At 35.5% G+C, this 72,089-nt stretch overlaps 5 protein-coding genes across 8 annotated transcripts in view; 3 read left to right on the forward strand and 2 right to left on the reverse strand.

Annotated features, from left to right (window-relative positions):
- Positions 1 to 18,133: 18,133 nt before the first annotated feature.
- Positions 18,134 to 18,997, reverse strand: LOC141703719 (uncharacterized). The gene has a single exon (XM_074507154.1). It carries the CDS (start codon positions 18,995 to 18,997, stop codon positions 18,134 to 18,136), a length of 864 nt encoding a protein of 287 aa, XP_074363255.1.
- A 7,616-nt stretch (positions 18,998 to 26,613) lies between these two features.
- Positions 26,614 to 27,093, forward strand: LOC141703734 (uncharacterized). Its single transcript, XM_074507164.1, has one exon. It carries the CDS (start codon positions 26,614 to 26,616, stop codon positions 27,091 to 27,093), a length of 480 nt encoding a protein of 159 aa, XP_074363265.1.
- A 9,463-nt stretch (positions 27,094 to 36,556) lies between these two features.
- Positions 36,557 to 39,824, reverse strand: LOC141706411 (uncharacterized). Of its 2 annotated transcripts, XM_074509177.1 has the most exons (7): positions 39,755 to 39,824; positions 39,590 to 39,650; positions 39,469 to 39,495; positions 39,302 to 39,364; positions 37,343 to 37,421; positions 36,933 to 36,978; positions 36,557 to 36,852 (listed from the first exon to the last, which is right to left on the reverse strand). In XM_074509177.1, the coding sequence occupies exons 2-7, from the start codon at positions 39,629 to 39,631 to the stop codon at positions 36,843 to 36,845; spliced, it is 267 nt and encodes an 88-aa protein (XP_074365278.1). In that variant the 5' UTR covers positions 39,632 to 39,650; positions 39,755 to 39,824; the 3' UTR covers positions 36,557 to 36,842. The 2 variants fall into 2 exon arrangements, with proteins under 2 accessions (XP_074365278.1, XP_074365277.1); XM_074509176.1 differs by lacking the exon at positions 39,755 to 39,824 and having other exon boundaries at positions 39,590 to 39,740.
- Positions 39,825 to 63,561: 23,737 nt separating this feature from the next.
- On the forward strand, positions 63,562 to 67,583 carry LOC141708782 (glutamate receptor 2.2-like). Of its 3 annotated transcripts, XM_074512560.1 has the most exons (6): positions 63,569 to 63,877; positions 64,260 to 64,346; positions 64,431 to 65,824; positions 65,955 to 66,255; positions 66,392 to 66,780; positions 67,080 to 67,583. In XM_074512560.1, exons 3-6 carry the CDS (start codon positions 65,624 to 65,626, stop codon positions 67,485 to 67,487), a joined length of 1,299 nt encoding a protein of 432 aa, XP_074368661.1. In that variant the 5' UTR covers positions 63,569 to 63,877; positions 64,260 to 64,346; positions 64,431 to 65,623; the 3' UTR covers positions 67,488 to 67,583. The 3 variants fall into 3 exon arrangements, with proteins under 3 accessions (XP_074368659.1, XP_074368661.1, XP_074368660.1); XM_074512559.1 differs by having other exon boundaries at positions 63,569 to 64,346; XM_074512558.1 differs by lacking the exons at positions 65,955 to 66,255; positions 66,392 to 66,780; positions 67,080 to 67,583 and having other exon boundaries at positions 63,562 to 64,346; positions 64,431 to 65,617.
- A 741-nt stretch (positions 67,584 to 68,324) lies between these two features.
- The window catches only part of LOC141708783 (glutamate receptor 2.3-like), a 3,808-nt gene continuing 43 nt past the window's right edge, over positions 68,325 to 72,089 (forward strand). Inside the window, exons 1-5 of the mRNA XM_074512561.1 lie at positions 68,325 to 68,705; positions 68,872 to 70,259; positions 70,391 to 70,688; positions 70,762 to 71,150; positions 71,582 to 72,089. The exon at positions 71,582 to 72,089 is cut by the window's right edge and continues 43 nt beyond it. Of these exons, the coding sequence (XP_074368662.1) occupies positions 68,363 to 68,705; positions 68,872 to 70,259; positions 70,391 to 70,688; positions 70,762 to 71,150; positions 71,582 to 72,034 (2,871 nt within the window). The 5' untranslated portion in view covers positions 68,325 to 68,362 and the 3' untranslated portion in view covers positions 72,035 to 72,089. The remainder of the gene's footprint in view (positions 68,706 to 68,871; positions 70,260 to 70,390; positions 70,689 to 70,761; positions 71,151 to 71,581) is intronic.

Genomic DNA, 72,089 nt, shown 5'->3' on the forward strand with positions numbered 1-72,089 from the left:
TAAATTGACTAGTAAAGTAATTACGAAGAACATTGAATACCATGGCATATATATATATATATATCGAGAGTAATTACGAAGAACAAGAATTATAGTGTCAAATTGGAAATAAATGAGAATACAGGGCTTCATATGCAAAATCAAGAAAAAAGGACAAGTGAAGGACTAAGATGCTATAAACTACAATTTAAAAACTGAAATGCAACAAATACAAGTAAATACCGCGGATGCATGGTATATCGACTCGATGAAGGAAACAATATGCCCCCAATGATGTATAAAAGATAAGCTCGTGTATAAACCACAAGATCCTATTCTAGCCCCCCCCCCCCTCTGGTAGCTCCGCATATCGTTCCCTTAATTTGTAAAGCTTGACCCCGTCCCTGTACATATCTTTACTCCCCACCTCATCCAATCTTGCATCCTACCATTCCCTCATCCAATACGCCTTCGGAGCGTCAAGCTCCCTATGAGTAACTGGATGACCCTTAACAGGGAGGCGCATAATCATGTATACATCCTCGAGGGTGATGGTCAACTCACCAAATGGAAAGTGAAAGGTGTTAGTCTCTGGCCTCCACCTACAATTGCATTCATACACAAACATCACAAACATTGCCAATGACGATTCAAATAAATGAGAAAACTGATTACAAATTAGTACCTTTCCACTAAGGCCGTTATCAAACGAATATCGTTCTGAGAAACTGAACGATTGTTCCTGAAAGCCGAGAAACCCCATAGCCTCAACAACTCAGGCTGGGGATCAGAAAGTATCCACTGCTGATGATTAGCTGTGTACTGCCGTACATCCAGCTTATCCCGCACATCTCCCGCCCATATGGCAGTACTAATATGATCATCCTGCATCGTCAGGAGTGATCTAACAATAGGCCCGCACTCATTATCCATGGTAGCTGCAAAGTACACAATAAAAAATACTATATAATCGGAAAGTTACTTATACCCAACTTAAACACGAAACATTTATAGAACCGTTATTTTCTATTTTTAAGTCCTACCGAAAATTCGGCATGACTCATTCATTTATAAGCTAGCCACAACCAATCAATCAATCAACAAGCATTCCATCTACTGTCTAATCACAACAACATATCTCAACTTACTATGCCAAACTATTACTAGTACATTTAAAACCATTAATTAGCACAAACGAGTCAAATTACTACTAACCATTAAAAATTTTAAAAACCAAAACAAAGAATACAATCCAAACTTTTAAAAGCAGTAGCGATATTCTTAAGACCCAAATTTTAAATCCAAAAATCTCTAAAACGAAAAGATCGCCAATTTGGAAATCCCAGAGTTTAGTGTGTTGAAGAAAGTACATAATCTGCAAATCGAGTCAATTTGAATTCTTCATTCCATTCTCTTTCTAAAATGATTGATTAACTTATTAACTTAACCTTCATTTTCTTAAAGTTATCTACCATAACAAAATCAAATTAAAATATGCAAAACTTATCAAAAATTAAATTATACAGGGGGGTGCATAACAAAGTTCTTGCATATGATTTTAACAAACAAATAGAGAGAGAGATAGACAAAGAATACAATCTTCGAGTAAGGCAACACCAAAACAGACATAATATTCGGGCTCATTGCGGAAGCAACAATGGGTCATTACGGTAGTAACTGTGTGTGTGTGTGTATACGTGTATGTATACGTGTATGTATACGTGTGTGTATACGTATGTATCATACCTGAGTAGCTGAATCGCCTGAGTAATCGCTTGAAATCGCCTGAATCGCCTAGAGTGAGAGAATTAGGTTTTTGTTATTATGAAATTAGGAATTTCAGGAAGAAACGAGTTAAACCCGGGTCTCGTCTGCCGCAATGGCTCATTGCGGAAGTTGCAATGGGTCATTGCGGCAGCAGGGGCTGTTCTGTAATTTCACGAGTTTTAAGTAATAGTTTGTTAAAATAAAGAATTTATTAATAAAAATATATAAATACAAAATAAAAATATAACAACCAAATAATAAATAAATTAGGAATTTAAACATCAATTAAAATTATTTATATATTTATTATCTACTATTTTATAATTATTTAAAAATAAAACTAAATTATTTGCAGCAATGAAGCATTGCGTAAGCAGCATTGAGTCAAAGCTGATGTACTCCCGCAATGTAACATTGCGTAGCCCGCATTGAAGCAAAACTGCTATACTTCTGCAATATAACAATGCGGCAGGTGGTTATTAGAACCACCTGTGGCTGTGGCAGGGCACCCTATAAAAATAATCTATATGTGTTCATCATTATTATATTATATGTATAGATGCACTATTTATATTTTTATTTAGAACATAATAAATATTATGTAATGTTAAGAATACAAATTTATTTTATTGCTAATTAAATTTATAAAAAATTCTAATATAAAACATATGTTTTAATCATCATATATTTTATTTATATGAAGTAATGTTTGTTAATCATTTTTTCCATTTATTTTTCAGTATGTTATTATATTTTCAATCAATCTTAATAATTATTTATTTTTATTTTATAAAGTTTAATTTAAAATATTAACATAAATATAAAAATTTCTAATATTAGCATTAAATATAATTTATTAAATATTATAATTTTATTTTCACTAATATATATTTGAATTTATTAAAAAAATTGAATATAGCTAATGATTATAGCTAATACCACTAAAGTAAAAGTGCTTACAAATTCAATAAAATTTTAGGGAGTTTGTATAATATGTCCCAAATTATTAGGTTACTTTAAAAATATATCCCATCTTTTTCAACAATTATAAAAATGTCTCAGTGTTAAGTTTTAACTCTTATATAACTTATATACATGTAACTAATTATATTTTTTATACTAGAATTGACTAAAAGGTCCCAAATAATATAATATACGCTCGTGAGAGTTTGAGTGTGATACTCGGTAACTTAAAATTCTTTATTTCAAACTTTTCTCTATCCTCTTCATCAAAAAATACAATCATATGTTAGGTTTTTATTAGGATTTAACAAGATCTGATCATAAAATATGCTTAGTTTTTGTTGATTTGAAAATAGGGATATAATGTTGTCACATGACCTTAGACATAACCGTATAATTAATCTAACTACTGCTTAACCAAAAAAAGTAATTGATATGGTCATGAAATTAGCCTAGAGACAGAATAAATATTGAATTGATTAGACCTAATATGGTCCAATGACTAAGCCCAATTAATGAGGCCCGAAACCCTAATTATTTATTAATTACGAAATTAATAAATAAGGTAAATTAACAGCTCATTAAATGTATCCAATAAAGGATATAATTCTGTGAAAAGTGGTCTCCAAGGCACCTAAACTAACAAGGAATCTGCTTCCTACATTTTAGGACTCCAATGTCCAATCAAAGACAGAGACTTGCTTACCAAGTCTCCTAACTTTAGTCCAATATATGGACATCCAACATCTATATAAAGGGTCTCACCCCTCCATTCAAGACTACGTTTTAAATTGATTCTCTAAATATACAGAGATACGTAAGCATCTTGTGATGTCAGTTTTTAGCCATGAAACACAAGCGCAGCCATTAAAGGCCTTGAGCTCACGAACCCTATAATTAAATACGCGTAATAAATATAACTTAGTTTTTTTATCCATAACATTTGGCGGCGCCTGTGGGAATAAGACAACAACCATGGAAAAGATACGGAACACTCAAGATCCACTGTATTCCACCGTCAACACTCAATGGGGCGAACTTTCAGGAACGGAGGTCCTTGCGGCCCAACCATCAACTCAAGGGATGAATCCCCCACTTAATGAAACTCAAGGAGCGAAATTTCAATTGCAGATAGTGCATGCTCTCATAAACACCCGCACACCTAGATCTCAGATGTTTACGACTGTGATTCCAGCCACCACTAACATGCTTTATGGGAGGCCTATATATCCATAATAGTGACCGTTCACTTGCTGAAGAGATTAACTCACGAAGGAGGCCATCAACAGAAGGAGATGGTCGATTAAAGAACCCCGTTATCAAAAGGCATTTTTAACTCCGAAGATGTGAAGGGATGCCCAAACCACAAAGGAGACGATATGTGCTCATGAAGCACACATCCAGAAACTCCAACAAGATTTGGGATACTGAAGCGATTAAAATCCACTAGACATGACTCAAGTTGTCACTTCTCCTAATAAAGAACTGAATCTCTCAATCACCATTGTTAGAAAGTAGCCCACGTATACCTCTGTTCAAGGGCCGAACTCTCTAAGAACAAGAATTTGAGGGACGAGATCCCATGAGTGGGACGTGAGTTCTCCACTATAAGGAGGTGAATATATCTATATTTGAGTTCTTAAACCTCCACATGTGGAAGGAGGGAAATCTATATTTTACAGAATGAACAACTGATAAGGATGAATCCCCCATTACTAGATCCCCTCGTAGGGACGAATCCTCAATTGCAACTGCTGCAAGCACCGCTAAATTCTCAACCCGCTGGGCATGAGTTTTCTACTATTATAATCTCGATAACCACCGATACTCCATATGAGATGCTAATGTACCCCGATGTTGGAGTAAGTGGGCTCTCACGCCAAGGAAAAAAGGACAAGGGTGGACGCCCCAATATATTCATGGCATGGCCCCTATCCCCGAATATCAAGACTTCTTTGCATCTTACTCTGATAGAGATTACTGTTCATCGGAGGAGGAGACTGCCCCAAGAAGGAGGCGTGCTATCAAGGAGGCTTAACCAAGGAGCTATCAATAGCCCTGTAGCAGCCAAGGGACGATTTCCCGAGATATACAATAGAGGATCAAGGCTCATGAAGCCGAGATACAAAGGTTAAAACATGACATGGAGATGCACCAGACGCCAAGACCCCAAAAGACAGAGAGACCAAGGGATTTTTCTCATGTCATAGACCTGGAAGGTCCAACACCAAGACAAAGGATCACAACCCCAAGGGCTGATCCAGTCGACTTGATATCCCTAGGAGATCCCGATGATCAAAACCCCCATTTATTGAGGATATCATGAATGCCCTCATCTCGTGGAAGTTCAAGATGTCAACCATCAAGGCATATGATGGTACAGGTGACCTCGCAAATTATGTCAGGATGTTCTCCAATCCCCGATTGATGCAGCCCGTGAACGACGCTATTAAGTGTCATGCCTTCCCCAAATTATATTTGGCATAGCCCCAAAGTAGTACAACCGTTTACCCCCAAGTCGATTGGATCCTTCAAAGGTCTCAATCAAGATTTTATAAATAAATTCATTAGTGGGAGAGTGCACGAGAGGAGTTCAGCTTCTCCTTTAAATCTTGAACAATGGACAAAGGAATCCTTGAGAGAATATCTGAAATGATTCAAGAAAAAGGCCATTAAGGTCTCGAATATAGGTGATGAAGTAGCTATGAAAGTCCTGCAACAAAGAACTAAGAATGAGCTCTTTAAGATGTTATTGGCCAAGTGTGCACCCGAAAATATGCTACAACTCCATGAGGGAGCTGGAAAGTATATCAAGGTGGAGGAAAGCATGAAGAAGACAGTTATAAGTAATAAGCCCAAGGGCAACAAGAAGTGAAAAACGGAACAAGAGTACGATGCCAAGGATAAATATCCTTGAACTGGAAATGACTTTGATTCCAAGAAGAATCAAGGGCCAAGATTCACTAAGTACGCAAGGTTAAACGCTCCAAGGAGCCAATCCTGTTAGAAATCAAGCAGGATAAAGAGTTTAGATGGATGAAGCCACTAAGGGGAGACCCCGAGAAAAGCGACAAAGGCCAATATTATAGTTTCCACAGAGATGTTGGTCATGATACCAACGATTGCAAACAACTCAAGGTCGAAATCGATTATCTAATCCAAAGAGGAAAGTTTGGATGATTCACCAAGGGTGAAGGTGAAAGAGACCAGAAAAGAGATTGTGATCGAAGAAACAATGATCGAAGATGTAATGATCGGGATCGTAACACATAGCCCCAAGGGCTAGTAATCAATATGATCTTAGAATGGCCAACGGGCGCTCGAACAACAAAGAACTCTCGAAAGGACTACGCTATAGAGGTGATGAGTATAATCGGAGATGCACCTAAGCGTGTTAAAACTGAGATGACACTTGGGTTCAGGGATCCCGACCTTGACAGTCTTAAGATAATGACTTCTAACTGATGCCTTTGGGCGCACCCATCTATGGGTTCAATGGAATGTAGTGCCAAGTAGAAGGAGCGATTCAACTTCCCGTGACTATTGAGAAAGAGCCAAAAGAGGCCATAGAGATGCTGAACTTTCAGGTTATCGAGGCAGCCTCTACCTACAACGCAATCATGGGAAGTACAAGAATTCATTCGTTTAAGGTCGTGCCCTCGACATACCACATGGTGCTCAAGTTCCCCACCAGAAAAGGTGTTGGAAAATAAAGAGAAGATCGGAAAATGGCCCAAAATTGCTCTATTACAGCACTTAGGCCTGATGGAACCGGGGGACAGGTCCTCCCCGTATAAGGCATGGAAGTCCGCAAGAATGAAGAGCGTCGAGGGAAGCCTGCTGAGTACTTGATCTCAATTACCCTAGACCAGTTAGACCCGGATAAGGTCATATATATTGTAGCATCTTTGGAAAATCCCCTAAATGGCCGACTGACCAAGTTCTTGCAAGAGAGCGGTGATGTGTTTGCTTTGACATTAGCTGACATGCTTGGAGGTTGAGAAGCATCTAGTAGATAAATTTATTGAGGAAGTACAATTACTCGAATGGTTGGAGAACCCTGTGATGGTCAAGAAAGCCAATGTGAAGTGGAGGATGTGCATTGACTTCATTGATCTGAATAATGCATGTCCGAAGAATTGCTACCCCTACCAAGGATTGATACTCTGATCGAAGCCACGAATGGATACGAGATGCTAATATTCATGGCTTCAGTGGCTATAAACCGTTTAAAATGCACAAAGACGACACCTGTAAGGTATCTTTCATAACTGACTTTAGTGTCTTTTATTATCTTGTTATGACTTTTGGACTAAAGAATACAGGAGCCACGTATCAAAGATTGGAGAATAAGATATTCGCCCATCTAATTGGGAAAACCATGGAGGTCTATGTCGATGACATGTTAGTCAAAAGCCTAGCTAAGGCCGACCATATTGATCATATTATAGAGGCATATGAAGTGCCGAGGCACCTCAAGATGATGTTAAACCCCGCCAAGTGCGCCTTTGGCATTGGGTCTGGAAACTTTTTAGGTTACATGGTCTCGAAGAGAGGAATCGAGGAAAACCCCAAAAAGATCAAGGTCATCCTCGACATGAATCCACCACACTCCGTAAGGGATGTTCAAAAAGTGACGTAGAGAACTACGGCTTTGGAAAGATTCATCTCCAAGTCAGGAGACAAATGCCTGCCCTTTTTCAAAACTCTAAAGAGGGTAAGAAATTTTGATTGGACCGCTGAATGCCAAGAGATTTTTGAATAGCTGAAGAAATGCATGACTGAAGCCTGTTGTTGGCCAAACAAGGTCTGGAGAATATTATGTACCTATACCTTACGGTTTCTGAACAAGCAGTGAGTGTCGTCTTAGGTCAAGAAGAATAAAAGGTTCAAAAACCTATTTAGTATATGAGCAAGACGCTCCGCGGAGTGAAGTTGAATACTTAACCTGATAACAGCCTAGAGGAAGTTGCGACCATACTTCCAGGCACACAAGATCGAAGTCCTGACGGGCCAACTTTTGTGGAACATCCTACACAGTCTGAAAGCCAGTTGAAGGCTCATCAAATGGGCAATTGAGTTGGGTGAATTTGACATCAAGTACAAGCCTCGAATAGCCATCAAGGCTCAGAAAATTAACAGAATTTATGGTCGAATGCTTCATTAATGACCAAGAAGTCGGGGGCAAGAGGTAGTAACCCCAGAAGAAAAGAAAGAGAAGGATAGAAAAGAATTGACAATGAAGGAGTACTGATTTCTCCTTTTTAACTGAGTATCCAAAACAAAGTCAAGTGGTGCAGGCTTTGTCTTGCAAAGCCCCAAAGGGTTCATCATCGAGTACGCTTTGAAGTTGGACTTCCAAACAACAAACAACGAAGCATAATATGAAGGTTTGATAGCCGACTTAGGCTTAGCTAAGGCCGTGAGGGGCAGTATTCTTAAAATCTGTGGAGACTCGAGACTTGTGATTGCTCAAATCAATGGAGAGTTTAAGGCCAAAGATGATACAATAGCGAAGTACCCGAGAATCGTGAAGGGAGTACCGAATCAATTTGATGACTGGTACGCAGAACATATTCCAAGAGAGGAGAACACTATGGCAGATGCCCTATTTAAGTTTTCCTCATCGGAGGTCGAGAACTATCTGAAAAGTATCTACCTCCCATTCCCGATAACCTATACCTTATACATCATAAACTTGATAGCACCATTTGGAATAGAAAGTTGTTGGATCAATCCTATCAAAGCTCACCTTGAGACCGAATGGCTTCTCGACAATGCCCAGGAGGCACGCAAGTTGTCGATGAGAGTGCTGAGATACTCTTTGATTGAAAGCCTTCTGTATAAAAGATCATTCATCATTCCCTACTTGAAGTGTTTGAAACCTTTTGAGGTAGAGAATGCATTTAACGAAGCCCGTAGAGAGATTTTCGGACAATCACTTGGGGGGCAGGGCCCTTGCTAACAAGATAATCCGATTAGGATTCTACTGGCCAACAATGATGGCCGATACAAAAGCCTATGTGAAGAATTGTAAGATGCCAAAGGAACGGTCCTATAGTTCTACAGCCATCAGAGAGGCTTACGTCTATCAAGCGTGAGATAACCACCAAGCAAATCTCCCAATTCTCCTGGGAAAACATGATATGTCGATTTAGAATCCCAAACATCTGTATCATGGATAAAGGGTGACAGTGTGATTATGAAGAGTTCAAGGTATATTATAATGATAATAACATAGAACTTCGCTTCAGCTCAATTGACCATGCACATGCAAATGAGCAAGCAAAAGTTGCTAATCAAATTATCCTTGACGAACTTAAGAAAAAGGTCGAACCCTCGAGGAACACGTTGGTGGACGAACTGCTGCCTATCTTATGGGCTTACTGAACTACTTTCTCTTGGATTTTAAACGCAGCGGGGCATGACAAAACACTTTTACACATACAAAATCCAAATAAAAGCATATAAATCATGAATAAAAATTCGAGGGATCGAATCTAACCTTTAAAATAATTCGGAGACAACGATCAGAGATCCTTAGCAGTTGCTCCTCAAGTGTGAAGCACTCCACCGGTATCCACCAAGAAAACGATGTTAAGGAGGAGGAAGGAGGTGGAGATAATTGGGTTTTTCCAAACTTTTTGGGTTTTTGGGGTTCTCAAGGTTAGAATAAAAATATGGTCTATAATAGTATATTTATAGGCAAAATTTTCAGCTGAAATTTTCCCATAAATAATATTATTATTATCCCATTTATTATTCTCATTAATAATTAAAACACCTTTTAATTATTAATCCTTTTTCTAAACACTTTAGAAATAATTCTCTCTCTTGATTTAATTTCCAAAAATTAAATCCTTTAATTAATAATATTAAGAACTTTTCTTAATTAATTTATAATCAATTAAATCTAATTTAATTAATTATTAAATTTGCCAATTAATTATTTATTTCATAAATAAATAATTATCAGCCATTATTAATTAATTCCTCCACCATTAAATCATTCTCTTTTTATGGTGTGACCCTGTAGGTTCAATATTAAGCCGGTAGTAGAAATAAATAATAATAAAACTATTTTATCATTATTTATATAAATTCTCTAATTTATTAAATATGATTAATTAATTAATCACATTTATTCTACATCGTGAGGGATACTTCTCAACATATCGCGACTATCCGGATAATATGAATTCACTGCTTAGAATACCAAGAACCTATTCAGTGAATAGTTATCGTACAATAAACTCCTTCTACCCTACAATGTCCCGATTAAATACAAGGCATGGATCTCGTGTCAAGCCTATCTAATTTAATCACTTGCTTACCATTTACTATGCTTAGTTCTATGCAAATTAGAAACTCCTTTCTAATTTCATTCACTCTGGCCAGAGATTCCTGAACTAGCATAAGTGGATCAGCCTTGAACATTCGCTTCCTTCACTGGAAGGGGTAGATCCTTTATTGATCATACACTATCTTCGTGTACAAATTCCTATACCCAGTAGAGCCCCAACAATTGTCCCTGGAGACTAAGAACTAAACCAAAGCATAGTTCAGTGTACACAAGATGACTATGATGACCTCAAGTCTAAGGATACTTGTACAACTATCACTATGTGAACAACTGCTGACACGTGAGTGAACTCCATCTGTTGTTCAGCTGTGCGAGTCATGTTCAGTGAACTTATTCCATAATAAGCACCTACATACTAGCTATAGTGTCACCACACAAATGTCTATGAGAACAGACATCCTTCATAATGAAGCAAGCATAGTATGTACCGATATTTGCGGATTATTAATTACCAGTTAGTAATCCTATGACCAGGAACTATTTAAGTTTAGAGTTATCATCTTTTTAGGTCTCACTATTATGATCTCTTCATAATCCATAAAAAGCTTTACTCTAAACTATGGTATATCTTATTTAAATACTTAAATAGATAGAGCCCGTAATTAAAACAAAACAAGTCTTTTATTAATATCAATGAAATCAAAACAGATTACATAAAAAGTTATTCCTAAATCCTAATACATGATTGGACTTAGGACATATTCCCTTCACTTTCAAGGTCACAACCGAAACAACCTCGTTCATGTTGGTTTATGGAGCTGAGGTAGTGGTGCTGCTGGAAATTACACATGCATAACCAAGAGTTGGAGCTTATGAGCCAGAGACTAACAAAGAAGGCATGAGGCTAGCCCTCGACCTAATTGATGAGGTCATAAATGAAGCTGAAGCCCGTAATGCAGAGTGTCAATGAAGAGCCTCCCTCTACTATAATAAAAGGATTAGAGAAAGTGTCTTTCAGGAAGGAGACTTCGTCTTGAGGAAGGTTGATGCGTCCGAAGTTGGACGTAAAGAAAAGTTAGCCCCTAATCGGAGCGGGATATTTTGAGTCAAGAGCGTTCTAGGATAAAAGTCCAATAAGTTGGAAACCATGAATGGTGAGTAAATGCCAAAGCCTTGCTATGTCATAAACTTGAAGGTTTATTGTGAATGATAAAAAAGTAAATGTGTGGCAAGCACGGAAATGTGCCAAGTACTGAAATAGTATGCAAGGAAATAAAAATAAAAGTTGTTGAAGGCCCGAAGAGCCCAAGTTTTGTCCAATTAGAGGCACATAGGTGTCGCAATCATTCAATTGCAGTTAATTAAACTCGAGTAATGATCATGTACCAGAATATCTTGTACCTGAATAGTTCAAGTGACTTAAGTAAATGCTTGATACGTGCAAATAAAAGGCTTGTAGCCCCAAAGATGCCTTGACTTTTTTGGGTTGGCAAAATACAAAGCCCCATAGCGTGAATGTATCTAGCAAGTAGAAATAAGGTCGATGAAACCAATTTCTATTCTATGTAAGGGTTGAACCCATTTTTCAGGATATTATTTACCTATGCAAGTTTATTTCTATCATCTTGTCTATCAATTTATTTATGAGCGAGCATCTAATGAATGCAAGTCCAGAAAGACCAACCGCCGAAAATAAAAGATAACTGCATAAATATAGAAGATCCCGAAGGATCACAAGTCAAGTCCCGAAGGACAATTAGGATGTACACTGAAAATGTTCAAAGTCCATAAAGTCCAAAAGCATATAAGAGTAAAATAAAGAGCCGCAACGGGAAGATGAAGCCATGCAAGACCACGATAATCACTCATCAGAAGACCTAATAACCTCCCTATGGCCTTGTGAAAAAAAGAAAAGGCACGTACAAACTCAAATTATGAGTTGATAACATGAATATGTATTTAAAGGTGAAATCATGAACTTCAAAATTGCCAAACAAAAGGCTTGGAACCCATTAAGCTAGAGAGAGCCTAAGAGGTTAAGTGGTAATCACCGAAAAACTAGATACTCGGAAGAATATCGACGAAAGACTTGCAAATAATTATTCCGGGTGAAGTAATCATAGAAGAGTTCGTATGAGCGAATGGCTGCAACCCTAGAAGTTGCAAGGCATGGAAAAGCCCAGAAATCTCAAAAGTTCGATGAGTAGAGTTTATCAAAGAAAAATAAAAAAATATTTTTGAGGCTCATGCTCAATCAACGCCCCAGAGGCAAAAAATTTAGGCGTTTTTGCCAACTTGCCTCCAAGGCAGGGGTAACTTACCCTCACATAGGAAAGCTTCAACCATGATTATCAACGCCCAGGAGACAAGATTCCTAGGAGTGGAAGGTAAATTGCTTCCTAGGCGGGGAAGTAAACAATCAAACCATTTTTTGAATATTTTATTCAGAAAATAGGCAAAAAAGTGGGATTAATTATTAAATTATTTCCAAAAAATCAAAAAAATAGAAGTCAAAATTTTCAAAATAGAAAATATTATTTAATGCACGATTGCACAAATTTATGTTAGATGGCAACAAAAATTACGAATAAAGTTGTAATTTGATATATAAATTCCTTAAAAATTAAGAAATTTAAAAATAGAATGAATTGAAAATAATAGAAAATAATTTTTAATATTATTTTCTATCCAATTAGTTAGATTATGCAATGCACAAAATTAAGCATGTCCATTAAAATTATGACAAGAGTTCATAATTAAAAAACAAACAAAAAAACAAACAAGAAAAATTGATGAAGGAAAAGACAAAAAGTTTGTTAAAAAAAAGACAAGATAATGAAAAAAAGGGAGGTTTGATGAAGAAAAGGACAAAAAGAGAAGATTAAAAAAAGGGAGGTGAAGTAAAACAGCCAAGGAGACCAGCTCCTGGCCGTGGGTAAGAAGGTCACCTTCTAGTGCAGGTGCACCAACACCTAGAATAAATAAGCATTTAAAGGATAGAAAAAGGTGGGGGCCGCATTAAATTTTATATGTATAATATAATTTCTAAAATGTTAGGAAAAATATCTGTGATACGAAAAAATTCCTAAAATATTAGGAAAAAATACTTGTTGGTATGAATTTTTTTTAAAATTATTAGAAAAAGTACTTGTTGGTACGGAAAAATTCCTAAAATATTAGGAAAAAAATATCAATCGGTACAGAATAATTCTTAAAATTTAGGAAAAAATACTTGTTGGTATGAAAAAATTCCAAAAATATTAGCAAAATATACTCGTTGGTATAAAATATTTTCTAAAATATTAGAAAAATACCCGGAGTAATCGAAAATTCCTAAAATGTTAGGAAAAATCAAGAGAAAAATCCGGAGGTTCGAGAAATTCCTAAAATATTAGGAAAAATCACGAAAAATACCTATGAGTACAGAAAAATTCCTAAAAAATTAGGAAGATATACCCGTTGGTATAATATTTTCTAACATATTAGGAAAAATACTTGTTGGTATGAAAAAATTCCTAAAATGTTAGGAAAAAAGACATATCGGTAAAAAAAGCCCGTTCATACAAAAAAATTCCTAACGTCTTAGGAAAAATTATGAAAAATACCTGTTGGCACAAAAAAATTTCTAAAGTATTAGGAAGACTTGCAAATAATATTTGGAGACGCGAAAAAGTCCTGGAAAAATAGATGAAAATACTAGAAAATTCCTAAAAATAGGAGTAGGTACGGAAACATATATGGAAAATTTTACAAAATTTCCTAGAAATATATGTTGAAGCCTCGAGTAAAGCAAATCCTTGTAACAGTGTAGGTCGCTCCACACTTTACGATAAAAATGATAACTAGAAAAGGTATAAACTTAACTTCTGCGAAATCTTTACCCGGTTTCGCAAAAGTTGGGAGGCAAATGATATGGGCCTGAAATTAGCCTAGAGACATAATAAATGTTGAATTTTTTTTTATCGTAGGGAAACCGCAACCGCTACCCTTCGGGTGCGCACTGGGTAAACATAATAAATGTTGAATTGATTAGACTTAATATGGTTCAATGACTAAACTCAATTAATGAGTCCCGAAACCCTAATTATTTATTTATTACGAAATTAATAAATAAGGTAAATTAATAGCTCATTAAATGTATCCAATGAAGGATTTAATTATGTGAAAAGTGGTCTCCAAGGCACCTAAACTAATAAGGAATATGTTTCCTATATTTTAGGACTCCGATGTCCAATCAAAGACAGAGACTTGCTTAACAAGTCTCCTAACACTAGTCCAATACATGGACATCCAACATCTATATAATGGGTCTCAACCCTCTATTCAGAACTACATTTTGGCTTAATTCTCTAAATATACAGAGATACGTAGGTATCTTGTGATGGTAGTTTTTAGCCACGAAATACAAACGCAGCCATTAAAGGTCTTGAGCTCACGAACCCTAGAATTAAATACGAGTAATAAATATAACTTAGTTTATTATCCATAACAGTTCTATAAAAATATTGATATATAAGTAGCTATCTATTTAAGATAATGAAATAGTAATATATTAAATATGATATTTAAGTAAATGTTAAACATGTCATTTAAATATGTAAAATAGTAAAATTAACTATGATTAACTTAAAATAGTCAAACAAATTGAAAATGGGACATCTTTACAAATAATATTATAAATGGGATATATTTATAAATAAATTTTTAAAATGGGACATATTCATAAAAAAAACCCAAAATTTTAACTAAACTTATTTTAGCTAACAATTTTAGATTTTACCGCTGAAAATGCTCTAATATGTAATTGTGTGTTGTACATTGATGAATATACTGTCATATGAGAAAATTTATGAACAAGATCAGAAAGCATGATGAAATAAATTAGGTGGATGTTTGGATTATTGAAAAAAAAATATGACAAGAAAAATTAATAAAAAATACTTCATCTTATTGAAGTACTATAGTTGAATAAATGAGTATTCAAATTTTTTAGTTTAGAAACGGGTGAAAAGGGATTTTGAAAAAGATACCAATTAATTCGGACTGTATAAATGTTGGCTCTTTTGCCCTCTTCCAAGTTATATTTAGGTTGTGTCCATTTCAAATATCACTGGTGATTGAGCAAATCCTTAATTTAATTCCCGCCTGTATTAATTGTGATCAAGAGAAAAGCTTATAATTAAATTTTGAATATGACAATAAGTATGAGTTTTTGGCCGGGACATCAAGAATTAAGGAGAAAAATGGTTCTCTGGTATAACTGAGTCCTATGTAAAGAAAATTAGGGGTCAAGTTATTATCCGCTTATTTTAATATATTTTTATAATATATATATATATATCATTATATATTAGGGTCTTTTAAAAAAACAAGCTCTTTATTTTTTGAAATGAGAGCAAGAGTGAGTACAATATACTCTACTCAGACACAACCATAGAAGGTATATATACGGGGTACTGTAATTAAATTTATTCACTTGAGAGTTAACAGCCCCCAATTATCTCCCAGCTGCAATTCTAGTAGTGATAGAAAGGACATGGTAACCCCTCCGCGGTGGCCATGATCATGAATAGATAATAATACACCAGGCTCCACTTTACAAAAGAAAAGAAACACACATTATTTGATTATTTGCTCCTCCTGGTGTTAACAGTTCATACCACTCCCAAAAGCATTATTATTCTTTCCCCTCAAGTCTCCTCGAATTCGTACCTCTTCTTTCATTGGCTTAACCCCATTCAAGCTTCATACCCAATCCTCCAACTCTAATCAATGTCATCTACAGGGCTAGCTAAAACACTTACAAGACTTATAAGAAGTATCTGCATATATATTATTATTTTCTTCTTAGTGATAATTTTTATTAACTAGACCTGTTAGTTTCCTACCTTCAAGTTCCCCGCAAGCACAAAAATGTTCACTTTGCTAACAAAAATTAAGATGAAAGGAAAACAATGATTAAGATGATTATTAACTCGAAATAAAAGAAGATGACTCTTTCATTTCATTCTCAAAAATTATATTTACATTCCCGATCAATGTGAAATTACATATACTGTAACTAGCCAGCTAGACCCTTGTGTTCCGTTGTTGATAAGCCAAGTATTGATCTGGATAAACGGTGAAAGTACATGAATTGGGATGATTATTGTCTGTTTCATCTGATTTTTCGGTTGAGGACGTCCCCTCACTGCTGCAACTACTATTGCTATCACTAGTAGTGCTTCCGAAAGATGAAGTTCTGCTGGTACTGGACTTGGGTGTGGCCAAGTATGTTGGCTTTTCTTGTCCAGCCATTATTACTAGAAACTTTTCTTCGAAAACAGGAGCTGGTTTAACGTCCCCTGCATCATCACAGCCAGCCTCTAGGTCTCTTTCGGCTGCGCCTTCTTCGTTCTCGAGAGATCCGGAGAGCTTCCAGTAAGAGCAAGCTAGTATGAGGAGAGCAAAAGCAATTAGGCCCAACATGGCTGCTAACCCTCCAAACAAGTATGGTACTGGCGAGTGCCATGGTGATTTTTGTACTGGCATCGTTAAGGGTGCATTTGCCACTGCTGTCATCTTTTGAGAGAGAGAGAGAGAGAGAGAGAGAGAGATTTAGCAGGTGAATAAGAAGATGGCTGGTTAAGGGAGAAAATGTGAGCTGTTATTTATAGAAAGAAAGAGATTACAGATAAATTAATACAACTGATGAGCATAATTAGGGTTTTCTGTTGGCATGTTAAAATATGTCGTCATATGCATGAGAAATGGGATCCACAACCACATAACATAGCACTAAATGTGTGAATATATATAATAATTAAAATGATGAAATCTAATCTTAGTGAACAGTTAAAAGGCACTTGAAAAAGTAGCAAAAAAAAAACTAGAAGCAGTTGATGAGTATTATTGATGTTAAGAGAGAAATGGAAGTACGGTGGGACGCTTTTGAAACGTCAGTGAGGATTAAGGGACAATGCGTACAGTTCATACTTCATTGTTTACATATGGACAAGTTGTGTGTAACATCATCCACATAACACGGCCTGGGTTAGAATTGGAACTCCAAAATATGTGTGCCCGACCTTTCTAAGAAAATTGTAGGAGCAGAGCAGCCTGTTTATTGGCAAGTTCTTGTAATTTACGGTGAAGGACTATTTAGAAAATTTAGCTATGTGTCCGAATCATGTCACGTGCACTTCAACTAATCTTGGAGAAAAGTAGCACAACCTGCTTGGAGAAAGCTAGTCCGGATTGTGCCCGACCTCCTCTACGTACAATTAATACCCCCTTATGCCTAAATCTGTGAACTCACCTAGAGTCGAAGCTAGGAACGTGAGGTAATAAAAATATTTAAAGTTTCGGTCTCAACCAGTTAAGTCACCATGGTGTTTTTTTTTTTTGTTAATCCAGTATTCAGGTCAGCTTTCACGCACCTCAACTAATTCGTAGGACTGTTAGCACACTCGTACCCACCGAATATGTTAATACACTTACTTCTGTATTTCCCGTGTCACACTCTAAACCAACTAGGATACCCGTGTTTGGTTTTATTTTGTATGTAGTGTTGTAGCGCACAGTACTTCAAGTCGGAAAGGAAGTCATTAACGAAAGTACTATACAAGAATAAAAGATTACTAATGCAATGTGACTGAATCCCACTAACTCTGATTAATTCTTGTTTTTGTGCATAAGGTAATGCTTATTTAACTTTTAATCTATTCGTGTACTGCATGTCCAATTATTTATGATCGTACTAGACAGTAGACATATAGTTGCCCAGATTGTGATAGTGACCGATAACGTATCTGCCCCGGAAAGGAGGAAAAAATTATGGCCAAAATAGGAAGTTAAGAATATATACAAATTGATTAACATTTTCAGAGATATTAAACTAAAATTGTTTAGGGTAGAGATTATATTAGACATGTTTACCTTCATTTAGGTTTCATGTATACTATTGTAGTATATAACTGTGAATGTTCACGTTTGTTTTTATAATTATATATTGTAAAATATAGTTCTCATATATTGTTATTCAAATTCGAACCTTATATCCCTAATATAATAATTTTACAATATACTATGGTTATTTTTATCATTATATATTAAAAAAAAAATTAAACCAAAGGAGTTACATTAATTCAAACGATCAAAAGTAAGGGCCTCCAACACGCAAGTAGGAGGAGACGTGAATACAATATGGTCATTAGCTAAACACGGGAATCTAACAATTTCATGTGCTACCCTGTTAGCATTTTTCCGAACAAAACGAACTGTTGTCAATGGCATCTCACTGAGCTTCTGTTTGCAGTCCTCTAAAGCTTCTTGCACTTCCAAATTATTTTCTCCTTCTCCTGTAATATCTGAGACGGTAAGCATGAAGTCAGTCTCAACAATAACTCTACCCAAGTGAAATTGCTGGTCCTTAAGCCACGTTAACGCTTCTCTTATCCCTATTGTTTCAGCCTCGAAGACTGACTCAACCTCAGGTAAGCACATGGTCTTCCCAGAGAAAAATTCTCCGTTATGATCTCTTACTACCATTCCAATAGTAAATGTTGGTGCACCAATGAACACAGACGCATCTACATTGATTTTGACAAAACCAAACTCAGGTTTCTTCCATTTAGTTTCGCTCTTAGCTCTTATAGTGCTTGCATGCTGAGTTCTATCAATACCTTTCCTTGCTTCGACCCACTCCAAATACACTTTCAAGCTGCTATCCATGGCAAATCCTGGGCTAACTACCTTCTCATTCCAGATTTTCTTGTTTCGCCAGTGCCAAATACCCCACAGCACCATACACACCTTACTTAGGTCCTTAGAATTCAAAGCGGTGATTTTCTCCAGTAGCCAGTCAGGGGCAAACTCAATCTCCTGCCAGTTGAAACTCATGTTTACATGCTCCCAACAAGCAGCAGCAAATGGACAATCAAAAAACAAATGAGCCAAATGCTCTATGTCGCAAAAACTCATGGGGCAGGTGATGGGAACACGCATTCCTTTAGAGCTTAAACGGTTCCTGACTGGAACAGCATTTTGACAAAAACGCCAGATGAAAACCTTCACTTTATTTGGAATATGTAAGTGTCAAATCTTCTTCCATCCTACACTATGCGGAGCACCAACAGTCCCAAACTTCATACTATACCAAAAATGATAACCTGTTTTAGCACTATAGATACCATTATTAGAACCCGTCCATGCTATCTGATCAACTGAATCCCTTTAAGGGATTGGAACTGCCAGGATTACATCAGCATCATGTTGCAGAAAATGCCTTCTCACCAGTGTTGTGTTCCATTTTTTCTGGTTGTAAAGAAATAGACTTGACACTTTCTCATTTCTTCCGTCATACATGGGATTTTTGTCAACACAGAAGCCTGCCTTTTTCCTTAACCAAGGATCTGTAGTTGCAACAATATCATTTCCATTGCCAAGGACCCATCTAAATTCTGACTTCAATTCCTCCTTCGCAGTCCAAATACTCGTCCAGATAAAGCTTGGGTAACGTCCTTTTGTTGCTTTTAGTGCATGAGTCGTAGGGAAGTATTTAGCTTTAAAGACACGTGAAACAAGAGAACTTGGATATGCCTGAAGTTCCATATGTGTTTACCCAAGAGTGCAATGTTGAAGCAAAATAGGTTCCGAAAAAACAACTCTCCTTTGCTTTTGGGCACACTCATATTGTTCCAAGACACCCCGTTTAGACCTTTCTGCGACTCCACCCTACCCGACCTCCACCAATAATTGTTAAACATCTGTTCCAGCTCTTGACATAGTGTTTTTGGTATTAGGAAGCATGACATGCTATACGAGGGTATTGATTGTGCTACGTTCCTAATTAGCACTGTCTTCCCAGCCTGAGAGATAGGCTTAGATTGCCACTTCTGTATGCGTTTAATAGCCTCCTCCTTTAAGTAACCAAAAACCTTACGTTTCGATTTGCCCACAAACGATGGCAGCCCCAGATATTTAGTTTCTGTAATTTCATTGTACACTCCCAAAATGCCACATATCTCAGCTTGTTTGTCGTATCTGATGTTTGCACTAAAATAAAATCCAGACTTCATAAGGTTTACAGCTTGTCCCGAATGCCTATCATAATCTTCTAACACCCTTTTAACATTTCCAGCCTCCTCTGCTGTTCCCTGGAAGAAAAGAAAACTGTCGTCTGCAAATAAGAGATGTGACATTGATGGTGTTGTTGGTGTTATTCTCCCAGATGCTGATGCTAAATCCAATGCATTTGAAAAACCCTCAACACACACCAGAAATAGGTAGGGTGAGAGGGGATCGCCCCGACGCAACCCCTTCCTTGGTATGATAGGCCCAATTAGAGCATCATTGAAGCAGAAATTATAGCTCACTATTTTAACACATAGCAACATCCAGTCTATCCAAGTATTACAGAAACCCATACATTGCATTCTTTGTTTCAGAAACGACCACCTCACTCTATCATATGCCTTACTAATATCCAGTTTTAGGGCTACTTCCCCCGTTCCCTGTTGATTTTTCCGCCCCATGTGATGGATTATTTCAAAAGCAACCAAGACGTTATCCGTTATGCTTCTATTCTTTACAAATGCCGACTGATTTTCAGAGATAACTGAAGGGAGAATAACACGGAGTCTGTTTGATAGGACTTTGGCCAGTATCTTGTACAGAACGTTGCATAATGTAATAGGTCTAAGATCCTTCATATTTGATGCATTTTCTTTTTTTGGGATAAGAACCACATTGGTGTTGTTAAGCTCTCCAGGAAAATTAGTATCTCGAAGCCATTTTGTGCAAAATCTAAAAACTTCATGGCCCATAATTGACCAAAAATGTTGAAAAAACCCCGGATTGAGTCCATCGGGCCCTGCGGCCTTATCCGGGTGCATCTGTTTGATGGCCAGGATAAACTCATCAAACGTGAACTCATCCGTTAGCATTTTGTTCTGTTCCGCAGTCACCAATCTATGTCCAGTCATCGTAATTTCCTCACTCTGATCCTCGACTGTGAACAATAAGAGAAAGTAATCTCGAACCACTCTGCACATTCCCTTCTGATCCTCTACTTTGGAACCATCATTGTTAATAAAAAATGAGACCTTATTAGCCTTCTTTCTTGCCGTAGCAGAAAAGTGGAAAAACTTTGCATTGTCATCGCCTTCCCTGAGCCAAAAAATCTTCGCTCTTTGTTTCCAGTAGGTCTCTTCCTGCATTAACAGTGAATTCAATTTATCTTTCTCATTGATGTATTCCTGAACACTCTCATGATCAGTGTAGTCAACCAGTTTGTCCAAATTCGCCTTGTGATGCTTTATTTTTTCTTTGAAATTATGAAAGAACGTCCTGCCCCAACGAGCCATAAAAGATGACACTTCCAGCAGTTTTGGTAGCAGATGAATAGGGGGAAGTATACTCCAGATATCAGACACCTCCTTGGTAAACTCGGGTTCTTTTAACCACATATTCTCGAAGCGAAATCTAAACGCTTTCTTTGACATGTTTACTTTGAATAAGTCCAACACCAAGGGTTCATGATCAGATACAGAAGTATGCACAATTTTTAAATCAAGCAAAGGAAATTTCTTCCACCAACTAGCAGAAGCAAAATCTATGTCCAACTTCTCTCTAACCCATGCTTCAGTACCACGGCTTCGCTCCCAGGTAAATTTACCTCCTCCTAGGGGTAACTCAAATAGATTACAGTCATGTATGGTCTTACTGAATCCATCAAAAAGATATTGAGGGTGTTGTGATCTACCTTTCTTATCCGCCACGTTCATGAGATCATTAAAATCTCCCCAGATACACCAGGGGAGCACGGAGATACTCGCCAACTTGCGAATTAATGCCCACGATTCTCTACGCCTTGTACGTTCAGGGTGTTCATAATAGCAGGAGAGACGCCAAGATTCAACATTATTCTCCAAGAACACACCATCGATATGGTGTTGTGAGTAACCTGGAATTTGGCACTATAAAGGTCCTTTCCAAAGTACTACAAGGCCACCACCTCTCCCAACTCTATCAATTGAGAAACAAAACTCAAAACCAAAACGGACCCTTAACTCTTCAATTTTGCTAGCAACATAAATTGTTTCAATTAAAAATACAAAACTGGGCTTATGCTCTTTGATTAGATCATAAAGAGCACGAACTGTCCGAGGGTTCCCAAGACCCCGGCAGTTCCAACTTAGGCAACTCATTGTTGCTGGCTAGCTTGCTGAGCAAGCTTAGCCAAATAAATCGAACTGGTCTCCACACAATCAGCTTTAGAAATAGTGGAGTCATTTGGTATTTTGACATCTGTACTAACTTGAACTGAACGCCCATGGGCCTCGCTACGTTGTCTTTTCCTTTCCTCCAGTCTAAGCCCATATAGTTCATCTGTATCCAGCCCATTAATTTCAAACTCATTTGAATTTAAAGTTCCCTCCTTTCCTCCCGAAATGTTAGCTCCATTTATAGACTTTCCTTCAATAACATAATAGTTTGTTTCTTATCTCTACAATCACGCTTATGCATCTCTATACGCATGGAATCAGGTGTTTGAAATCCCGAATTTTTCTCCTTATCCTTATCGCTTCCTTCATGTTTTCCCCAATCACCGTCGTCATCTCCCCTGAGCCACTTACTTCCGCCGCCGCCCACCACCCTTCGAGGCGGAGCTCTAAGCCACTGTCCCCATTCTTTACTCATAGGAACCTCATTTGCCTCTAGTTTTTTCTTGCAGAACCTCTCTGTATGAGACAGTAAACCACAAATAAAGCAAAAATCACCAAGCTTTTCATACTTGCAGTTAACCATCACTTCCGACTTATCTTTCTTAACAATATTTTTTCTCCTTTTTAGGGGTTTACGTACATCCAACCTGATTCGAAGCCTCGTGAATTCATGCCATATACTTGAATTATTCTTTGAATCATACTGCAAAAACGTACCCAAAAAAATACCAAGTTGTTTACCTACCACCTCGGTCATATATCCCACCGGCAGATCATAAATTTGTATCCAAAAGTCGACTTCAACGAGAGAAACCTTTGTAGGGTCCTCCCCTGTTTTGATAACGTTTAATACCAGAAGAACATTATCAAACGTCCATGGCCCATTATTCATCACCCAACTCATATCATTTTTATGGTAGAATTGGAACAGGAACAATCCTAGCCGTATATCCTTGATATTGATGCCCATGACAATCTTTTCCACAAGTCCGCTAGCTTCGTTCTCATAGCCCTGCCATTGATGTTTTTCTCCGTCAAGAACCGTCCTCCTAGGCATAACTCAAACCTATTTATCTCATCATCCACCCCATCATCAAAGATCAGCTCCTCATTTTCCTCATTAGCAATATCCAGATCAGCCATTGACATCTTAAAATCATCCATAATTGATATGGAGAAACAACCCTCTCACGATCTAGGAAAATAGAAGGGAGAGACAAATTACACAGCTCTCACATAAGGAGAGAAAAATAAGTTTTTAATTGACTTTTTTTCTTATCATTATATATTATAAATTTTAATTTTAATATATTATTGATATGATTCGAACCTCGTGTCCATTGTATAATAATTTTTCACATTATATATAACGGATCTCATCAGTTTGATCTGACGGCTCTAGATTGAGTAATTAAGTACCAACAATCAAAATTTTAATGTTTCTTATTTAATATAATAATATAAATAAGCTGTTCATCTCAATATAAAACTATCAAAATATTATTATTTATGCACCATATATGTAATTAACATGTTTTTAGTCTAATAACGAAGATTGAAGTCTACGAAGCAAGGACTGATAACTATCTTTCGACGAAATATATAATGGATTACAGATTCGATTTTCCCCTTTATAATATTTACTGTCCTTGTACTCATTTACATCAAAAAAATTATGCACAATAAACAAAAAGAGAAAAATACTATCATCAAATATGTATAATCGTTCAAAATTTAGATAGGCACGTTGAATACATATACGAGGGGTTTAATTAGCCATTTATCTTTAACTTTAAAAGTGAATTAGATTCTCCTTGCTACATATGTTTATAGTTATTTCCCTTCGTGATCAAATTAACTCAACTTAATTTTACTATAAATTAAATATCAATTTTTTATTATATTGAAAAATCGAAAAATACATGTTAAAGTAAATTATCAGTATTTTTTAATAGTATAATTTTTTTGAATATAAATTATATGAAATTTTCCGTTAAAATTGGGCTAATTTGATTAAAAAAAAAGTCAAACAGATATAAAATGGGACACCGGAAGCAGAAGACTTCATTAATCAATAGATAGAAAACTGATATGGCCGGGGAAAGTGGGTTAAGCTTTAAACTTGCTCGAGACATGTATCCCCGAACATAATTAATTTATGGAGTATCTAACATGTACACTAAACAAACGCTAAAACAAGTGAATTGATCTTGAAGCCACATATAAACCATCTTAGATACTAATTTAGTGTTAAACTAGAAATATTATTGTAATTGACAAACTAAACTTGTGGCGCCGCAGGTGTTCCAGTCATATCATACAAACTGCAAATTACGCTTGCTTGGCTTTATAAATATATTTCTGGCCTAGATAAGATTTGCTTTATAATTTGGAACATATGATTCCATTTTTGTACTAAGATTTAATATTAATTTTCTCTAAGTGGGATGTCCCCAACCCTGTTTTTAGCTTAACCAATTGATTAACGAGGGGGTCGCCCCCACTACTATATATTAACTGCTTTTGGGGCTGCTGTCACTTCTCATTCTGGTGTAGTAACGGGTCCCCGGAAATACGTGCTTTCATAAAATCAAATTTTACGTTTTTCTCATTATTAAATTTTTTTAAAATATATGAAAGTGTCCTCTCAAAATTCAAAAATATAAAGGCTTTTTCAAAATTTATCCGATATTCACCTAAAATAAAATTCCTGGATCCGGTCGGCTTCTCTATCATATATTTACTATGTGACGGTTGTGTTAGGATAAACGATTGGTAACAGCAGTTTATATAACCTGGCATTATACGTCAAAAGCTAGATGTTATACGTAAAAGGATAGATCCTTCGTGCATTCATATTCACATCAGAAATTTCATTGTACATTGATCATCACAGCAACATATATGTATTATGTATAGTTATAAAAACTAGGCATGTTATAGAAGAAAAGAACATAATTTGAGGTGGTAGGGACAAATTTTTCATGTCGTTTATATCAGCATGTATTTAACTTGTAAAGAAATGTTTTCTCTTTTGTAAAAGTATTTTTAAAATAAATAAAGAAAGCACCATTGTGATGTTGAAATCTAAAGGAACAACAGGAACTGTTGTGGAAAGCAAAGAATAAAAGGGAGAGAAAAAAGAGGTTAATTTGAGTTAAGGATATGTTCTATGCTTAAATGAAAAGATTACTTCTAGATAGCCTTAACCTTTATATAAGATCTGTTGATTGGAAAACCTGTACAATGCATATACTGTAGTTCGCCTTGTGTAAGTGCAAAGGAACCAAACAAATTCGATTCTTCTTTTTGATGTAAAAATCATATAATATGCAGGATATAGCTCGGAGAGGATGAACCGGTAACTGAACAAAAATCACAAAACAGTCGGGATTGAATTAAATTATAGTTAACTTTAAGAGGTTAGCGGGGAAGTAATACTAGGTACCTCAAATTCATTTTTCAGATTTTTTATCAAATAACGTGACATACAGATGGCGCGTTTTAATTTGAAAACGCATATATATGCATGCGTCGTCTATATCATTATTAGAAAACTTAGTAGTTCCACACTTGATACATCAGCATATAGGTAAGATTTTAGGAAATATTTGAAGTCTCATGCATTTTCCTAATAATTTTACTAGCTTTTAACTGAAAATCGTAAGAGTTCTGCCTAAATGAGCTTACCTTAGTTCCGCCTTTGCGCTCTAGTTGTGGAAATTTTAAAATAAGTAACTTACGATTTAAAATGAATAAGTGTCACATAAGTGATAAGTTGATAAATACTTATAAGTTGTATAAGTGTTTGAATAAACTTACTTATAAGTCAAATTTTTTTTACTTAAATGGATTAAAATAAATAATTATTAAATATAATTATCTTAATTCATGAATATTAAATTAAAAAATATTTTAAAATTTTATTTTAAATTCAAAATTTTAAAAAAAAATGAAAAAATTATAAATATGTTGGAAAAAAATACGTTACTTCTAACATTCAACTTATCTGTTTATAAGTTGTAAATTTAAGTTATAAATTGGGTCGACAAACACTCGTCAATAAGTTGTTGCAGGCTTGGCTCTATTTCCACATAATTACCTAAATATTAGGTACATTTAAACCTCTTTAAAGTAATACCCTTGGGACCGGGAAAAAATATTACTTTACCGAATTTATTACTTTATCGATATAATAATATTTTATTACTTTATCGATAAAGTAATATTTTATTACTTTACCGAATTTTTATGTTTACGTGGTACAGTATAATATATAATGTACGTATAAAAACTAGAATTAATCACATGCAATGTATTTGATCTAAAATTACTTTTATTATGATTACTTATATCCAAAAAGTTAATATCTTGAATGCTATTAGTTTTGCTAACATGGCTTGGAATATTGATGTGAAAACAACCACAATTGCAAATTGTTTTCGGCATTGCAAGATTCGTTCAGAAGAAAATGATGAACAAGAACTTGGAGAAATAAATGAAGGTGTCGAAGGATTAAATGAAGTTATCTCTAATTTACGATATAGGAATGTGATGGATGTCGAGCATCTCTTAAACTATCCAAACGAGAATGATGCGGTTATGGAATCACCTACGGATGAAGAAATCATTGAGTCGGTAATGAGCACTGATGAAGGGACTGATCCTGAACCCGACGATAGCAATGTCATCCCAAGCGTGTCATCAAAGGAAGCATTTCAAGCACTCACCACTTTGAACAATTACTTGTTACAACACGAGCAAAACATACCGGGAGTTATTTTTGTTTTACATAAAGTCAAGGACGAGATTAATTTTGACTTTGGTGGAAAGAAGAAACAAGCTACAATAGATTCATATTTTAATAAGAATTAAATTTTGTAATCATATACATTATACAGTATATATATATATATATATATATATATATATATATATATATATATATATATATATATAATTATGGAATTATTACTTTACATATTACTTGGGCCCTTAATGACTTTCGAATTTTTTATTATCTTATGCTTTTAGCGAGAATATTACTTTACAACATTGGCCCAAGTTGGGACCGATGAAAATTATTACTTAAGCGAGGTTATTACTTTATCGGATATTACTTAATCGAGGTTTAACTGTATTATATTATATACAGACTTTTAGTTAGTATTATTGAGGGCACTAACATATAGTAACATGACTAATTAATCCCTCAGTCAGTGTGTAAGTTATCTAGTGCAAAAATGCATTGTGCAGTTAAGAATTTGCACATCGATCATTAGAACTGAGGCATAATGAAGAAGAGGAAAAAACTGAAAAATGAGCTTGAGTGAACTATGTCAATTCATACATCACTATCTTGATTACCGCAATTTTTTGATATGTGATACATGCTTAAACTGGACTTCTGTATGAACCAAGTTTTAATATAATGCTTAAGATCAACTTGCTTATTCATGAATAGAACTCGAGCCAAAATATTATTGGTAGGACGCTGTGGCTGAACCAGAATTGAAAATTAACGGGGACTCGAATATTAAACAAGAACTATTTACGACAGTAATGGAAGTTGTAAACTCAAAAACTACACAATTAACCGGAGAGGTGATTCTTTTCATTTCATTCTCAAAAAATATATTTACATTCCCGATTGATGTGATCAAGTGTACCAAACAAATAAATCACCTAAAATGATCTGGTTTCACTGGAAATATTAATCAAAAAGATTGAAATGCCGATTATTCAAGTAGCTGTACGATCCGTGGCTTCATGGTTCACCATGTTAGTACTCATCTGTACCTGATCAGAAGAACTATCAGAAATCATCGAATCATCCTTTGATTTTTCCGACGATAATGTCCCGTCACTACTGCAACTACTGTTACTATCACTAGTTGTGCTTCCAAAAGACGAAGTTCTGCCGGTACTGGACTTGGGTGTGGCCAAATATGTTGGCTTTTCTTGTCCAGCCATTATTACTAGAAACTTTTCTTCGAAAACAGGAGCTGGTTTAACGTCCCCTGCATCATCACAGCCAGCCTCTAGGTCTCGTTCGGCTGCGCCTTCTTCGTTCTCGAGAGATCCGGAGAGCTTCCAGTAAGAGCAAGCTAGTATAAGGAGAGCAAAAGCAATTAGGCCTAACATGGCTGCTAACCCTCCAAACAAGTATGGTACTGGCGAGTGCCATGGTGATTTTTGTACTGGCATCGTTAAGGGTGCATTTGCCACTGCTGTCATCTTTGATTGTATAACTGGATTCTGAGAAGTTAACGAGAGAGGTAGAGCAAGAAATTTAGAAGGTGGATAAAGATGGCGAATCAAGTGAGGAATGTAGGCTGTTATTTATAGGAAAAAGAAAGAACATAACACTTAACACAAGTTACACAACTAATTAACTTAATTAGGGTGAGTGTGTTAACATATGTCGTCACATGCATGATGTGACAACTGACAACCCGGTTTAAATCCGAGCATTTTTCGAAATTCGGGTCAAGTCTTGATTTCGAGTACGAAATAAGCTGAACCTTACTGTCCCGAGTGCAACCAACTTGGGTTATAACAAACTCACCATAGATTCCCAAAAGATTATGATTTGTAGGTGCAAGTAACAGTAGTACTTTATCTTATAAACTAAACAGAAATCTCAAATCTCTTCGATACGAGACTGGGATGTTACACGTGAGAAATGGGATCCACGGGCAGCACTAATTTTATTTGGTTCCCGATCCACACCAAGCGTTTATTAATCGTAAATACCACGATTGATTATAAATACACTAGATTATAGTCCGTGCTACGCATACCGTAACAGATGAAAATCCACAGTTAAACGTATCATTTATGTTATAACAATTATTTGAGAGGAACCCTTACGACCATACCCAATGATATTGAATGATGAAATCCAATCTTAGTATACAGATGAAACGCACTAAGAAAAAGAAGCAAAAATAAGTTGAAACTGTTTGCGAGCATTATTGCAGTTATGATGTTTAAAGGAGAGAAATGGAAGTACAGTGGGACGCTTTTAAAACGTCACCGAGGTTTAAGGGATAGTGAATACAGTTCATTGTTTACATATGGACAAGTTGCGTGAAACAAAGCTAACAGGACAGGGGTGGGGTTAGAATCGGAACTAGACAATGTATGCTTTGCTTTTTCCAGAAAATGATAGTAGTACTAGCATGCTTATTGGATTAAAAGTAGTGATTTTGTTATGTTTCATCATTCAAATATGTAATATGTTTATAGTTTTGTTTGTGAAACATACATTCGTTCTAATAAACATGGTTTAGTGAAAGATGGATAAAAGCCAAATCAGAACCTTCATCAGATTTTCGTGTCACGAGTGTCGAATAGTATAAGATTTTGTTCGGATATTTCTCTAATATCTGAAAAAAATTGATTATTTAAGATGGTATCGAAGCTAGAAAAGAGGAGCAACGTAACTTATGTTTTTGCTTGAATAAGGCCAATACGTTGGTTTGTAAACTCTGTAAATATAACTCCCATAGACTTGCTCAATGTTGACGTAGAGCAAGGCTACTATCGCCAGAATCTAGTTCATTTATATATAAAAGCTATCAATCTTAACAAAAAAATGTTAGCTTGCGAGTTGACGTCGGAAACAGACTATGAGGCCACTTGGATAACAAATGAATGAAACATTTGTTACAAGAGAACGGTTTTAAACCGATGGTCATGTACGATTCATCGTGATCCTAAGTCAAACTATTGACCTCTCTTAAAGAAATCAAGTTCTCGCACACTCTATCATCTTGATAATTATGAGCTGTCTTATTCGCTTATTTTTTAACAAAATCATCACTTTGTTAAATTAGAAATATTTGATTGTACAATTAAACTTCGATTAAATAATAATCTCGCTAAAATAATATTTTTCTCCGGTTCTAACATAATGGACACTGTGTATTTTTACTTCCGATAAACTAATAAACTCGTTAAAATAATTTTTTTTTTTGTCCCGACCCTATCACTTTATGAAAGTTTAATTGTAAAAATATATATTGCAGAAAGAAACTTTTTTCATATAATTAATCACACACTCCGGGAATGGAACTCGTAATTTTCCGGAGAATGACACGAGTTCAATCACTGAATCAACATTTTGTTGACCGCGAAATAAAGTTTAGAGCTCAAAGTTTGACTGAAAAAGTGAAAATCAAACGGTTTCAACTGGACCACTGCCATCTTGCAAACATCACCGCTCAACGTACACGCCAAGGACAATCTTAGTACATCCCCTTCCCACTCCCATATCATTAACAACTACTACCACATTTATTATTTTATTTAAAATCTCGTAAAATGTTCGAATCTACCAATATTACTCTAATTGCATTCATCATCTGAGCCAATACCGTACAGTTTACAATTTTAGACGCAACTTTTAACACCACATAAAATTAAACAATTAAGTGTGACCAAATCCCACTAACTATAATTTATCATTTTTGAGCATATATGCTAATAACAATGCTAATCTTCTTTTTGATTTTATCAATCACTGCCTATCCATTTGTTTCTGTATGGTAATTGACTTTTAATAACATGTTAGCAACGCTAACAACAACTAAGAAACACATGTAAATTCAACTTCAAGGCATCAGATAAGTAGATTAGGAATCAGGATCATACATGCCCTCCGATGTCCCTTAATATGTACTTTCTTTTATTTTCTTATTTTTTTGATCCGTTTTTTACATTTCACGTGATCAAATAACTGATACGGGACAGAATTATTTAACAACTAACCAATTAGAAAAAAAGAGATATATTAGGGAAAATGGGAGGGGATAGAATACGCGGACTGGTAAATTAGAAGCGATCTTATGTGTCACATTAGTAAAGTAATAAATTGTTAAACTTGTGGCTCCGCAGTTGTATTAGTCATATCATACAAGATTAGAAACCTCGAATATATGGTTCCTCAAATGTGGTTTCATAAATAGATTCTGCACCTACATAAAATTAAGATTTGAGATCAATAAACACAATCTTTGTGGAAATCTACTAGGAACACATATATGCATATAATAACATCACAAGCAAGTACTAAGATTTTATAATAATTTTCTCTGAAGTGGGATGTCCACAGCTCTGTTTGTTTTCTTATAGCTTAGCAAATTGATTAACAAGAGGGCTGCCACCACTACTTGCTGCTTTTGTGGTTGCTGTCATTTCTCAAACAACTTTTCATTTTTTAAATCATCATTGTGAATCTACTGATTATTGAAGTTACAGAGTAAGGATAGGGATTGGATCAAAGTTATGATTGCTAATTTGTGTTAATATCATATAATAGTGAAGATATTATGTAATCAGGTGGATTAAGTAATTCTATGTTCTGTAATAAGGGTCCCTGAATGGTGCCATTTGAGGTGGTAGGGCTGGCTTAACCAATAGCTACATGTAAGACGTTCTCAACGTTTTGAATGAACGATTGTTGCAACATATTCAACTCCCTTAATTTTCGCTGAACTAAAATATACTAAAATTCCTAATAACTATATTCTCACAAAAAACACTATCTTACTTTACACGCGATAAGGTTTTCTGCAACAAATACTTGCCAGAAAGCGAACTTGTATAAAATTATGTAAGTATTGCATCTAACTTAACTGCAAGGCAATATCTTTCTTTTTGCAAAGTATTTTATATAAAGAAAGCACCAGGGGATGTTGGAATCTAAAGAAACAGCAAAGGACAATCAACGAAAGCAAAGAATAAGAGAGAAAAAGGAGATTGGAGTTCAAGATAAGTTTGTTCTAAGCTTAGACATGAGTTTAAGATATGTTCTATGCTTAGCCATTAATTACTTCTAGGCTCTAGCCTATTAGCTAGCCTTAATCCTTTTAGGATATTAGTACAGTAATAACATTGCTATAGTATTACACTAATCCAAAGTGATAATCATAAGATACATAACTAGAAGTAAACAAACAGGGAGAAAGCAAAGCAACTGGGATCCATATTTCGCAGTGGTTGGTTCATGGTTGAGCAGGTAAACTTACTTAATTTCTAATAATTAACTGGCTTTATGAACTGGATATAGTCATTAGCATCCATTACAGTACTAGCAAGTATTGCTGATGGCAACATGTAACTAACCACAGTCGACGTGTGATGATCTGATAAAAATTCATAAAACTAACGATTTCCAAATATCATAAGACTAACGACTATATATCAGATATTAGAACCCTGATATATAATGATATTATAAAAGGTAGTAATTATAATTATTAGTTAGAAGACTAGCGATTTCCAAATATCATAAGACTAACGACTATGGCAGTAGTCATGGTGGGGTTGTGAAAGGGACGATACAATAATTAGCCTTAAGGTGTTTGATGACGAAAATTACAATGATGGAGAAGTATTGGACGGGAAATACGTTCCAAGTGTTAATAATTCCTCAATATATGATTATCTGGGTGAATGGCTTTAATAGTTTGATGTAATATGTAAGCGCAAAAAATTTATAATTTTGTTAGTACAAATGTCGTAATTAGGACTATCAGATATCAAAATCAATAAGATCTGTTCAGATTTTTCTACAAGATCACACAAGACATCCTGATATAAAACCCCATTTGGAGTCGAATTCAACATCAATATCACGGACCAGCACCCACCATTGAATGAAAAACGACCATGAAAGACCTATGAACCGCAGCTTACGACACCGCCCGAGAAACTACCACACTAATTTCATTGCTCGAAAGGAAGCTTCAACCACAACTAACTTTTGAACGGGGAGGATTGTGTAGCAATTTCGTGTCTATTTCTATTTCTTTATTCTAACAATCGAAAACTAGATAGGGAAAGGTATGATGATTGATGTCATGAGTGAAAATTAGTGTCAATGATCTGTCAAACTTTATTCTGTTTCTTCGTGTTGTCTTCTGTGTTGCTGTTTGTTCAAGAGCTAGCAAGCAGCCAATGACGATATTAAGATTATTGATATTGTCGCACTATAATCCAAGTTGGGTGTGAAAACATAGACTATATATTCCTAAGGATATTATCTCCTTGGTTTGCAGCATCTATTTGCATCATTATGTCTGCCTTTCCCTACTTACATGCGTACATAACTCTCCACTAACTAAAGATATGATGTGAGCTGTGGAGCCTCTCTATCTTTCTCTGTAGCCCATCTGCTGCTAGTTTTTACAGCTTAAAGTATCGGAATATATATTAATTCCTATATCACTCTCGTACATGGTATAGCGGTGATAGGAAATGAGAAATTAATGGCCGTAAAGAGCGGAATTTGAAGAATGATTAGCTGGAAAATTCTGAGCTATCACATTCAGTTTTGGTAGTTTCTGAGACCTATCGGTAGTCATATCAAACAAACCCGCAGTATGACAGCTTGCTAGGGGATGGGCTGGCTAACTTATACTCTTGGCTTCTTCAAAATTATCCATAAGCTCAACAAATAAATAAGAAACGAATACATGACATAAGGTCACCGACACGGGCATGAATTGAAGACATAGGTATCGGAGAAAAAAGGTCTCTTTAGCCCCTACTGATCCTAGCTCAGGGATTCTACAGTAGAAGACCAAAAATCTGCTCAAGTGTTGATCATACAAATGAATGTCTCCGCTGAATGTACAAAACCAGCCTCAATTTGGTTTATTGATGAAATAATGGCAGTTATCACTATGTAGATATGCTGAATTCATCAAGTTCTCATTACATACGTACTATTTATAGCTTTTGACAATTTTACAATCAATACATTCCACTGATTCTACATACTGGGTGATATTTGGAATACACCAGAGGAATACTCGGAAGATAGGAAGGAGATGGCAGTTCCACAATATATTGCCACTGCAGTAATTCAAGAATTCGGCTTATAAAGTCTGCTATATCTTAAATGGTGTATGAAATACTTTATAATAAAATGCTAATAACTATAAAAAATTATAATTATCTCTGTTAAATACTTAATATAATTTAAATAAAATATTAGGTAAATTCAAATTCTACTTGGTAGTTCATATTATGCAGGTACTACAAAACCAATATCCAGCTAACAGTCATCCCATACACATGATGTATGTGCAAATTCGTATTTGTTACGCACAAGCCATCAGGTATGTGCATAATTTGCATTTGTCTCAGCATAAGGTTTGCAGACAAATAAAATTATTAAATTTTTACCGCACAGATGGTATTCCAACTTGTTTTGCTCCAAATACAGTTACTGTAGTTGTTGGAGCCAGCATAGACTCACTACGAAGAAAAAATAAATATCTTTGAACTCCCCACAAAGAAAAATAGCACACAGATTTTTAAGTAGACTCGTTACTCTCTCAAATCAAGGAGACGTTTTAGGTCGTCTCCCAGATTTAGCAAAAACAGGTATGCAAGGGAAAAGCCGAACATAATAAGATTCCTAAAAGAACAAACCAACGCAATTGTATAATTTGCTCCGCACACCAGAAATTTTCATATTTATTTATTCTGCTACAAGCTTAAAGGCTCATTTGTTAACAAGGAAATGGAAGAAGATGTGCTGCACGACTCACTTTTTTATGGTTAAGATTGTTTGGCAATTACTTTCTTTTATCTGAACGATATCAAAAGTCATTGCACGAGTCACTATATAAAATGCAGCATGTGTCGTTCAGCTGAAAAAGCTGATTAGGGTTTGTGACGATAACACTAACATATCATTTCTTTATAAAATTTATTAAAAGCCATGTAATTAATTTTTCTTTTACGTCTAATTGCATAGAGTTAGAAATATTTGTATTTTTGCAAAAATAGGGTGAAACCGAAATAAACTAGATATGTAAGTAGTTTAATATATAAATTATGTAGAGCTATAACAATGAATTAAATATTAAAAAGTTTAAAATTTTATCATTCAGATAATTTTATATTTTATTTAACAAATGACATTATTCATCCTTTTTCAAATTTTTCACATATTCAGAATTTTAATTTTAACCGTTCAGAAAATATTATTCAGACTTAACAAATGAGCCCTAAGTAATTGCTTAATCATTCTGCTAAAGCTCAAGTAATTGCTTTGATTCACCATGACACATAGTTTTCATGTAGCCTCAACTAAATTTTGTAGTCACATAATTAACAGATTCTAGAGAAGATAATCTTTTTATAACCATGTGATATTATATGGGACATATAAAAGTAAGCTAAAAAGTCAATGCAACAATTACTTTCAAATATATTAAAAAGGAAGCAACAAAATGAATCTTTGCATGTCCATGGAAAAACTCTGTATCCTATATACTTGCAAAGAACCCCAGAGCGAGTATTAAGGGAGCAAGAGTTTACTTGTAAAACATACGAGTATTTTAGTTGACTGAAAGCTGAAGGATGAGACATACCACAGCCTCGTTTTCCAATATAACTGAAGGAACAGGGCAATCCAGAAGAAGGATATATATTTGAGTTATTTAATCTCAGTCAAAGTATGTGGTGAGGCCGTGAGGGGTAGAGTTAAGTAGGCCGTGAAAAATTAGTGACAATTTGCTTTCCAGAGACATGATAAACTCTTGCGCTTCTTTTCCCTTGCACCACTATAAACATGTATTCGGTGGGTATGACACAGACTAGGTGGAAACAAAACCTCAACGGACCTGAGGATTGTTAGTTTCAGATTATCTACTTTGCTTCTATTTCCTACATTTGCAACATATATATACATATGCTGCATATGCATAAACATCATCTGATTTAAAACCCAGCCGTCATAGTAAACCTTAGTGCCAGGAGCAATTAGCCCACCCAGGCCTGAACAACATTATTATTTATTTATTCATTTAATCATTTATTCTTAAAGGTCAATCACATAAATATAAATACATGCTCACCATGCCCCCACTGGCCTATTATTACCAATATGAGGGCGGTAATGTGGTATTGCAGAACCTGAACGGCATTACCAACAGCCCCAAGTTCATATAATAAGGGAAAGAACATGAGAGAAAGATAAAGGAAATAAGCTGAACATCATTCTCTTGTATGTGGTATTTTTGAGGGAAGAGAAAAGTTGGGACGAGTAATAACAATTTGTTTATCTGCCTAAGACCTAAATGATCTAGTTGCTTAGCATATACTGAATTTCTTTTTCCCCTATAACCAATTAGCAGGACGTGGTAAGGCATGTGCATGACAAATATTTAAAAGCAGTCATTCACATTCCAACTAGAATGTAATTCAGGGGTTATATTCCAATCATGATTACTTCATGATTGCTTGTTTTATCATATCAATCTTCTTGCATGCCAAAAAAATCCTAGAAAAAGAATTTAGGTAAAAAAGGCACAACTATCATGAAAATCCAGGGCAACCCTTTTAAGTTCCAGTAGATCATTAATTTTTCACAATATCTCAAGGGTAGTGCACATATATGCCAAAGGGATAAAACGGGAGGAAAGAAGGACAGAAAGGTAATATATCATTAACATACAAGGCCAATAACCCCTCATGTTTCTACCTCATGTACGAAAAATCTGGATGACGAAAACAAATAAGCTACGGACGACGACAACCGTTCATACAGGCGAAACATCTTCTCACTTTGATGACAAAGTAGAAGAATCTTTCAAAAGATATCATTTACCCCTGTAATGTACAAATGATAAATTTTAGTATCAGTAACATTATAAGATTTAGTCAGTAGTAGGGGAAAAAAGACTACTCACGTGTTCATCATCAATGTGATGTTGTCTCCTTTAAGCAGTATCCTCCCTGCATAAAAGTGCAAAGAATGCTATGAGCGCATGTAAATATATGCATACTAAGGCAGAGCCCATCTTCCAGAAAGAAAAACTCTTACTAAATCGATTCAAGTTATTATTAGACAATCGTATTTATCCATACTCTGACAAAAGCATGCTTTTTGCAGATTTTCATATATATAGAATAACTTAATACTTTCATATATTCAAGGCAATACTAGCTTTCAAACCTAAGAAGTTGTAGAATTTTCTGACAAACATTTCTGACAATATTTTTTGCTCAAAACTACTCCCCCATGGCAAAAGGAGCCAACATAAACCAGACGTGTAAATTTTGACAAATACCAAAACTTCAGAAATATAACGAGGCATACCAAGTGGTTTTCTGCTTTTCTTCTTGATACTTACTTCTTCAGCATCATCCAGAACTAAATTCATGTACTCGTCAAAGCCCTACAATTCCCAACATCAAAAATACGTACAAATAATATTAAAATCACGAAGTTTACTTCTATACAGACCCATACTAAACTAAACAGATAATCATCTACAAGAATAGGTCTTTTGTCTACAAGTTTAGCATGTCTTCTAAACAAATTGGTGTACAATACATTACTTTATCATAGCACATTAATTTCCACTCTGCAAGTATATCATGTAATCACTAATCAGTAATCACATAGACAGAGTTTTTCAGTTTGGAAAAAAAATTAAGGATCAAATTATAGATTCACTCAATACGGTTGATCATTTGCATTTTAGTTGTGTAGCATGATGTTGCAGTTTTATCTTTGACATATGAGGTGTAAATATTTATGTGCGAATTATTTTCTAACTTGGTATCATGTAAACAGTTTAAATATGATTTCGAAATGGCTGAGAAGCGTCTAAAGTATGTGTACAACTGAGAGATGAGCCTTCTCAGCTCTAATCATGCCAAGAGATGTCATGTTGACTCTTTTTTCAATGCAATGAGGAGCACCGCCATTTTCATCAATTTTTGATCCTCTACTGAATTACTAGTTTACTACTAAATATTACACTACAACTAGGTAAGGAGAAACTGACAAATATAGGCTCATATTAACCCAATACATCTCTACACTGCCGAGGACAGTCAATCATGCTTCCGAATAATTTTAGGGAATGACACTTCTTTCTTTGCTTTTATCAGAATGGTAAACATGTTATGCAAATGGAAAAGGGCACAAGAGTAAAGAAGAGGTCATATATTCTGAAAACCTAAATCAAAGAGCCTATACTTGGTCCTGAGATCAACAATGGCACTGTTTACATAACACAATAAACTGATGATCTAAATACAATTACATCATCACATAAAAGGAGGAATGACTGTCACAACACACATACAAGAGGAAAAAAACAAAATAATTTGTGTTGGAACTGTAAATGAGTCGGGACACTCTCAGCTTGAGTAAAGATCGTTCGAACTCGGCTTGGTCCGTCCTACAAAGGTTCTTTTCATAAATGAGCTAAACTTGATTATTGTACACAGTTTGTGAACAGACACGGTAAGGAGGCTCGGGAATAAGTTCAATAAATGGTGCCCATGAACCACTTCAACAATAGGCTCGTGAACATTGCACATGAACAAACTCAAAAGCAAGCTCATGGCTATGCTACTAAATACAGGTTCGCATAATAATAATTGAGTAAAATATATTTATTAATCTAAAATTTTACATTGTAAAATATATGTAATATAAAATTTAAGTTGTAATGTAGTATAATATTAGAAATTATACTTGTGTAAATTGTTTTCAATTTTAATTTTTTTTTCACATAATTTCCTATAGGAGTGCAAAAATATGTGGAAAATAGTGAGTAATGTTCATAAACACAAGGTCATAAACAAGCTCACGAACTGTTTTACATATACAATATTTTTTCCCTAAATGAACGGACTTGTACAAGATTTTTGGTTCGATCCAAGTACGAGCTCTAGTTCAATAATTAATATACCAAGTCGAACCTGAGCACTTGAGAGTTATGCTCATTAAGAGCCCTAGAAGTAACCGTAAGATTTCAGACTTTGACCGTAAGAAGCCATAGCTATAATCATGCTCAAAATTTACTGTGTTATTACCTAGATCCTTATACATATAAAAAAAACATTAATTAACGGTAGATACAAAAAAAAATTGAATTATCTTCTCTCTACTTACCCTAGCTAAAGCATAAAGGCATACTCATGTTCATTTAAACAACAAGCTATCATATAGCGCACATCTTCAATTCACAATGACACATCAATAAGCATACTCGTCTCCTAATTAAAACTACGAGAAAATAAAAAACAAGCAAAAACTTACGATAATTCGGCCTTCAATCCTCAAATCCTTCTGCTCAAAAAGCCATATCTGAATGCGCGCTTTCTACACACACATACATATCAAAAATCAATAATCATTATCACTCGTAAAACGATAAATCGACAAATTCAATTTAAAGAAAGTGCGAGAGGCTAGTAGAGACTTACGCTTTGAAGAAACCTAAAAATCAGATTCTGAAATAAATAAAACAACCAAACAGAAACAATATTGTTAATAAAATTAGTAAAAATCGATAAAAATAGAAAAATTAGGGTTTAAGAAGTGTACAATAGGCTGGGTCATAATCCTCTGGACTTTAGTGCTCGCCATGGCTGTAAAATTGGTAGATCTGCAAAATTTCAAAGTGAAATTGAGGCGGATTGTTAAGCGCAAGCTTAAATTTGTTAACCAATTGATAGCGAGAGCTTGTATTTAAACCCTAACAAAACTAACCGTTTCAGAGTTTGTTGGGCCGAGGCGCAGAGAGAGAGACTGGTCTATTCGGCTTTATTTCTACTATTTCATCTCTATTTAAGAAATTAAAATTAATTTTGATACATAAATAAATTACTGAATTAAGAATATATTAAAATAATAATAAACTTAATATCTTTTATTAATTAAAATTATTGGCTCAAAAATATTTTAAATCAAAAGGAAAGTTCTATTAAGACCACTTTTTCATCGGAGACTTTGGAGACCACATATGTTCTGCAATCAAAACACTTTAAAATAAACTCCCTCTGTCCCAACCATTTCTTTACATTTTCCTTTTTGAGATGTCTCATCCAATTCTTTACATTTCAAAACCTACCAAAAATAGTCAATGGGTCCCACCACTTTCCCATTTTTCCTTTCTTTTCACACTACTTTTACTCCACTATTTCCCTTTTATACATTAAAAATCAATGGGTCCCACCACTTCACCCACTTTTCTTTCTTTTTTTCACTACTTTATACATATTTTTTAACCTCCGTGCCCAAACCAAATGTAAAGAATTGGTTGGGACGGAGGGAGTATTATTTTATGAAGTATGTTTTACAAGTATCACTAATTCATTAAAATTGTTGAAGATCATTTAAGTTTAATAAGTAAAATTTGTATGTTCTGCAAGCTAAACAAATGTTCTGCAAACTTAACATGTTCTGCAGAATAAAATATTTTTGTAATATTTTACATGCGGTACATATATGATATTCAAGATTTTGAATAAAATAAGGATCTTTGTAGAGCATGATTCGCAAAATAATATGTTTTACAATGTTTTGTGCAATATTTTGCTTGCAGAACATAAGTAGTCTCCAAGGTCTCAAAAAAAAAGTGGTCTCCATAGAAGTTAACTCTTTAAATCAAATGTATCTATTTTAGTACTTAAAAATACATTTATGTAGTAGTTGTTGATCGGTTATTCATTCAAATTATTTTCAGACGTTGAGGGTTCGAATTCCGTCTAACAACTAAACTTTTATATTATGAGTAAAGAGAATCTACTTGTCACTATAAAAAATTCTCTACCCAAGTACACTAATACAATCTAGTTTTTATTCGGCTTATAATAAAATATTTGTATAATATGTACGTATGTATCTTCTTTTTTTGAATAAAGGAAGATTTCATTAAAATCAAACATCCGATAATAATTTCTCCCGCACACATAACGGAGGAGACGATAATTCAATGAAGCTATTAAGCGTACGAGATAGTCTAGCCAACAAGTGCGCTACCCGGTTTGCTTGTTTTTTAACAAAAGTACCCGAGAACCCAACTCTATTTCCAAATATAGATCGACATTAAGTTTAGTAAGTCTCCCATCTCCTGCTGATTTTGTGTAGCCTAATTGATTGCCTGGACACTTAAGAGAGAGTCACTTTTATTAAAAATGTCTTGCTCCAGGAATTCAGAGGACCACGTGAGAGCTTCTAAAATGGCCACTAACTCAGCTTCAAGCACCATTACTCTACCTGCAAATCTCAACATTTTTCCATGAACAAACAGACCTTGATGGTTACGAGCTACCAAACCAACAAAGAACGAGTTTGCACCGTCAAAGACTAAGGCATCAACATTCATCTTCAAGGTTTCAACACTAGGAGTCACCCATTTGTTGACATGCTGCGAACAGTTGCTTTGCACTTGACCTCGATTATAACACTATCTACTGTGAGCTTCCCTCCAGTCAGATATTTGCTTTGAACTCCAAGCCATAGCAACCTCAGGAGATATCACCTTCCATTCCCAAACACGTTTGTTTCTCACCCACCAAACATCCCAGACCACCGTAGCTATCTTAAATGTATTTACCTCTTAAATGATTACAAACAGAAACATTATTATGATATATTCTCCAAAGCAGAACTCTGATTTTGTGAGGAATGTATAAACGTCATTTTTTGCCCCAACCTTCATATTGTTGCAGATCTACATCCCTAATATAATGTGATTGCCACTTATGGTAACCCGAGTTCACCAAGTACTGTCCATTATTAGAATGAACCCAGACTATAATGTCTCTTGTACTACTTTGTGGAATTCGAACTGCTAAAATGGCTTCAGCATCAATGTTGTTGAATGTATTTCTGATTTTGACCTTATCTCAAACCTTCTTATCCCTCGTAAAGAAATCACTAACCATACCCTCCCTTCTTGAGTTGTTGCTTTCGTCTGGATCAACACAAAAGTTTTCCTCTCCTCTCAATCATCTGTGAGAATAAATATTTATAGAATTGTCATCTCCTACAACCCACCTTAAACCTTCTTTCATGCTCTCATTTATTTCCCAAATACCAGATCACGTATAGCTTGATCCCCCCACTCTACCAGCTTGAAGCGAATCACGATTTGGGTAATAGAGAGCCTTTAATAATCTTGACACTAAAGCATCTGGGTTATTGAGGAGATTACAGTATTGCTTACCAAGCAACGCCAAATTAAAATCATGTAAATCTCGGAATCCCAGACCACCTTTATTCTTAGACATACTCATCCAAGACCAAGAAAGCCATTTGATGCCCTTGTTATTTAAAGAATTAGAGCTTCACCAAAAAGCATTCATTATTTTCTCAATTTCTTGACACAATGATTTAGGGATCAAGAAGCAGGACATCGTAAAATCTGGAAAGTTTGTGCAACATTACATAGCAAGGCGGCCTTCCCTGCTCTGGACAATAGTTTAGTATTTCAACCCTTATTTTAGTCCACACTTTGTCCTTCAAGTAGTTAAACACTGATTTTTTGACTTGCCGATAAAAGAAGGTAGGCCAATATACTTGTTGGTTTCAATATCACTATGAACTTGAAACACATTCTTGATCTCATTTTGTTTATTTTGCTGAACATTTGAACTAAAGAAGATAACAGATTTTTGATAATTCATTGATTTCCCGGAGAAAGCCTCATAGAGACGAAGGATTTCTGTAATAGAATTTGCTTCTTTACTGATGCTCTGAAAAACAAAAAGCTATCATCCGCGAAGAAGAGATGAGTAATAGCAAGGGCTTGAGGACCCTTATTTCAGAACCTGTGATAGCCAGAACTATCTTTATGTACCCTTTGTTTAAATAAATCCATTGTCTTGCTTTCCATTGTGCACCTTAAATATCTCATAAACTGTTCTCAATACCATGTTTTAATACAACCATGTTTTCGTATAACCATGTTTAAAGCTCATAAAATCCTATTATGTGCCATGATAAAACAACACTGATATGAGAATTATGTAGTAATAGGATTGCATGTGCAAATTGGGTAAAACTTAAAACCCACAAAAGAGATTTCATAGAAACTGTTGTTATATATATATGTCATGCCATCGTATTGCTAAATAATTGCTCAATCAGGTTTGTAAGAAATGGCCAACTCACCAGATCATCAAGAAGAAGAAATTCCCACCCAAGACCCAGAAGTAAACCCAAAAACCACCATGATGAGCAGACTTGCTCAGCTTTTACAACAACATGTGGCCCCTAAAGTTGGAAACTTTAAGCACTTTCAATCTATTCATCCCCCAGAGTTCTTAGGTTTGCCAGACCCGATTAAAGCTCAGTCTTGGTTGAGAGAAATGGAAAAATCTTTTGAGTTAGCAGAAGCTAAGGACGATAAGAAAGCTCAGTATGCAAGTTATTATCTGAAAGATGAGGCAAGTTTCTGGTGGGAGTCTTCAAAGGCGTTGTTGGAAGGCAAAGACTTATCTTGGGAGAAGTTCACCGAGATGTTTCTGGAGAAGTATTTTCCAAGCTATATGCAAGACCAGTTGGAAATAAAATTTCTGGATCTTAGACAGGTGGATATGTCAGTAGCGGAATATGAAGTGAAGTTTTCGGAATTGTCTAGATTCGTACCTGAGTACGTGAATACAGAGGCGAAGAAGGCTAAGAGGTTCCAACAGGGACTTAAGCCGTGGATTAGGAGTCAAATAGCAATGTTGGAGATCAAGAATTATGCTGCTTTGGTTCAAAAAGCAATGATAGTGGAAGGTGAGCGAGAAGCTACAAGAAGAGAAAATGAAGGAAGAAAAAGGAAGTTTGAAAGCTCTGAGCAAGAGCAAGGAAGCTCGAAGTTCAGAGGGAAGTTTGGGGAGAATGGTGGAGGTCAGAACCAAAAGTTCCAGAAGTTTAAACCCGGCAACGGAGCTCAGAAGAACCGCTTCCAGAAAACTGGACAACCGGGGAAGGATAGCAGACCCCAGATTCAAGAATGCAGGAATTGTGGAAAGAGACACCCGGGAAGGTGTAATAAGCTGGATATAACGTGTTTTAAGTGCAACCAGAAGGGGCATTACTCTTCAGAATGCCCAAGTGGAGCGAGGAAGCCTGATTCGGCTTGTTTCAAGTGTGGTAAAGTGGGTCATATGGCCAGGAATTTCAAGGAGCCTGTTCAGAAGGCTAATGTTCTTAGAATTGCTGGACCGCCGTCTCTCCCAGCACCATCAGCTCAACCCAGAGCTAGGACCTTTAACATGTCGATGAAAGATGCGGTGCAAGATGTGGACGTGGTAGTAGGTATGCTTGTTATAAACTCAGTAGAAGTAAAAGTTTTGATGGATTCTGGAGCAACTAGATCTTTCATCTCTGAAAGTATTCTTGATAAGTTAAATTGTGTTGCGTACCCTTTAGAACATAATTTGATTATAGAGGTAGCAAATCAAGAGAAAGTTATTACTAGCAAGATTTGTCCTGAATGTGATGTGACTATAGAAGGTCGGCACTTTTCTGCTGACTTAATTCCTTTTAAGTTAGGAGAATTTGAGGTCATACTAGGAATGGATTGGTTGTCAAACCATGAAGCGCAAATAGAATGTAAAAGTAAAAAGGTGAAGTTAAAAACCAAGGATGGTGAAGAAGTGATATTTAAAGGAAAGAGGCAAGAGAAGAAATTTCTAACGGCTATTGAGGCAAGAAGATTAATACGTCAAGGATGCGAAGTTTATTTGGCTCATGTCGTGGAGAAAGAATTTGTGAAGATCGAGGATATTCCGGTAGTAAGAGATTTTCCAGACGTGTTTCCCGATGAATTGTCTGGACTACCTCCAGACAGAGAGATCGAGTTTACGATTGATTTGGCTCCTGGTACGGAACCAGTGTCAAAAGCTCCCTATTGCATGGCACCGGTCGAGATGAAGAAATTGGCAGCTCAGTTATAAGAATTGTTGGACAAAGGAGTGATCCGACCGAGTGTATCCCCGTGGGGCGCACCGGTGTTATTTGTAAAGAAAAAGGATGGAAGTATGAGGTTGTGCATAGATTACCGCGAACTGAATAAGTTGACGATAAAAAATAAGTACCCTCTACCGCGGATCGATGACTTGTTTGACCAGTTAAAAGGAGCTTCGTGTTTCTCCCAGATTGATTTAAAATCTGGGTATCATCAGTTAAAGATTAAAGCGGAAGATATACCCAAGACAGCGTTCCGAACGAGATACGGACATTATGAGTTTTTGGTAATAGCATTTCGCTTGACAAATGCGCCAACTGCATTTATGGATCTTATGAACAGAGTGTTCAAGCAGTATTTGGATAAGTTCGTTATTGTGTTTATCGACGATATACTGATTTACTCCAAGACGGAAGAAGATCATAAGGAGCATTTGAGGATTTCCTTGGAAATTCTGCGAAAAGAGAAGCTGTATGCTAAGATTTCAAAGTGTGAATTTTGGCTAAAGGAAGTGCAATTTCTTGGTCATGTAGTTAATAAAGAAGGAATCAAAGTAGACCCAGCCAAGATAGAAGCTGTAACGAATTGGGAAAGACCCAAGACTCCTACAGAAGTCAGAAGTTTTCTGGGATTAGCCGGATATTACAGGAGATTTGTGCAAGATTTCTCTAAGATTGTCGTTCCGTTGACAAAGTTGACGAGAAAGAACGAGAAGTTCGTTTGGACAGAAAAGTGCGAGGAAAGTTTTCAAGAGTTAAAGAAGAGGTTGGTAACCGCCCCAGTGTTGGTATTACCAGATGACAAAGGGGAATTTGTGATATTCAGTGATGTTTCATATAAAGGACTTGGATGCGTATTAATGCAACACGGGAAGGTAATAGCATATGCGTCAAGGCAACTCAAGCCGCACAAGCAAAAATATCCAACGCATGATTTGGAATTGGCAGCAATTGTGTTTGCCCTTAAGGTTTGGAGGCATTATTTGTGCGGGGAAAAGTGCGAGATTTATACGGATCATAAAAGTTTAAAGTATATCTTTACTCATAAAGAATTGAATATGCGACAAAGAAGGTGGTTGGAATTGATCAAAGATTATGATTGTGCGATAAACTATCATCCTGGAAAGGCAAATGTGGTAGCTGATGCTTTAAGTCGAAAAGAAAGGTTGAATATGTTAACGTCATCAGAAGTATTGATCAAGGAATTTGAAAAGATGGAAATAGAGGTGCAGACTCCAGAATGTGGAGGTGAAGCTATATATGCAATGTTGTTTCAACCCGAGATTTTGGAAAAGATTCGATGTTGTCAAGAGCAAGTGATGAATCGTGAAAAGGATAAGTTGACGAGAGAAGAAATTAAAGCTCAAAAGGATGGAAAAGGGATATACCGTGTTAACTCACGTATTTGGATACCTAATGTCGTGGAACTAAAGCACGAGATTTTGCAAGAAGCGCATAACTCGAGATTTTCAATTCACCCTGGAAGTACGAAGATGTACCAGGATTTAAAAGAAAGTTATTGGTGGCCAAACATGAAAAAGGAAATTGCGGAATGGATAAGTAAATGTTACACGTGCCAAAGAGTCAAAGCTGAACATCAAAGGCCAAGCGGATTGCTTCAGCCACTGGACATACCCGAATGGAAATGAGAGCATATTGCGATGGATTTCGTGGTAGGACTACCTAAAACCAAGTCAAATCATGATGCGATTTGGGTGGTAATCGATCGGTTGACAAAGTCAGCATATTTCTTGCCGATGAATGAAAGGTTTTCGTTGGAAAAGTTGGTTAAATTGTATTTGGATGAGATTGTGATGCGCCATGGAGTTCCTGTATCTATCATATCTGATAGAGACCTAAGGTTTAATTCGAGATTTTGGCGACAATTCCATGATCATTTGGGAACTAAGTTGAAAATGAGTACGGCATATCATCCGCAGACAGACGGACAAAGTGAAAGGACAATTCAGATGATTGAAGATATGTTGCGAACCTGTGCAATAGATTTCAAAGGAAATTGGGACGATCATTTGCCCTTAATTGAGTTTTCCTACAACAACAGTTATCACACGAGTATTGGCATGCCGCCTTATGAAGCGTTGTATGGATGAAAGTGTAGTTCCCCTACCTATTGGGACGAAGTTGGTGAACGCAAGATAATTGGCCCAGAGCTAGTTCAACAAACGAAGGAAAAGGTCGAAATGATTCGAAAGAGATTAATTGCAACTCAAGATCGACAAGCAAAGTACGCAAATCAAGAACGTAAAGATGTGCAATTCAAAACTGGAGACAAAGTCTTGTTAAAGATATCAACTTGGAAAGGTTTAACTCGATTCGGAAAGAAAGGAAAGTTGAGTCCTAGGCATATAGGACCATTTGAAGTATTGCGTCGAGTTGGGAAAGTGGCATATGAATCGGCGCTACCTCCGCAAATGCAACATCTGCACAATATATTTCATGTATCTCTTCTGAAGAAGTATAATGCTGATGCGAGCCATGTGATCGAGTTGGAGCCAGTGGAAATCCAACCAGATTTGTCCTATGTGGAACAGCCAGTTCGAATTTTAGATCGAAAAGAGAGGACGCTTAGAAATAAAGTTGTACCTCTAGTTAGAGTGTTATGGAGAAATCCATTAGTCGAAGAATCGACTTGGGAATTAGAAAGCGAAATGAAAGAAAAGTATCCCCATCTATTTCCTTAGATTAGATTCTGGGGACAGAATCATTTTAAGGAGGGTAGATTGTGACGACTGAGAATTTTGCGACGTAATTAAGTCAATAAATTATGTGTTATGTGATGTGATTATAATTATGTGACTAAATGCTGATTAATTATCTATTCTGTATATTAGAATATTGGAGCGTAGATAAAAAAAATGTTCCAATTTAAAGAGTCAACTTAGAAGTTAAGCTGTGGTGTCAGGCCGTCAGGTAAAACGGAACCCGTTCTAATAAGGAGTTAAAAAAAATATAAAATATGAATTATGTGTGATTGAATGAAATGAATGTTTAAATAAAGTATTTCGTCCTAAGTGACGTGTCGATTGATAATGATAATGAGAAGTGTAATCAAAACGCTGAGCGTCGGGCCGTCAGGCTCAACGTGACCCGGTACGCGTAAAAAGGATAAAAGATTAAAGAGGGATAAATTCTATGATCAGACCTGAGTCGTTATGTGATTGTATATGTGTGATTGATTGACTGTGTGCATGACTATGTGCTCTGTGACATTTTTATGGAATTAAGAGAATTATGTAAGGATTTATTTAATCTTTGCGCATTTTTATAAAATCATTCGAGTAAGATAAAAACATGGGATTTATTCTGTTATCTTCATAGTGGTCCTAGAGACTTTTTAAAAATGATGAGTGGATTTATTTGGTGGTCCTTGCATTTTAAATTGATTTTATGTGGAAAATGTTATTATTAAAGCGAACTTGCGAAATTCATATAAAATCAACCGTCCTCTCAAAAATCCATTATGAGTAATGGTTAAAAAGCTAATTTCGAGATTTACGTTTTAAAATTATCATTCCTATCAAATTCATCTTTTCCGAGAGAGATATTTGCAGATCAAAATTGTTTTCTTTCAAGAATAAAAAGCAAATCAGAAACAAGATAACCCAATTACCATACTACCCCTCCCTTGGTAGTATATAATCACACCCACCCTCTCTTTTCTTTCTTTTTCACCCGAGCTTCTCTCTTCTCTTTCTTTTCTCTCATTTTCTTCAATCCTCTCGGGATCTCTCTCTCTCTCTCTCTCTCTCTCTCTCTCTCTCTCTCTCTCTCTCTCGGTACACTCTCCCTTCGATCTCTCACTTGTTCTTTGCTCTTTTTCGGTTAAAGAACCATGATTGTGTGAGACTTTGTGATATCCACCTATATACATACATGCATGTCACTATCTTCAAGTTTTTGAGAAAAACCAAAGTTGGATTTGGTGGTTTTGAATTCGGTTTTTATGGAAACAAAAGGGTTTTAGTTCTTAAATGATTTAGAATAAAGATATGTGTTTGCATGTGTGTATTACTTGAGAAAATTGGTGGTTGATGGTTGGAAACCCCCGAATGGGGGCACCACCGAGATGCCACCACCACTGGTGATGAACTCAAGTGAACCGGTGGTGAGCAATGACGTTAAAACACTGAGCTCTAGTATTTAATCGACTATTTTGTGTTTGCATGCTTGGTTGGTTTGAAATTCAAAAAGGGTTTTGATATTTTTTTTAGTTAAGTTGATAAATACTTGGTAGGAATGAGTTGTTGAAGTTTAAGTTTATAAATTATGATTTGATTTGAATGATTGGATGAATTTAAAGAAAAAATAGACCATGCATGTGTTTATGTGAAGTAAAAGCCGCATAGGGCTTTGATTTATCAAGAATGAATTGATTTTAGTTGATAAAAAAAAAGAGATTGCTTGATGGTTGTTTAAAAATTATAAGTTAAATAGAGTGTTTAATGGAATAGAGTGTTTAATGGAATTAGGATTTAGGATTAAAACTATGGAAAGATGCTTGCATGCTATGTATGAGATCAAAAATTGAAATGCATGTCGTTGTTCTTGAAAATTCGAATGATATGGTTGTTTTAATTGGAAATATTAAGTTGGATTAAGTGAAGGTTTGATTGATTATATGTTATGTGGATTTGGTATGAAAATTTGCTTGAATTTGGAAGGTGTTTATAGAAAGGCCGAATGGTTTATAGTACTTAAAAGGTCAAATTCTAATTTAAGTGCTTGAATCGATCATGGAGATTAGTTAAGGATTGTATGTGAGATTTTTGCCTAATTTGCTATGTTGGTTCGAATTAAAGTATAAGAGAAAGGGGATGATTGATCTGTGATAACTATGGTTGTCATTATAAGTTTTGTCGTTTGTTTATTTGTATAAGAATTTCAAGTATAAGGAGCTATGTGTACCAATATAGAGTACGATTTGATTTCGAGTCGAGATATGGATGTTTATAAGTCGATTGTCGAATATATATATATATATATAAAGGTGAAAAGGTTAATAATATAGTATATGATGTTTTATATGCTTATGTGTATAAGCTATACTCGTACATTTGAGTCAAGAGTATAATCCAGTGATCGTTCCGGGAACGAGAGTTGAGAAACTGATTAAGGTTTTGGTTTTGATTGTAGATTCAGAGCGTGAGGGCATTCAGGCTAGGAAAGGATATACTAGGTGGCAGTAGTTCAACCTTCAGGAAAGCAAATTCAGGCAAGTAACTCTGAATACTTGTGTAAATGGTTATAAAGAGAATGTTGTTCATATCATGTAGAGTATTGAATTGTTTAATTATGAAACCCTGATATTGATACCCTGCCTTTGTTCTTGATAAACTGTTATTGATAAGCTTAATGATTCAACCCTTTGATAATCTGTCCTTTATGTTCAAGTTATCTATTGAACCCTCTGATTATCCTTGTTAACCCTGTTTAATGATACCTTATTTTCCCGATCACCCTATTGATCCCTAAACAGATGTTGATCCTTCTAACTTAAGTGCCTTGTTATCCTTGATACAGAATCATTATGAATTGTTCCTTGTTTATCTTTGAATCACTCCCTGAACTTTGTTTTCCTTAAATCTGAATTAAGAATGAGTTTCGACTTGAAAGAGTCCGAATGATTTCAAATTCTCGGTAATGATAAAATGAATTTTAGAAAACCTATTTGTTTTTCCAACTCAAGGTTTTCCAAATGAATTCCTGATGGATTGGATTGGGACGTAAGAGGCTAGTGGGACTAGTACAGTCATGGTAAGAGGCTAGCGGGGCTAGTCCAACTTAAGGCTGAAATTATGCCGATTGGTACCTTAAAGACCGGAATGGAGGTCGGTACGGGCTAATCACCCGTATATAATAAAATGGAAAGATAAAGTGATCCAATCAAGGGTTCTAAATGATTGTTTAAAAAGGGAACTGAAACTTTCTGTTCATTAAATTGATTCTTGAAAATGAAAATGGTTTATATTGCTTTGAAAAGAGTTGATTATGTTATTGTGAAGCTTAAAGCTCGAGAACCATGATTCTTGAATTTGTTGATCATATGATTGATTCCATATATTGAAATACTGTTGCTTTCCTCTTTTGAAAGATCTATTCTGATCCTTTAATGATTTGTGATGAATGTCGGCTTTCGTCCTGCTTTGAGCCTTGTTCCTTGAAAGCCCCACATTATCCTTCAATACATTTCCTTAACCCAAAAGCTGGAAATCTACAACCTAGATCAAATAAAGTAGAATGCCCTGAGTTTGGTAAAGCATATTGTGAATTGATATTGTAGAACTGCTATATAGTTACTTGCTGAGTTTTATACTCATTTGTTTTGTTTTAATCTAACCATGGCAGTTAAGCAAGAAGATGGCCAGGCTTAGGCGCACTGCTCGTAAGAGCGTACCTGGTGGTCCCTACCATGTTGAGGGCTTCCGATTGCCAGAGCAGGTAGTGGTAATTAAGAGTGAGCTCGCGCCTAGAAGGAAATCTTTAAAGATACAATGGGTTATCTGTCGGTTCCCAGCCGGAATTGATATTGTTTATTTAATAATATTTTGGGCTTGTAAGTTATATTTTATGATTGGTAGTTGTAATCTTGTCTCATACTTTATCATGTTGATCCTGTTAGTAGTTAATCAGGGTTTATGCTTATTTATTTACTAGATTAGAGGTGTGTGAGTCCTCATTTCCTAACTCCGAGATTGAGGGCATCACAGAGAATACCTGCCGGAGGAAAACAAGAAAAACAAAGGACCGACAGTGAGTGAAGGGCTCATATACGGATATAAAATAAAGCATAACTGAACAAAAATTAAAAGATGACGAGACTAAGAACACTACTGAATATCTGAATTAAGCACAATAATAATAGTGAATGAGACAATATAAAAAAATGAATACTCAACTCACTAAACAAAACTAAATGCTTACCACCCAAAATTTATCATACTCATACACATATCCTTATTAATTATACATAATAATCATAAATAATATAATCGAAAGAATAATGATAAAATCAAATCATATCCTTACACATACTCTTACACATATTCTCACACTTATAAAATAATACATAAAATAGCTTACATATGAACATGGGAGATAATCTTACACTTACAGGATGTCCTACATTTTCGGTAATCCAGAAATGTGTAGTCATCAAAACTTACAGGGGCTTGCACATCACAAAGCAAATGCTACCCAATATCTTACAGGGGCTTGCACGACAATAAACACGTGCTACCCAAAAGGCCAAATCATACACATACTAGCCATGGTTATACGTGTCCCATAACTTCGGCGACACGCCCATACAATTTAAGTACACCGCATAGGAGGTGCCAAGCACAAGATTATCCACTCGCGACGGATGTCTTACAAACTCCCAAGTCATACAAATAACAGAAATAACTCAAAATAAATACTCAAATATTACACACTCAAATATCTTACATCTCCAAAATCATATATAGATTTATCAAATAACCTCAAAACACTATAACCCAACATCACGAAATAAAATAACATAACAAACCACTAATTAATGATAAGCTCAAATCTGGTCAGTTTCAAAGAATGTCAAATTACTGCATAAATATGAAGCCAACTGAAAAAGTACAGAACACGAAAGTCGTAGGAAATTCCGAGACATTTCCAGAATGGTAAGGCTCGTAAAAAAGGAACAAGTAACGAATTCAGAAAACAAATAAATGCGGACTGCATAACAGAATCAGCCCCTGATTATAATTGTATTTTGATGTTTAAGACATCAAAATCACAGAATTTAGCAACAGAATGTAAACGCAAATTGCAGATATCGAAAAGAGCTTTCCAGAATGGTATTGCTCATAATATTTGAATAAATATTCAATTTAATATGATTTTTCAAAGGTTGGATATTCAAATCCCGAAGTCAAACAGGCAGGTCATACAAATTGCAGAAAAACTCATATTTAGAGACCGAATTTCACAAACAGCGAGAACAAAAGTTGTAGATATTTAAAAGACCATTCCGAAATGACCAAAATCAACAAATTCTAACAGATAACGAAACAGATATGAATTTAACAAGAAATCAGATCGTATACAATGAAGAATATGGAAACGAAAAATAAGAGAACAAAGAAGATATCCGTACACACAAAATTGAATACGAAAAGAAAGAGTACAAGAAAGATGTCTGTATCTCGAGATCTTAGTTATCGAGAATACTAAAAAAGATTTCAGAACCCCAAATCACAAGAACCCCAATTCCACAAACGCCAAATTCATAACCCTCCAAAAAGTTCTTGATGTTCATCTCAATCTCCATCTATTTTCTCTTTCTCTCTCCCTCTCTCCTCTCTTCTCTGATCAAAGTAACACAAACCCTAACTCTTCTCATCCTTCTTTCTCCCCTTTTTTTTATTAAAACCATCACTCTTTTTTAATAAAGCCTTACTATTTTTTTAAAACTAATACTCTTAAAACAATTTTCTGATTATAAATATAAATAAACTTACACAAACTAATTTAATTACAACACATTGACATTAATAAATAATTAAATCAAATAATCCAACTAAAAATAATTATAAAATATCGGGATGTTACATTCTTCCCTCCTTACAAAAATTTCGTCCTCGAAATTTAACTGACACGTCTCTTTTTTTAAAAAAACGGATATAGACAGACAACAAAGGAATACGAAGCGAATAACATTCTTAACTAACGATCCATTCTAAAGTCTACCCACACTCACAGGTCGAGCCTAAAGGCAACTCTAAGGCTATAAGTCTATCTTACAACTACCCACAATTCATACATCGGGCCTAAAGGCAAGTCTACAGAATCTGAAAACACTAGCTCTGATGCCAACTTTAACAACCCAACTAATAAAATTTAAAGAGATAATACTTATTTAAATCGAAACTCCATTAAAATCCGATAAAACTTTCAATTCTTGAAATAAAATACAACCAAATTACAACCAAATCAACAAACTCTAAAGAAAATCTAAGAAAATACAAAACTCCTCAAAGTCTTGGAACTCGCACTCTTCCTCTTAAACAACCCACTTAAAAGAGAAAATACATGCCGGAGGAAAACAAGAAAAACAAAGGACCGGCAGTGAGCGAAGGGCTCATATACGGATATAAAATAAAGCATAACTGAACAAAAATTAAAAGATGACGAGGCTAAGAACACAACTAAATATCTGAATTAAGCACAATAATAATAGTGAATGGGACAATATAAAAAAAATGAATACTCAACTCACAAAACAAAACTAAATGCTTACCACCCAAAATTTATCATACTCTTACATATATCCTTATTAATTATACATAATAATCATAAATAATATAATCGAAAGAATAATGATAAAATCAAATCATACACTTACACATACTCTTACACATATTCTCACACTTACAAACTAATACATAAAATAGCTTACATACGAATATGGGAGATAATCTTACACTTACAGGATGTCCTATATTTTCGGTAATCCAGAAATATGTAGTCATCAAAACTTACAGGGGCTTGCACAGCACAAAGAAAATGCTACCCAATATCTTACAGGGGCTTGCACGGCAATAAACACGTGCTACCCAAAAGGCCAAATCATACACATACTAGCCATGGCTATACGTGTCCCATAACATCGGCGACACGCCCATACAATTTAAGTACACCGCATAGGAGGTGCCAAGCACGAGATTATCCACTCGCGACGGATGTCTTACAAACTCCCAAGTCATACAAATAACATAAATAACTCAAAATAAATACTCAAATATTACACACTCAAATATCTTACATCTCCAAAATCATATATAAATTTATCAAATAACCTCAAAACACTATAACCCAACATCACGAAACAAAATAACATAACAAACCACTAATTAATGATAAGCTCAAATCTGGTCAGTTTCAAAGAATGTCAAATTACTGCATAAATATGAAGTCAACTGAAAAAGTACAGAACACGAAAGTCGTAGGAAATTCCGAGACATTTCCAGAATGGTAAGGCTCGTAAAAAAGGAACAAGTAACGAATTCAAAAAACAAATAAATGCGGACTGCAGAACAGAATCAGCCCATGATTATAATTGTATTTTGATGTTTAAGACATCAAAATCACAGAATTTAGCAGCAGAATGTAAACGCAAATTGCAGATATCGAAAAGAGCTTTCCAGAATGGTATTGCTCATAATATTTGAATAAATATTCAATTTAATATGATATTTCAAAGGTTGGATATTCAAATCCCGAAGTCAAACAGGCAGGTCATACAAATTGCAGAAAAACTCATATTTAGAGACCGAATTTCACAAACAACGAGAACGAAAGTTATAGATATTTAAAAGACCTTTCCGAAATGACCAAAATCAACAAATTCTAACAGATAACGAATCCGATATGAATTAACAAGAAATAATATTTTATACAATGAAGAATACGGAAACGAAAAACAAGAGAACAAAGAAGATATCCGTACACACGAATTTGAATACGAAAAGAAAGAGTACAAGAAAGATGTCCTTACCTCGAGATCTTAGTTATCGAGAATACTAAAAAAGATTTCAGAACCCCAAATCACAAGAACCCCAATTCCACAAACGCCAAATTCATAACCCTCCAAAAAGTTCTTGATGTTCATCTCAATCTCCATCTATTTTCTCTTTCTCTTTCCCTCTCTCCTCTCTTCTCTAATCAAAGTAACGCAAACCCTTTTTTTTAGCAAACCCTAACTCTTCTCATCCTTCTTTCTCCCCCTTTTTTTTATTAAAACCCTTACTCTTTTTTAATAAAGCCTTACTATTTTTTTAAAACTAATACTCTTAAAACAATTTTCTGATTATAAATATAAATAAACTTACACAAACTAATTTAATTACAACACATTGACATTAATAAATAATTAAATCAAATAATCCAACTAAAAATAATTATAAAATATCGGGATGTTACATGACATCTCTCAGTTCACCCCCTCATTTTTCTCTTCATAAATGGATTAATTCAATGGCCACCATCACATTGTCAGTGACATTTCGTCCTGGAACAAAAACGCTTTATTCTTCAGATATTAGGACTGGTAAAATTTTGTTCAGCCTATTAGCTAGTACCTTGGCAATAATTTTGTATAAAACGTTACATAAAGAAATATGCCTAAGATCTTTGACATCTTCCACTTTCTCTTTCTTAGGAATGAGAACAAGAGTAGTTTCGTTTATGCTTGTCGAGAACTTGAAGTTGTGAGCCAATCTTGACAGCATTTAAACACTAACTTGTTGATTAAAAATGTTGAAATAAAGTAGGGTTTAAACCATCCGGGCCACTAGCTTTATCAGGATTCATACTTTTTATTGCTTCTGAGAATTCCTCAAATGATAGTTCTGCTGTTAGCAAACTGTTTTGATCATCAGAAACTTAAAACTCATTCTCATTTACAAGATAGTTTATCCCTTGATCAGTTGTAGCAAAAACATCGGAATAACAATTTTTTAGTAAACAACAGAGATCCTCATGATTAGACACAACAATACCATCCTCTGATTTTAGAGAGGATATGTGATTCATTTTTTTCTTGGTTAATGTTGTCGAATGAAAGAACTTCAAATTTGTGTCTCCTTCCTGTAACCAAAATATTTTTGCATGTTGTTTACAGTAAATCTCCTCATGCAAAAGTAAGTTTTCCAGTTTTGCTTTTTCACCAAAATAAGATTGAAATACATCCTCATCATCTCGATTCTTCAAAGCATCGAGGACTTCTTTCTGATTGATTACTTTCTCTCTAAATTTGTGAAAGAAATTTTTGCCCCTATCTAGCCATAAAAGAAGACATTGAAATGAGTTTTGGAAGAAGGTGAGATGACGGGAAATCTTTCCAAAACTTTGACACCTCAAAATGGAATTCCACTTCCTTCAACCAAGTGTTTTCAAACTTAAAGCGAAACTGCTTTTTAGTAACAATTGTGTTCAACAAATTCAGTTTGATGGGCTCATGGTCCGATATGATTGCATGAAAAAATGAAAGTGTACATACTAGAAATAGATGCCACTAGCTTTCTGTAGCGAATGATCTGTCAAGCCTTTCACGGACCCAATCGTTAGTTCATTTGCTCTTCTCCCATATAAAAGCACCACCTATCAAATCTACTTTATTCAACCTACAATCCTCAATGGCTTTTCTGAATCTATTTAGTAATCTTTGTGGATGAGGATGTTTTTCTTTCTGATCTTTGTCGCATAAGAGATCATTAAAATCTCCAATAATGCACCAAGGGAGTTGAGATTTGGAGGCTAGCATACGAAGAAAATCCCAAGCTTTCCTATGCTCTCTCATTCCGGGATCCATAATAGCAAGTAAGCCTCTAGGAAATTGAATTATTTTCCGAAATAATGATGTCAATATGATTTGAAGATGATTCAGTAACCTTACAACCCATGGTACGCTTCCAAAACACTGCAATACCACCTCCCCTGCCTTGTTTATCAACTGAAAAGAAATTAGAAAAACAAATTTTGAAGAGAGCTTTTCAATTTTATTACTTATAGAAAGAGTTTCAGATAAAAATACTAGATCAGGCTTATGAGACTTAAACATCTCACCAAGGATACGAACTGCTCTCTGGCTGCCTAGACCACGTCAATTCCAACTTAATAGACTCATTTGGGTCGGCTAGCTTGCATTGCAAGCTTAGCCGAGATAGAATTAGAAGATGCTGCCAAATCAATGTTAGAAAAAATAGCTTCTGTTTATTGTTCTGTAAACTGAGGTCCGGTTAAATTTAATCTCACATTAATATCCATTGTACCTGGTAAAGTTGGGTCACCTCTCCTTCTTTTTCGTTCATCAAATTTTAGCCCAACATTTTCCCCATCATTAAGCTCATATAGGAGATTTGAAGTTATATTAAATCTCATTAACTCCGTTGTTGTGTTGTTATCCCAAGATTCTGTAACCGCCAAACTCCTAAAATTATTCTTCTTGATTATCTCCTCCTCTTTATTTGAATTATTATCCCTCCTAAAATTATGGAAGCTACCATCCCTTTCACTTCTAGCTTCCCACGTGTCATCGGATTCATCTCTGAGCCAACGGCTTTAACTCTGGTTCGCCATCCTACGCGATGGTGCCTTCAACCACAAACCCCATTATCTCTCTCCTTCTGCTCCTCTTTTATCTATGAACTTCCTACAGAATCTGTCAGTTCGTGATACCATGTCACACAAGAAGCAAAACTCCCTTAATCTTTCGTATTTGCACACCACGGTGAATTCCTTGCCATCCTTTTTTTTTATGATTTTCTTCTTTCTTTTAAAAGGCTTCCTGACATCCAGCCTAATTCGGATCCTCATACATTCACGCCAGATTGAAGAGTTGTTCTTAACATTGTAGTCGAGAAATTCTACAAAAAATCCCAAGTTGTTGACCTACAACCTCTGACATTAAACCCATTGGCAGATCATGAATCTGAATCCAAATATTCATATGCCATTATTGAACTTGGTAGGGGTCTTCACTTGTAGCCACTAGTTCCAAGGCCATCATCGCATTATCAAACATTCAAGGACCTCCTTTGACACCCACTGTAGATCTTGTATATGGAAAATTGGAAAAGATAGATACCCTGTTCTAGTTCTTTTATACTAATTCTCATCGTAGGCTTCCAAATATCAACCATCTTTGTCCTCATCGCTCTTAAATTTATAGTTTTCTCTATGAGAAACCTTCCTACTAAGCATAACTCATACCTATTGGACTTTCTTCAACCCCAATATTCAATACAAAACTTTTATTTTTCTCCTCTACTATATCGAGGTTTGTCATCTATGCATCGATGTCACGATACCTCGTTATGGGGAAAAGAAATAAAAAACTCTCACAAATCCTAATTTCTAGATGAGAAATTTGAATATGAAGAGAAACTCAACGACTCTCACACACGGCATGGAGAGAAAAAAAGTTTTCATTCATGTTGTGTTTTAATGTAGTACAAAGAGTGACAAGTACCAACATATGTGCACATATGTATCTTAACCATATTCGTCTTACATACTTTGTTGGTTCAAATGTCATCCTGCACCAATATTAAGTACATAGCTTTCCGAGGATTTTGATTTAAGTTCGTGTCCTGTCAACAACATATTATCTTTAAAATTTATATTATATATCTTTAGTAAAGACTCAAAATACCATAAAATATATATAATTATAGCTTATTATCTTCTTCAATTTATTTTCAACTATTGAAAATATATATAAAAGTATAAATAATAATAAAATAAAACATTTATCTATTGGTCGATCGGTACTTTCTAAATTTACTTAATTACCCTCACTTAATATTTTTTTATTATTTTACTTAAGAACCACATAACACGCATTTGCTAGATGGGTGTTCAGTTTTTTTAAAGTAACAAAGGACACACATTCATTTAGTGAATACGCATTCTCAAATGGTCAGCGGGTATTTTGAGTGTTGTTCCGCGTCTTTAGGTATTTTGGATAGTTAAACACTAAAAATGAGGTGGGCAACTCTATTTAACTAAATATTAAAATGACTAATAATTAATCAATTACATTTTTCTACTAAAATACATAACCTTTTTTATTGTAAACAATAAAATTGCTCCTTTTTCGAAAATAACAGGTCAACTTCTAATTAATGAAATAACACCCGAAAAGGGCATTCCGCTAACACATTTAGAGCGACTGATTTTTTAACATGATATCAGAGCTAAGGCTGACGGGAGACTCTGGTTCGACTCCGTACTATCCCCAATTTTTCTCATAATTTATTATGGCACTGAGTGTGGCACGAAAGACAAAATTATGCTCCAAATATAGGCTCATAATCTACTGTTCGACCCATAAACGAGTTTTCGACTTAGAAGAATATGCGAGAAAAATACACTTAAAAAATGGGCGTCAATGATCAACCCATAAAAGGACCTTGCAGTTACATGGAGTGTTTTTTGACTATTAATATAAGATTATGAAAATATTCTTTTTCAACCACATTAGATTTTGGGGTTGAGCTTTTTAAATTGTATCATGACATTTGATAACTATTTCTAGATACAGTTTTGGGCATCATTTCATTTACTCACCCTATACTGATATTTGATTTTATAACACGCATTTTAAGATGACAAAAAGTATTACTTATACTTGATAAACAAATATAAATTTATATCAAATTAAAACTTATATTCTAAACTACAATTTGATATAAATATTAAAAATAACAAATATGCATACTTATATTTTTTAACACCTCAATTTCCGTGAAAAAAAAGTCAAAAATAGTTAAAATGGGAGGGAGTATATGTTAGGCTGTTTGCTTAGGATTTTGCCGTAACATCTTATTTTTGCAAGTTGCAACTCCCATTCATATACTTAAGAACATCTCCAGCAATTTTGACTCTTAATTTGGAATTTGAGAAGTAAGATAATTATTTTTACTCCAAGAGACTATTTGTGACTCTTAAATCTCTTCTTATTTCTAAGAGCTTCTTTCCCATTCTTAAATAATATTATATTATATATTTATGAAAACAATCTCTTTCTCTATCAACTAAGTCCTTCGTGAATTCAACTTTCATTTAATATTAAAAAAATTAATTAAGAGTTCATATAAATAATATTTCCACTGTTCTAAAAACCCCCGATTAATCCTTAAAAAATATTTGGCCAATCTATTTTTTGAAATCCGATTAATATTTATAAATTATTTTTGAATTATATATTTCATAATATATAAGGTAAATATCTTAAATATTATTAAAATATTTAAATATATCCGATTTTGGTTCCAATTAATCTCTCCTATTAATCCCCGATTTGCCGATTAATTCATAATCGGTATCTAAACCGATTAGTACCGATTACCGATTTTTACAACCATGAATATTGAGAATAACACATTAACTCACTGTGAGCCAATATTATATATTATATTTTAGAGCAGAAATGCTCTAATTGTTTTAGTTTTAAGTACCGTTAAGAAATCCATGGCTGCAACAAATAATCAGGTGTTAAAGGATGTGATGGATATTAATGAGTGATGCAAAAGAACATATCACCCATAAGCTGCAGTTTGACAAGTTATTGGAGCATGAAGAGTCGACTAACCAGATACTTTGCACACTGTGCAAATGTAAGGCAACATCAACATCCCGTAATGTAAGGTTGACAATGATTGGGATGCATGAGAGGACCCTCCTAATTAGAGCCGGCCAAATGTGCGGGTTCGAACCGCTCATTCGGGACCGGCTCGTACGGAAACTGGAAAAAATTCGGCACTAAACGGGCCGGTTCAAACCCGCCCAACTTGTTAAATTACATGAACCGATTACGAATTGTAAATTTAAAACCCGAAACCGTACAAGCCCGCTCGAGCCCGCACGGACCGAAACCACACGAGCTGCGCGTTGAGCACAACCCGCACAGCCCGCACGAGCCCGCGGTTATGCTGCACGCACCTGCCTTATTTCCATCAATGATCACCTTCAACTCTGCCTTATTAACTCACTCTAATTCTAATTCTTCATCTAACTCTAACTCTCAGTCTCTCTCAATTTCTAACTCTCTCTCTCCCTCTAACTCTCATTCTCTCTCCGTCTCCCTCAATTTCAGTCTCCGCCACCGACCACCGTTCCTATTTCTGTTTCTTTTTCCGAGTTTCAACCAGATTTTTATTATTTCCCTAACCATTTTATTTTCTTAAAAATAAAACCTTCTCAAAATTTATATTCTCCCTGCTTAATTATTATAATTAATTAGAATTATTAGAAACCTAAACTTAAACCGTCCTCTTTTAACCAAGAACTTAAAATAATAAAATTAATCGATTAAAATTAAATTTATTTAATATAATTATTAATGTTGACTTCTTAAATTAAAATTGAAAAAAATATCAAAACAAAAATATACAGTGCATAACTGATTTGGAGTGATGTTATGGCTACGTAGACCAATCCTGCCCAAAAAATTAAATTGAACTCCAACCCGCGAAGCCCGCACGGCTCAGCCCGCACGGCTCGCGAACCTTGAGCCGGTTACGAGTCTGTGTCTGTCAGTTCGAACCCGGCTCGACCCGATTCGTTCAACTTGCGTATCGGTTCAGTGTTCGTTGTTCGCGTGTTCAACCCGTAATCAACCCGGCCCGGACCGTACTAGTGGCCACCTCTACTCCCAGTACGATTCTTCTTCACTTTTACTGGAATACCAAAAGCCCAAAACTTCTCCTCTTGGAAATTACTTGGGTAAGCTACAAGTATCTCATTCTTGTTCTTTGAATTTTCTGAGTCAATTTCAATAATGCTTTATTATAACTTCCTCAGAGCAAGTCCAATCCTAGATGCAAAATGACTATAGTATTGCTATAATTTAGTATCAAAGTGTTTTTTGATGTTATAATAGAACTTCAACTCTAATACTAGTTGCATTTTGAAACCAAATAATTCCAAATTTAACTCATTTTTGTCTTTCCTTCCTATATCTTAATTAAAGTTTACCAATATGCATGTCATTTATAGTTACTTGATGATGTGGCATGGATGCATAAATGCATCCTTGGTTTCAAATTTAGAACCAAAGATGCATATATGCATATTTGCATCCAAGGATAAAACTCATTTGGAGTTGAAATTTTTACCATTTGGTTTCAAATTATGGAAATGAAATCAGTTATAATTTTACATTGCATTGGACTTACTCTTATTAAAAAGGTCATACGCATCAATCATAATGTACCAAATATATACATCATGATCCTTACTCAGTCAAAAGTTCTCAATTATTCGCATTTTCAGGCATGTATTGGGGTCGAAAAATTGTTTTTTCCCTCCAAAATTTTAAATCCATTTCCCGTCCTACACATTATACTCTCTCCTATATTACATTATTTGTATCGGTCTAATTTATTTCCAGAGATAACCTTCACCCAATACTTAACATTTAACGATTTAGAAGTGTTTGATGGAGTAAGGGTCAAGATATATATATTCGATACATAAGAGGTTGATAAGAGGTTGATGTGTTTTTTTCTATAAGTGTTTATGTCTGCACAAAATCAGATTTCAAGTTTCAAGTTAAATTAAGCCTTCCAATAATAGTTAATAATAGTAATATATACTTAAATAGTTGTAATAGGATAAATTTGAAACAAGTTAAATATAGGAGAAAAAATGCTACTACTAGCTGATAAGTGGTCGACCAGAGTATTAATATCAAACACACCTCATCATGGTTGACAAGTGTATTAATATCAAACACACCTCAGTACCTCACCCATGTCATTCCGTAGAGAACTTTGTAGCCTAGATGTGCATAGGAAAGTAATAGGTAGCCCAAGTTAGTTCGTCAAATATTTCCTAAGCATTTGGGTATCACTTCCTGACTTACGTGATCAATAACTTTACAAATAATGACACGAGACCCGCATGCATAAATATGCGCCCCAAATTAAAACTGCAAAACACGCGTCATTTGAGAAAAATTTAGAAATTTTTTTGGTACATAGAATTGCTTTTTAGCGTATCACATCTTTGAATTGTATTATTTTGTTTATACTTTTTAGCTGTGCGGATATAGTGTCAATATGTACCAAACCAGCCTACCAAGGCGCCTGAGAATAGATGTATCAGGATGCCTTCCCGGGAAGTCACCTCCGGTGATATATTATAGTGTAGTGAAATTGCTTTGAAGGAGCGCAACTAAATTTACATAAATTATCCTGGTTATGGGACTAATTATGTTATAAATTATTCATGTACAAGAACATAAGACTAAAAAAGTACATTAAAGCATCAGACAAGCACGTTGTCCTTTGAAACTACAGGAGCTAGTTAAAGTCATCCAGAATGGTATAACTGATATCTTCCAGGAAATCGCTTCAGTCACTACAGGTTTCTCACTCCTGTCCTTAATTAAGCTTTTAATTTTCAAAGTCAATACCGCTAATAGACAATAAGTACTTGTTTATGTATCTTGCTACAATCACGAAGACATGTACAAGTTGCATGTAATACTACTAATACTTTGATTCCACTCACTGACGCCCCTGGACCTTTGAAACTTTTGTTAAGTAAGTTTTGATGGGGTTCTCCAACTTTTACCTTAATCATTTGCTCATGAGTACAACTATGTTCCTTGTACTTTTTGCAAAAAGTGAAACAAGCACGACTTTGGACTCGAATAATCAAATTGCTGTTAATGTTGGTTTAATTTTTGATTTTGATTCCTCCACTGGTTATTTGGCCAATTCTTGCATATCCCTCGCGGTATCAGATTTCTATTCAAAAAATCAGCATTACGCAACAAGACTGACTTTTTATTCCAAGAATTCCAGTGATGTTCTTACTGCAGCTTTGGCAGGTGATACGTGTCATTGATTAATCTATAAGCGATTTGAATGACATACAATAATCATTTTTCTCACTCGTTTAATCATTGATGCAGCTTTGGAGTTGATTAACCAGGACCACGTCGTAGCAATTATTGGGCCACAATACTCCAATGAAGCAAGATTTGTTGCAGAAATTGGAGGGAGAACTCAGGTGCCAATTATCTCATTATCTGTGAAAAGCACATCGCACTGGCCTTCAAAGACTCCATATTTTATTCAGACCGCAGTACCTGATTCCGTTCAACTGGATGGAATCACTTCCCTTGTGCAGCAACTTGGATGGCAAGAGATTATAGTGATTTATCAAAATGACACAGAAGAGTCTGGCAACTGTGTTATACCTTCTCTGATCGATACCTTTCAGAAGGCAAGTATTCAGCTTTCATACACGATTGCAATCTCATTTACTTCCGGTGCATCTGATCATATAAAGAAAGAGCTAAGCCACTTGAGGAGCATACAAACTCGAGTATTTCTTGTTCACGTGAGTAGTCCTGGACTTGCTTCTCAACTGTTTTCCCTTGCAAATGAGGTGGGAATGATGACTAAGGGAACGGCATGGATAATCACCGATGCTTTATGCAATTCGCTAAGTTCCTTAGATGCTACAACCATCGAGTCAATGGAAGGTGTTTTAGGTGTAAGGCTTTATGAATCAAGATCAAAAAATATGCAGGATTTCAAAATTAAGTGGAATGAATTTGTGCCAAGGCAGAAGCAGTTAAAATATACAGAAAAACCCGGAAATGATTTTAATATGTTTTGTTTGCGGGTGTACGAAGCAGTTTGGTCATTAGCCACATCTGTAGAGAATATTCAGTTACCTGGAGTGAATATGAGCCATGAGAAATTAAATGCATCCACTGCTGCCATCACAAATTTGAGAGTCTCAGAGGTAGGCCCAAGACTTGTTAAAGAAATCTTGCAAACCAGATCACAAGGCCTAAGCGGAGAATTCAAGGTTAAGGATGAAGAACTGAAAACTCCAGTTCTAGAGATAATTAACATAGTTGGGAACGGTGAAAACGGTGATAGAACTGTTGGATACTGGACACCAGGTAGAGGCTTTAGCCGAAAAATAGGAAGTGCAGCTAAGGAAAATCAATGAATAGTTTATTCAAAACCGCTTGAAAGCGTTCTCAAACCAATTATTTGGCCTGGAGACTCTACAAGTAAGCCCAAAGGATGGGATGTACCAAGAACGGGCCTGAAGCTAAGAGTAGGGGTTCCAGAAAAGATCGGTTTTATGGAATTTGTGAATGTGCAAGAAATTGGTAACACCAAAAAATATAATGTCACTGGATTTAGCATTGATGTTTTCAAAGCTGCTTTGGATACATTACCATACAGGCTTGAACCTGAATTTGTTCCTTTCTTGATCGTGAATGACAGTGGCGGCCCTAACAGAACATACGATGATCTAGTCAACAAGCTAAGAGGCACCAAGGTTCGTAATGACTACCAATTTTCCACTTACCCTTATAGTTAATCTTGTATCCTGCAGTCATGCATTAATTAATTAACTAGCAAAATCAACCAGCTCCGATTATTTAACCAAAATATATGTACGTGTGTAGAATCTGGAGTTTGAGGCAGTGGTGGGCGATGTGACTATAAGGGCTAATCGCGAAAGGGAAGTGGACTTTTCACTTCCATATACGGAATCTGGTGTGGTGATGGTGGTAAAAGCAAAATCAGACAGGCTAAAAAACATTTGGATGTTTGTAGCGCCATTAAGTTGGGATCTCTGGCTCACAATTTTTCTAGCTACTATCTTCATTGGACTCGTGCTCAGAATCTTGGAGCGCCGTGTAAACCCTCAGCGCCAACTTGGCATGCTCTTTTTGTTTCCGTTGGCGGCTCTAGCATTTCCAGAAAGTAAGTGTACTGTGGTCTGTGGTACCACATACGACCACACAGGCCCATACAACATGGTTTATGTTGGATATTATTCGGATATTTGATAAACTATTCGGATGCATCAGTTTACTAATTCGATATTTTTCATGAGCAGGGAACATGGTGGGAAACAATTGGGCGAGATTTGTGTTGGTGGTATGGTTGTTCATGGCATACGTACTAATGCAGGGTTACACTGCTAATTTATCCTCAATTTTAACGGTGGGTCAGCTGAAACCTTCTGCAGACATCCCTTCTTGTGCAGGGTATCAACAGGGTTCGTTTGTGAAAGATTTTCTCACAAATTGGTTGAACATGGACATAACTCAATGCCAAAGTTACTTAAACATGGAGGCTTATGACAAGGCCCTTTCTCTCGGATGCAAGAATGGAGGGGTAGATGCCATCTTCGATGAGATTCCTTACATCAGACTATTCCTTCACAAATACGGTTCTAAATATAAGACGGTCGGAACCACGTATAATACCGGTGGATTTGGCTTTGTAAGTCCCCTTCTGCACCTCTTCAATAATTTCAATATTTATACAACAAGGGAATATAACAGGCTTGTGCTCAAAAACCTTAAAATTAAAATCGGTGTTTTGTAAGTTTTGGTTTGAACTTTGAACCAAATTACCTGTTTTATCAAACTTGAAATTTCTACTTTTCAAAAATCACAAATTTTAACTATATAAATCACTTATTCTCACGTTTCTGATTTTTAAGAAGTCTTGTTGGAGTGCGGCCGTGAGATAATACTATGAAGAACTTAATAGCTTCCTGTATTATTTAAATATAACAGGCATTTCCGATTGGGTCTCCTTTATCCAAGGCTATTTCAAAGGCAATATTAGATTTGAGAGAATTGGGAACAATGCGAAAAATTGAGAAGAAATATTTCGATGCAGGAAATACTTCTTATTATGACGCCGAAGATGTATCGCAAGAACCAAGTTTCACAGCAAATAGCTTTGCTGGTCTTTTCATTATTACTGCATTCTTAACGCTACTTGCACTAGTTTGTTCCGAATGCTCGTTCGCTCTGTCGAAATATCGAGTTCATTCTATTGAGATGACTCATGATGTTTCCCCTCAAAATGACCTGCATGATCAACAGAAGGAGGAGGATGATGAAATTTCATCTGAAGAAGTGAGAAAAGAACAAGATTTACTACAAGAAATCACAGATGTTAATACTGATCGTGAATGAATATGCAGATCAAGTAACATATTTTAATAATTTATACCGTTGGATGTGTAATATTCAAAGTTAATTTATAGTTTAAGCCAGATTTGGTAGATTTTTGTAATATGTTTTTTTTTTATTTTTATGTGAAAGTTAAAACAATTCATTAGTTACAAGTCATACTGCATTTACAAAAATAATCAACATTTAACGAACACATTACAAAGATCAAATTAAAATTTTCTTTGCTAAAACTTCATCGTTAAACAGATTTTTCATTGTGGCACATCTCTAGCTTGTATAATCCGGTGTATGCCTGAGAATTGTTAGGTAGGTTGTTGTAATATGCTTATTTTGTTCTATGTTAAAATTTCAAATGATTACTGATTCATTCAAATTCTCAAGATTAAATAACAAGAGCTTATGACCATGTCCTTATATTAGAATACTGAGGAAATGATTCTATTCTTTGAATTGATGTATGATTATTATAAAGCTAAGTAAACGGTTCATACTAAAGCACGACATTTTCAAGATTCACTTTGCTTCCTAAAAAAATCAAGATGTTGCATCATGCATTTAAATAATAACTGCAAATTGGTCCTGCCTAGAATATCTGAGCTATACTTCTGGAATTGGACTGATGATACGCTATAGTTATACTCTTTTATTCACGGTTGACAATCACAGTAACATTATTCAAATCATGTATGATCTTTGACTCATTATTAACATATACTCTAATCAAGAATGATGAAATATGTGTTAAGCATCAGCTAAGTAGTATTCCACAAGTTAAGCATCTGGCTGGAAAATACTCAAGTCGCTTTAAGTTTCATTCCTTTTGATAAATATTACTTGCTACATCACTGACTCGTTCAATCCGCGAGCAAGAGAACATGCTAATACTACCCTGGCTCTCTATATATATCATAGTCTTTGTTATTCCAGATAGCTGGCATGTAATGGGGTTCTCCAACTTATGCTTCTACATTTTGCTAATTAGTGGAATTAGTCTCCTGTTAGTTTCTGCCAAAAATGAAACAAGTACAGCTCTGCACTCGAAAAATCGAAAAGTTAATGTTGGTTTAATTCTTGATTTCAATTCATCTACTGGTTTTGTTGCCAATGCTTGCATATCCATAGCAGTCTCCGATTTCTACTCTAAAAATCCGCATTACAAAACAAGATTGGATTTGCTCCCTAAGTATTCCAGTGATATTCTTTTAGCAGCTTCAGCTGGTATGTATTCAAATCATTAATTAGTTTATGGATTTTTCTACTGTGTGCCACATTTTCTAAGCATGTGCCCATGGGCACACACTAAACAGACCGTTAGTTTATAAGTAGGTGGTTTTTATTTGTGTTCTGTACTGGGCTTGCTTTTCATTAGTTTTCTTTACTGCAGCTTTGGAGTTGGTTAACGAGGACCAAGTTGATGCAATTATTGGGCCACAATACTCCAACGAAGCAAGATTTGTTGCGGAAATTGGAGAAAAATCACAGGTGCCAATCATGTCATTTTCTGTGACAAGCTCATCGTTCTGGGCTTCACATGCTTCATACTTTATTCGAACCACACTTCCTGATTCATCTCAACTGGAATGTATTACTCTCCTTGTCCGGGAACTGGGATGGCATGACATTGTTGTGCTATATCAATCTGATACAGATGGAGAGCCTGGTAACAATTTCATTCCTTCTCTGACCGACGCCTTTCAGCAAGCAAGAATTCAGCTCTCGTACGTGATTTCATTATCATCTTCTGCCAGTGTTTCTCGTATAAAAAAAGAGTTCAGGCACCTGAGGAGTATGCAAACTCGGGTATTTGTTGTTCACGTGACTTCTCCTGCCCTTGCTTCTCGCTTGTTCTCTCTCGCAAATGAGATGGGAATGATGAGCAAAAAAACTGCATGGATTATCACGGATACTTTGTCCAATTCGCTAAGCTCCTTGGATGCTACAACAATTGAATCAATGGAAGGTGTTATAGGCTTAAGGCCTCATGTACCTACATCAAAAAATAAGGAAGATTTCAAAATCAGGTGGAATAAATTTATATTGATGCAACAACAGACTAATTTTACTGTAAAAATTGGAAGCGATGTTAATATGTTCTGTTTGCGAGCTTATGACACAGTTTGGGCATTAGCCACAGCAGTAGAGAAGATTCAGTTTCCTGAAGTAAAGAGGAGCCAAGAAAAAACAAATATATCAAGAGCTGCCATTACAGACATGAGAATCTCAGAGGCAGGCCCAAGACTTGTTAAAGAAATCTTGGAAACCAGATTCCTAGGCTTAAGCGGAGAATTTAAATTGATGCACGGACAACTAGAAACTCCAGTTCTAGAGATAATTAACATAGTTGGGAATGGTGAAAATGGTGAGAGAACTGTAGGCTACTGGACACCAAGAAAAGGCTTTAGCCGCAAAATAACAAGTGAAGCTAAGGATGATCATGGAATAGATTATTCAGAAGGAGTTGATGGTATTCTCAAACCAATCATTTGGCCCGGAGACTCTACAAAGAAGCCTGAAGGATGGGATGTACCAGGAATGGGCCTGAAGCTGAGGGTAGGGGTTCCAAAAAAAACAGGTTTTACGGAATTTGTAAATGTGAAAGAAATTAATAACAGCAAGACATATAATGTCACTGGATATTGCATAGATGTTTTCAAAGCCGCTCTGGGTTCATTAAATTACAGTCTTGAACCTGAATTTATTCCTTTTGTGGATGACAGTGGTGACAGCAATGGAACATACAATGATCTAGTCAACAAGCTACAAGGCACCAAGGTTAGTACTCAAGAGTAATACTTATTTCAATTGTATACTTCTTGTATGCTAAAGTCCAAGATAATTTAATAATGAACTTGCAATATGCACCTAGCATCCTTAAATCAATAGGAATTTATGTTTGCATACAGAGGCCAGATTATGAAGCAGTAGTTGGAGACGTTACGATAAGGGCTTATCGAGAAGAGAGAGTTGATTTTTCACTTCCATACTCGGAGTCTGGTGTTGTGATGGTGGTAAGAGCTGAACCAGACAAGCTGAAAAACATGTGGATATTCTTGAAGCCGTTAAGTTGGGATCTATGGCTCACAATTGTTCTGGCCCCTATCTTCATAGGTCTTGTTCTACGAGTATTGGAGCGCCACTATCATCAACCCCAACTTGGCATGCTCGTTTTGTTTCCAGTAGCAGCTCTAGCCTTTCCTGAAAGTAAGTGTTTTACTACTACAGACAAAGACCGCAATCACAGATATGCCTTATTAATTTGATGTTTTGCAAGCAGGAAACATGGTCGCAAACAATTGGGCAAGATTTGTGATGGTGGTATGGCTGTTCATGGCCTACATACTAATGCAGAGCTACACTGCAAATTTATCGTCAATTTTAACGGTGGGTCAGCTGAGACCTTCTGCAGACATCCCTTCTTGTGCAGGTTATCAAGACGGCTCGTTTGTACTAGATATGCTCACAAATTGGTTAAAACTGAACGTAACTGAATGCCACAGCTATTCAAGCATGGAGGAATATGATAAGGCCCTTTCTCTCGGATGCAAAAATGGAGGGGTTGATGCTATATTTGATGAAATTCCTTACGTCAAATTATTCCTTCACAAATACGGTTCTAAATATAAGATGGCCGGAGCTACTTACAGCACCGGTGGATTTGGCTTTGTAAGTTTATCATCTCATATTCATATTATCTTATTCTAAATACTCCCCCTCCGTCCCATTCATTTTTTAACCCATTACTTTTTGGACGTCTCATTCATTTCTTAACACTTATTTTAGGAGGTCACACCATTTTACGCACATTTTCCTCTCGTTTCTTCCCTCTTCTTAAACCCTGTGCCTATTCCAAATGTTAAGAATCCAATGGGACGAGGGAATATAAAACTGAAAGAATCTAAATTTAAAAATCTCTAAAGCGATATTCCTGGACCGTGATCGTTGAATATCTCTTTGCTCGTATACTCTAATCCATCCTGAACACTTGACAGCTGATACCTATGTACATCAACATTAGTATTCTGACAACTGTATAAAATAACACATTGACTTTTCAAGAGCACAAAAACTGATAGCTGCTTGTGTTAATTTTTTAGGCTTTTCCGACCGGGTCTCCTCTGTCTAAGCCTATCTCGAAGGCAATATTAGATGTAATGGAAAAAGGAACGATCCAACAGATTGAGAAAAATTATTTTGGAGTGGGATATACCTCGCAATATGCAGAAGAAAATTTATCACGAGACAGTCCGAGTCTGACAGCATTCAGCTTTGCAGGCCTTTTCACCATCACCGCATTTCTCACGTTACTTGCAGTAGTTTGTTCCGAATGCTCATTCGCTATTTCAAGATATCGCAACAGGAACGCTGTAGATGTGCATTCTGTAGAAGTGACTGATGGTGTTTCCCCGGAAAAGGATCAACAAGATCCTAAAGAGGAGGATAAAATTAAAGAACTAGACGAAAGCCAGGAACAAGTACTACAAGAACCCGCGAATGTAAGTAGGGACGAACAAGCTACGAATGCTGGTATTGATCATGGTCGTGGATGATCAAGTTTATGATGTAGTCTTAGACAAGTAAATAGTACCTGATTATGTAAAGTTA

Source organism: Apium graveolens, chromosome 2 (assembly GCF_009905375.1).
Source record: "Apium graveolens cultivar Ventura chromosome 2, ASM990537v1, whole genome shotgun sequence".
In the NCBI taxonomy this organism is placed as follows: Eukaryota; Viridiplantae; Streptophyta; class Magnoliopsida; order Apiales; family Apiaceae; genus Apium; species Apium graveolens.

Coding starts and splice junctions, on each gene's coding strand:
- LOC141703734 (XM_074507164.1), top strand. CDS start 26,614: ATGGCTTGGAATATTGATGTGAAAACAACCACAATTGCAAATTGTTTT.
- LOC141708782 (XM_074512558.1), top strand. CDS start 64,067: ATGGGGTTCTCCAACTTTTACCTTAATCATTTGCTCATGAGTACAACT. Junction 64,347..64,430: donor TCTTACTGCAGCTTTGGCAG/GTGATACGTGTC, acceptor TCATTGATGCAG/CTTTGGAGTTGATTAACCAG.
- LOC141703719 (XM_074507154.1), bottom strand. CDS start 18,997: ATGCGTGTTCCCATCACCTGCCCCATGAGTTTTTGCGACATAGAGCAT.
- LOC141706411 (XM_074509177.1), bottom strand. CDS start 39,631: ATGGCGAGCACTAAAGTCCAGAGGATTATGACCCAGCCTATT. Junction 39,365..39,468: donor TTTTTAGGTTTCTTCAAAGC/GTAAGTCTCTAC, acceptor ATGTGTGTGTAG/AAAGCGCGCATTCAGATATG. Junction 37,422..39,301: donor GGATTGAAGGCCGAATTATC/GTAAGTTTTTGC, acceptor TGGGAATTGTAG/GGCTTTGACGAGTACATGAA.